The 60,948-nt window shown below is 53.1% G+C and overlaps 4 protein-coding genes across 4 annotated transcripts; 2 read left to right on the top strand and 2 right to left on the bottom strand.

The window, feature by feature from the left end:
• The first annotated feature begins 6,686 nt into the window (after positions 1 to 6,686).
• LOC147596621 (olfactory receptor 14A16-like) lies at positions 6,687 to 7,622 on the top strand. The gene has a single exon (XM_086769477.1). The coding sequence runs from the start codon at positions 6,687 to 6,689 to the stop codon at positions 7,620 to 7,622; it is 936 nt and encodes a 311-aa protein (XP_086625603.1).
• Positions 7,623 to 10,139: 2,517 nt separating this feature from the next.
• Positions 10,140 to 14,676, bottom strand: LOC147596620 (olfactory receptor 14J1-like). Its single transcript, XM_086769476.1, has 3 exons — positions 14,511 to 14,676; positions 13,132 to 14,112; positions 10,140 to 10,258 (listed from the first exon to the last, which is right to left on the bottom strand). Exons 1-3 carry the CDS (start codon positions 14,674 to 14,676, stop codon positions 10,140 to 10,142), a joined length of 1,266 nt encoding a protein of 421 aa, XP_086625602.1.
• Positions 14,677 to 17,204: 2,528 nt separating this feature from the next.
• On the bottom strand, positions 17,205 to 29,143 carry LOC147596619 (olfactory receptor 6E1-like). Its single transcript, XM_086769475.1, is given in 6 exon segments — positions 17,205 to 17,546; positions 25,575 to 25,633; positions 26,962 to 27,154; positions 27,157 to 27,637; positions 27,639 to 27,721; positions 29,093 to 29,143. Coding segments are annotated over 6 exon segments (1,209 nt in total).
• A 28,649-nt stretch (positions 29,144 to 57,792) lies between these two features.
• LOC147596618 (olfactory receptor 14A16-like) lies at positions 57,793 to 58,749 on the top strand. The gene has a single exon (XM_086769744.1). The coding sequence runs from the start codon at positions 57,793 to 57,795 to the stop codon at positions 58,747 to 58,749; it is 957 nt and encodes a 318-aa protein (XP_086625870.1).
• Positions 58,750 to 60,948: the final 2,199 nt, after the last annotated feature.

Genomic DNA, 60,948 nt, shown 5'->3' with positions numbered 1-60,948 from the left:
TTCAAATATCCCACAACCAACCATTTCCTTGCTCTCCATGTGCCTTAGCATGGAGAATCTGCTCCATTGCCTTGCCAGGCACAGATAGATCTCATCAGGTCCCATGGACTTGTGCACCTTCAGGTTCCCCAGATGATCCCGAATCTGCTCTCTGAGTACAGTGGGCGGTTCTTCATCCTCACAGTCCCTGCTTGTGCCTTCCACAGCTTGGGTGGCTGGACAAGAGCCCTTATCGGTGAAGACTGAGGCAAGAAAGTCATTGAGTAGCTCAGCCTTCTCCATGTCCCGGGTAACCAGGACACTGGTTTCCTTCTGAAGGGGTGACAGGATTGACTTTGTCTGTAGAACAGTGTTATTGTCTTTTTGGTACCAAAACCTCTTTTTGTAAAATATGGGAAAACACGTATCTTCTATGTCTACCTCAAATGGAGGGGAAATATTAATGAAGTCTCCACTGGGATATGTTCTTAAACACTGGGAGCATGTAAGGGGAGACCCAACGACTAGGAAAAAATTGACACAATATTTTACAGTTGATGTTATCTTGTAGAAGGGAAGGAAAGTGAGATGTGGTCCCCTATGTTGATTTGTTCTTTACGCTGAGAAATCATCCCGAGTGGCAGAAAGATTGCGGATATGTCCCCAAGGATCCGATGGTTTTGGCATTAGAAAAAAAAAAAAGAAAAGGAAAAAGGTTCAAAATTGTATTTGATATCCCTCGGAAGAACTCTGAATGCTTTAAAAGGGTATGGAACTGCCACAGAGCCTCTTTCTTTAGATTCCCCAGTTCACCATTTTCAACCAGGAGATTATGTGTACCTGAAAATTTGGGAATCAGAATCTCTTCAACAAAAATGGAAAGAACCATATCGGGTGCTTCTAACAACATATACAGCCCTTAAATGTGAACATATTGATCCTTGAATTCATTATTTGAGAGTCAAGGAAGCACCGTCTCCAGAACAGAGACAATGAATTTCTAAAGCAGCATGTCACTTAAAGTTAACACTCTCTCATTTTAATGAATTAGACAAAATCATATCAAAATATGGAACCTATCAAAGGAATTTTAGTAGTAATGTTAATAATACATTTTGTTTTACTGATTATAGAGGTTAGTTATAAGTAAACGAGACTTATTGAAAAAATTTTATGTCTCAAATAGAGGAAATGTTACATGACATAAAAAGCTTAATCAATATAATTTTAGAATAATGTTTTTTTTTAAAAATTAAATATCAATATGAGGTGATTCTTGCTAACTCTAGAGCTGTAGTAACACAGATTAAACTTGACATGAAATCTGTTTGTCCTGAGAGGGAGCGGGCAGTCTCAGAGCTGTTCCTTTGTTAGAAGTAGCGAGGTAGCGAGGGTAGCGAGGGTAGCGAGGCCCTACAGAGGGATCTGGACAGGCTGGAGAGCTGGGCTGAAGCCAATGGGATGAGGTTCAACAAGACCAAATGCCGAGTCCTGCACTTCGGCCACAACAACCCCAGGCAGCGCTATAGGCTTGGGGCGGAGTGGCTGGAGGACTGTGTGGAGGAAACGGACCTGGGGGTACTGATTGATGCTCGGCTGAGCATGAGCCGACAGTGTGCCCGGGTGGCCAAGAAGGCCGATGGCATCCTGGCTTGCATCAAAAACAGTGTTACTAGCAGGAACAGGGAGGTAATTGTCCCCCTGTACTCGGCACTGGTGAGGCCGCACCTCGAGTACTGTGTTCAGTTTTGGGCCCCTCACTGCAAGAAAGACATTGAGGCCCTGGAACGCGTTCAGAGGAGGGCTACGAAGCTGGTGAGGGGTCTGGAGCACAGGCCTTATGAGGAGCGGCTGAGGGAGCTGGGATTGTTCAGTCTGGAGAAGAGGAGGCTCAGGGGAGACCTTATAGCTCTCTATAACTTCCTGAAGGGAGGTTGTAGTGAGCTAGGGGTCGGCCTTTTCTCTTGTGTAGACAGTGATAGAACTAGAGGCAATGGTTTCAAGCTGCGCCAGGGGAGATTCAGGCTGGACATTAGGAAATATTACTTCTCGGAAAGGGTAGTCAGGTACTGGAATGCACTGCCCAGGGAGGTGGTGGAGTCACCGACCATGGGGGTGTTCAAGAAACGTTTGGATGTTGTGTTGAGGGATATGATTTAGCTGAGAAGTATTGGTGATGGTTGGACTGGATGATCTTTTAGGTCTTTTCCAATCTTGATAATAATTCTGTGATTCTGTGATTCTGTGAAGTCAGCCCAGCCTGTCTGGGGTAATTAAGAAAGGTGGCAGAACAAAGGGAGGCCTCAAACACCAGCTGTGGGAATAGGCCCTGAGCCCTCCCTTTGGAGCCAGAAAATCCAGGACAACGCGACCTGTTCCCAAGACCGTAGCTGGAGATTTGAAGGAGGGGTTCCACCAGCGAATTCGAGGAGGGGGCACTCCGACGACCCCCAAGACCACCCGAAAGACCCTCAACTCAAAAGACTGAGCATGCGCAAGTGGGTGGGGAATATTATAATGATTTCTAGGAAAACTAATGATTGCGTATTAGTATTCTGGGAATTAGTAATGATTACGCATGAAATCACTAAATATGTGCTGTCCAGATTTCCAGACCGGCACGCACGCTAGGTGGAAGGATCCCCCGTGCATCCGGCGCCACAATAAAGAATGCCTGCTTCTTAATGCTGCATTGGTGTTACAAGCTTGAGTCCCGATTTCGGTGACGGTTTCTGGCGACCCAGATGGGACTCTGCTTCTGAACCTCGACGGATCCGAGGGATCGCAGGATCTCCAGCCGGCACCAAGGGATTCTCGGGGAGTACCTCCGATTCCCAGACTGAAGAGCTCGAAGCAAGATCCCTGGGGAAAGGTAAAGGCATTCTTATTTTTAATTTGAAGGGGTACCCACCTGTAACTCGTTGTGAGAGCTTCGCAGGGTTGGGATGAAAAGATACCTTCGTAAGGGAAGGCAAAGGGGTGCCTGCCCATAAGTTGTGGCGAAACCTTCGCAGGGTTGGGCTAAAAAGGGTAAAAGTTGCCTGCCCGTAAATCACGGCAAAAGCTTCGTAGGGGAGGGCTGACCCAGGTCTTGGTAAGGTTTGTACGTAGCTTGGAAAGGGGCCTCAGTGTTTTAGAAGTGATTTACAAGCTGGTGATTGTTGCTTCAGTGGTGGTTCCTTTGAAGTCTGTATGCATGTGTTGCAGTGTACGGGACTTGAATGATATACAGCATTGCATTTGGGGTTTTATACTTTTCATAGAATCATAGAATGGTTAGAGTTGGAAGGGACCTTCAAAGCCCAGCCAGTCCAACCCCCCTGCCAGGAGCAGGGACATCTCCAACCAGATCAGGTTGCTCAGAGCCCCATCCAGCCTGGCCTGGAACATTTCCAGGGATGGGGCATCCAGCACCTCTCTGGGCAACCTGGGCCAGTGTTCCACAACTCGCGTTTGTAAGGGTCAGTCAGAAAATCAGTATTGTCTCAGCCTTGTCATCGAAGACTTCCAGGTGGTCTACGGACTTGATCTGGCCTAAAAGTTAGGCTCACAACTTGATATGAGTTGCTGTGAGCAGCCTGCCTGAGATGCAGTTGTTTTTTTTTCATCCGGGAACAGAATGGATCTGTTACGGACAAGGCCGACTCTGGCCTAACAACAAAATGTCCTTGAAATGGCAGACGGAGTGGCGCAGAGGTGCCACGGCTCAGCCCTGTTGTCAAAACTGGCAGAGATAACCGTGCAGCTGCTGTCGAGGAGGATGAATCACAACTGCTGTCTCAAAAACAACAGTGAGAAAGTGCCTTTTAACGGAACTTTGCTAATATAATGTACAAAAAACTACTCTTCTATCCTAAGGGCCGAGAGCAGGCGGAGATCCCAAAGTAAGGAGGAGCAAGGTTTGCTACTTGGTATAAAAGGTCGACTCCTAGCAACGAGACCCCCGAAGAGCTCTCCCCACCAAGGATCGACATCGATTGTGAGGACCGGCGGGACGCTGCCTTGATCTGGGACCATAGGAACGCCTCGGACCCACGGTGGTAGCTATTATTCTTTTTTTCCTATCTTTACTTTTCCTTTTCCCTCCCTTTCACCTATCGCACGCCGCTTTACAGGCAAAATAATAAAGTTTGTGCTGTTTGATTGGAACCAACCCCTTTGGCGTGTTCCGGGTAATTTTGCACTTTGAGATCGCAGTAAAAGAACCATCACGAGTCCCGAGTGGGACGTGACATTTTTTAAATTGGTGTAGTTGGCAGGATCCTGAAAGACAGAGAGGTGCAGGCTGTGTGTGGCCTGTAACAGGGGAAGGACGGTTCGAGTGGGCCGTGACACTGCCCTACTCCTGCTGGCCACTCTGTTCCTGATACCAGCCAGGATGCTGTTGGCCTTCTTGGCCACCTGGGCACACTGCTGGCTCGTGTTCAGCCGGCTGTCTACCAGCACCCCCAGGACCCTTTCCAGCAGGAAGCTTTCCAGCCACTCTTCCCCAGGCCTGTAGTGCAGCATGGGGCTGTTGTGACCCAAGTGAAGGACCTGGCATTTGGCCTTGTTGAACCTCAAGCAATTCACATCAGCCCATCCATCCAGCCTGTCAGATCCCCAGATGTCCCTCCATTTCCCCAGATGGTGCCCTCAGCATTGCTCCGCTAAAGCTTCAGCTAGCTCCACGTGCCTTGGACCACCTCTGGAACTTCAGATGTCACCAGGCCTTGGCGTTTGCACAGCTCAGTCCTGCCCTCCATCTCCAGTAAGCAGCACGGGAGCTGCGCCCACAGGGTCACCTGCAGGTGTCTGTGGTGTGCGCGCCTGAAGGGAGTCAGGAGGAATCCCACTGCCCGTGGGTTTGTGCTGGGCATGGGGGGCAGCTGAGGACTGCAGCCAGGGCCTGGGGCTGAATGCCTTCCCTCAGCAACGGTAAATGAGATAATTCCCTGTCCCTGTCTGGGTGTCCTGTCTAAAGATGGGACAATGACACGGTGATGCTTGGGCCTAAAACGTTCTCCAATGGGAGCAAGGACACTGCAGGAAAGAAGTGTCCCTCCCCAGGTAAGGAGCAAAACCCCCGTGGTGGCTGCAGGCTGTTTGGCAGCAGGTTCCCCTGCAGCCCCAGGGACACCTGGAGGGAGCCCCGAGGGGACAGAGAAAGTGCTGCCTTGGGCTGGGCCTCTGCTGCTGAGCTGGGCTGGGCTCCCGGCATGGAGGGAGCTGATGGCAAGCGGGCAGCGCTGCAGAGAGACAGCTCTGCCCAGGAGCAGCTCCTCTGCCAAGCGCAGCAGGGCTGAGGGCTCTGCCTGAAGGCAGCGAGGGGAAGAGAGGGACTTGAGAGAGACATTATTAACAGCCTGGGCTGGGAGGGCAGCTCAGAGCTCACCTGGGGAGAAATCTTCACAGCCATTGACATGGTAAGTCTTAGGCTGCAGGGCAATGCGGTTGCGTTCCTGGAAGTGTCTCCTAGACCTGGCACACAGCAGAGTCAGTAGGACCTATTAAGATGACTCTCCTGGCTTTTCTGGCGTGGAGCAGGAGGACACACTGCAGAGCAGGGCTTCCCTGCTGCACCATCAGAGGACTGCATGTGATGTCTCTCTTCTCCCAGGAATGGCTGCAGGGGTGTGCAGGTGTGTGTGTGCAGGCAGAGTGCCCAGGGCTGTCCTTCAGAGCAGGGTCCCTGCACCCCACAGGATTTTGTGCTGGGGCAGGGACTCTGCTGTCTGGCAGCATCAGTGTTCAGACTGTCCAAGGATCTCCCCACAGCTCTGCTAGGAGAAAATCTCGGTCAAGGTAGTAACCCCCAGCAGGGTAGGACAGGGTCCTTCTGCTCTCAAGAGAGTGCTGTGTGGATCAGGGCTTCTCACAGCTTCAGCTCTACCTCAGGACTTATCCAGTCTCCCATAGTCTCTGTGTGCTACCTAGGATCCCCATGGAGAAGACACCTTGGTGTTAAGGCCATGGAAATGCTGTCGAGCAGCTTTATGGGGCAACTGTAACGATCCCTCTGTGTCCCAGTGTGGGAGGGGAGGATGGAGATCCTCCTCAAGCACCCTGAGAAAAGGCAAGGAGTCTGTCAATCTGCTCTCTGAACCTGGGTCCCTCTGCTCTCAGCAGTGCCCAGTTTCTTTCCAGGGGAACCCCTGAGTGTGATCATCCTCCAGCTCCAGCCTGCCAGCGCAGGACAGCTGAGACCAGGACTGATGGGCAGAGCCGCTCTCCTCCCTCTGCTCTGAGGGACAGTCCCTTTGCCTCTCAGGACCCACAGGATTTCACGTGGAGTGCACGAGAAATGCCAGGGACATCAACTGTCCAAAACCACTCCTAAATGTGGCAGGTGCAACTGGAACAAAATAAACACAAGAAAACCCCCTCAGCTCTGTTCTGCAGTTGGGCAAATTGCGGACAACGATGTCGAAAAGCCCTTTGACAGCACACGAGTACATTTAATTGGAGATCACCCTGCGGTCCTAGTTCCCTCTCGCTGCACAGCCAGAGGAATTCCTCAGGGGCCCGTTACAGAGGCCCTGCTCCCAATGGTCCTCTCAGCCAGCAAAGCCCAGAGCTCAGGTGAGGGAGCTGCAGAGAGATCTTCCTGAAAAGAGTCTGAGTGCAGGGTTGCTATGAGATGTGCGATAGGCTTTGCTCAGAGAAGTCTGACCTAACTCAGAACTGCCTTTTGCTTCTCAACAGATAGCCATACCCAGAGGCAGAAAATGTCCAACAGCAGCTTCATCACCCAGTTCCTCCTCCTGGCCTTTGCAGACACGCGGGAGGTGCAGCTCTTGCACTTCTGGATCTTCCTGGCCATCTACCTGGCTGCCCTCCTGGCCAACAGCTTCATCGTCACTGCCATAGCCTGCGACCACCGCCTCCACACCCCCATGTACTTCTTCCTCCTCAACCTCTCCCTCCTCGACCTGGGCTCCATCTCCACCACTGTTCCCAAATCCCTGGCCAATTCCCTCTGGGACACCAGGGCCATTTCCTACACAGGATGTACTGCACAGGTCTTCTTTCTATTCTTCTTGTTAGGTGCAGAGTTTTTTCTTCTCACCATCATGGCCTACGACCGCTACGTTGCCATCTGCAAACCCCTGCACTACGGGACCCTCCTGGGCAGCAGAGCTTGTGTCCACATGGCAGCAGCTGCCTGGGCCAGTGGGTTTCTCAACGCTGTCCTGCACACGGCCAATACATTTTCACTGCCACTCTGCCAGGGCAATGCTGTGGACCAGTTCTTCTGTGAAATTCCCGAGATCCTCAAGCTATCTTACTCAAAATCCTACACCAAGGAAGTCAGGATCCTTGTGGTTACATCCTGTTTATTTTTTGGCTGTTTTGTGTTCATTGTTGTGTCGTATGTGCAGATCTTCAGGGCCGTGCTGAGGATCCCCTCTGAGCAGGGACGGCACAAAGCCTTTTCCACGTGCCTCCCTCACCTGGCTGTGGTCTCCCTGTTTGTCAGCACCTCTTTTTTTGCCTATCTGAAACCCTACTCCATCTCCTCCCCATCCCTGGATCTGGTGGTGGCTGTTGCATACTCGGTGGTGCCTCCAGCAGTGAACCCCCTCATCTACAGCATGAGGAACCAGGAGCTCAAAGAAGCATTGAAGAAACTGATTCAATGGGGTCACCTTCAGCAGCAGTAAGCTGCCCAGCTGTCCTCACAGCCTGATCCTAGGTTTCCTCAGGGCAGCTTTTGCTGTATTTGTTTTTCAGCTCTGATGTCATGTTCATACAGCAATGTTTGCACTCACTTCACATCTCCGGGTGTAGAAGATGAGTCGAATGATACAGAGGTCTTTGGTAAATGTGCCGTCACAGTGTCAGAGCTGGCTTCCTGAGCATCAGCTCTGTAATAAAAGGGTGTTTCCCAAGGGCAGCTCCTGAAGGCTGGGCTCTTCTTCCTGCTGAAGTCAGGACCAGGCTCCGGGAACAGCCATGGCCTGTGGCTGAGCTTGGTTCTCAGTGGGCTGACGGGCAGAGGGCACAGGGAGACGTTTTGGGGAGCGAGGGCTGAGCTCAGCTCTCACTTGCAGCTGTCCAGTGCCACTGGAGACAGTGAAGGGGCTCAAAGTTGCCTGCCCAGGGCTTTCCTGCAGGCAGCAGAGCTGAGTGGAAGCTTCCTGCCTTTCTGAGGGGAATCTAGAGACCCCAGAAGAGCAGAGGGCACCTACAGGGACACCATGTGTGTGGGGGTAGGCTTCCCAATAGAAGGGACCATCCAAGGTGGGGTCACTCAGAGGCACAACGCTATATTTAAGTATTCACAAGCAAACAAGAGCTCTGCTGTGCCAGGGGAGGCTGTGAAGACCCAGCAAGGTAATGAAAAAGAGACTGGGGGGTGACTCATGTCTCCTTCAATAAAAGCCCACGGATGGTTCAGTGTGCACACTGGAAAACATCTCGCGTCAGGAGAAATGCTCTGAGCCCGTTCCACAGCTTTGGACGGCTGGGAAGGAGCTCAGTGGCAGCGTGGCCCATCCAGCTGCATCTGCTTCCCAACATGACCAGCACAGCCAGTGGGGGTGTCGTAGTTGAGCCCTGATCAGGACCAGACTACGCAGTCTCTCTCCCGCTCCCCCCACCCTCCGAGAGAACAGGGGGAGATGATATAAGAAAAACGGCTCAAGGTTTGAGATAAGGACGGGGAGAAATCCTTAAAGTTACCGTCACGGGCAAAACAGACTCGACTTGGGGAAAACTATTCATTTATTTTCTAAAATTAGCAGGAGAATGAGACAGGGAACAAGATAACCTCCCCCCACCCCTCCCTCTTCCCGGGCTTAACATTATCTCTACTACCTTCCCCTCCCGAGCGGCACGGGGGGGAAAAAGGGAATGGGGGTCGCGGTCAGTTCATCACGCGTTGTTTTACGCCGCTGTATCATCGTCAGGGGAAGAACTCCTCGCATTCCTCCTCTGCTCCAGCGTGGGGTCCCTCCCACGGGCCACAGTCCTCCGTGAAACTGCTCCGGCGTGGGTCATCTCTTCCACGGGGTGCAGTCCCTCTAGAACAGCTGCCCCAGCGGGCCCTCCACGGGCCACAGCCTCCTTCAGGCCTCCACCTGCTCTGGCGTGGGGTCCTCCACGAGCTGCAGGTGGATCTCTGCCCCTCTGTGGGCCTCCATGGGCTGCAGGGGGACAACCCGCTCCACCATGGTCTTCACCACGAGTTGCAGAGGAATCTTGGCCAGGAGCCATATTACTCCTCCCCCTCCTTCTGAACTGACCTTGGCGTCTGCAGCCGTTCCTCACAACAGGCTGGCAGACGCCTCTCAGGATCCTTTTTACATCTTATTCACTTCTCATCTCCTCTCCACTTCTTGCAGCCGGGCCGGGCCGAGTTGGGCTCAGTCGGCTGCCCGGCGGGAGGCCAGAGGGTGAGGCCTGCAAGGCCCATGAGGCTCGCGCCTCCCCCTCTCTGCCCCCCGCTCAGCTGCTTCACATCTTCTCCTCCTCTTTTTCCTGTTTTCCCCTACTTAAATACGTTATCGCAGAGGCGTTATCACGGGACATTCTGCTACCAATTGGCTCGGCCTTGGCCAGCAGCGGGTCCGCCCTAGGCCCGGCCGAGTCCACTGAACAAAGGGGAGCGACTTCTAGCAGTTTCCTACAGAAGCTACCACCTTAGGCCCCCCCTCACTAACAAAACCAGAACAGGGGGTCACCCCATGGTCCCGCAGCACACTGGCACTGTGAGCATCACTGCCAGCTTGGGGCCCTGTGGGGGTCACAGGGAAGGGCCAGGAGCACCCGGACAGATCAGAGTAGACATGGGGAGAGACCAGACAGGAGCTGACCAGGGCTGGAAATGACCTTGGAGAGAAAAAATCCAGTGTGCAGCTACTCCAGGATAATACCCAGAGTTTGGGGAGCCTAAAGCACGCTCATGGTGAAGAGCCAGAAGTCCTCACTGCCTTGGTGCTCCACCAGGCCTGTGAAGTGGCTGGAGAAGGATTGCTGTCCACCACTTGCCATGGCTTAGTGCCATTGTCCCTCCTGAAGGGTGGAATGGAAAGGAAGGCTGGGACCCTGTGTCAGTGCTTGCACTGAAGTATTGACCCAGAAGCCACGCCAGTTTGCTGTGGTCCTTCAGTCCCAATGCCCAGCACATGTCCTTGAGATGACTTTCCCCTCCCCATGTATCATCCTTACCCTAATAGTCACCCCTGGACAAGGCTCTTCAGCTGGGGCTGTGCTGGAGGACTGGGGCCCAGCTGTGACCACAGAGAGGACAAGGGGTCGCCTGGGTCCTCTGTGGGGCTGGCAGCCTCTGTGACCCCTACGAGAAAAGGCAGCATAGAGAGGAGAACTTGGGGATCTGTAGACCATCTCCATGCCCATGGGGGCTCTCTAGAAGAGTCCCTCAGTCCAGCTATCCAGCCTGGCTGGTTGCTGCATGAACAGTCAGGAGAAACTGTCCCAGGAACATCATTGCAGACCCCATCTCCTCGTGCCAGCCACAGCCCTACTCCAGGCAGTGCTCTCCCCCTTGTCACTGCGATGGCTCCAGGGACCCCAGAGACCCCTGGTAACACATCAACGTTTGTTACTGGTGAGCAGTGTGGGACTTTTTGGCTTCTAGTGCTGCTTCACCAGAAACTAGACTAAGGCTGCATGAGACTAGACGCCCATATTGGGCCTGACTCTGTTCAACATCTTTGTCGGCAACATGGACAGTGGGATAGAGCGCACCCTCAGCAAGTTCACCGATGACACCAAGCTGTGTGGTGCTGTAGACACACTGGAGGGGAGGGAGGCCGTCCAGAGGGACTAGGCTGGAGACCTGGGCCCATGCAAATATCCTGAAGTTCAACAAGGCCAAGTGCAAGGTCCTGTACGTGCGTTGGGGCAATCCGAGGCACAAATCCAGGCTGGGTGGAGAATGGATGGAGAGCAGCCCTCAGGAGAGGGACTTGGGTGTGAGGGTGGACAGGAAGCTCAACATGAGAATTTGAATTGGAATTCACCCCTGCAGCCCAGAAAGCCAGCTGCATCCTGGGCTTCATCAAGAGCAGGGTGGCCAGCAGGTCAACAAAGGGGAATCTGCCTCTGCTCTGGTGAGACCCCACCTGGAGTACTGTGTCCAGTTCTGGAGCCCCCAACATCAGAAGGACATGGACCAGTTGGAACGAGTGCTGAAGAGGGCCACAAAGATGATCAGAGGGCTGGAGCACCTCTAGTATGAGACAGGCTGAGAGAGTTGGGGCTCTACAGTCTGAAGAAGAGAGGGCTCTGGGGAGACCTTATAGCGGCCTTCCAAGACCTAAAGATGGCCTAAGGGAACGAAGGGGAGAAAATCTTCAGCAGGGCCTGTTGTGACAGGACGAGGGGTAAAGGTTTCAAATTAGAGGGAAGTAAATTTAAATTAGATATTAGGAAACAATGGCAGTGGAATGGTCAGTGGTGGAACTGGAGCAGATGGCCCAGAGAGGTGGTGGATGCTCCATCCCTGGAAACATCCAAGGCCAGGTTGGATGAGGAAACTGAGCAATGTGGTCTGGTTTGAGATGTCTCTGCTTCTTGCAAGGGGGTTGGACTGGATGACCATTAAAGGTCCCTTTCAACCCTAATGATTCTATGATTCGATTCTATGCTTCTATGAAATGTCATGTGACCAGAGAAAGTCTTCCAAGAAGCGACTGGGGTCATGGTTGGAGAAGCTGAGAGACATGTGTTTCTTTAGCCTGCTGAAGTGGTGGCTGAGAGAACAACAGTAATAGCTCAAGACAGCTTGAAAATTTCTTACCAAGATGATGGCACTTCTTTTTTTTGATAGTGGGAAACAGCATGAGAAAGGAAAACCATCAGAAAGTGCAGCTTTGGAGGACCTGAGGATAGAGTGGACCTGAGGATAGAGAAATGTCATTCTGAGGGTAGTGCTGTGGTGCAAAAGTCCCTCAGAGGGATTCTGGACCAGCCGATGGGTTTGTGATTGCAGTGGGGATGGAGAGACACCAGTACAGGTAGGGACATCCTGTTGTGAGAACAAGGTTGGGGGTCTTTGTCCCCTTGGCTATGGCTGATGACCCTGCCATTGAGGCCTAACAGGAGACACATCATCCTCAGGGCAATGGGGGGTGGTTGTCTACTCACACCCACCCCAGGAGGCCGGGAGCTGTGAAACCGTTCTCCTTCACTTGGCATTGCACCTCCTTCATGTGCAGGAAGAGCCCTGAGCAACCGCTGGAGAAGGAGCACACCAGAGTGTGGAGACACCCAAGGCTGAAGTTGCCAAGTGGGTAATGCCTCCAAGTCTGGGTAGGAAACTCGGGTAGACCCAAACTCAGGCCCACACTGGAGAAACCATGGGTGTTTGTGCCCGTTGGTAGGGGCTGCAGGGGATGAACAGACCACTCATGACCTTCCCACCAGATCAGCCTGAGAAGGGACCATGCTGGGGACAGTTGTGTTGCCCATGGATGTGTGTGTTCTGTTGTTGGTGTGCTGGCTGCAAAGGTGCTGTTCCTTGTTGGACTTGGTCTGTGTGAGATTGGGAGCGTCAGTTGGTTTTTCCCTGCAGATACCGGCATTTCTCATTTTTCCATTTGAGTGACTCAGCCTTGGGTATCTCTCACTGAGCGGGGTTTCAGTCACCGCTTACCCCAGCACATGTTGTCTGTGTAGATGCCCAGGTCTCTCCAGGAAGGTCCAGATTTCCTTCCTGGAGAATTTCTTCTGCACTGTCATGTCTGAGAAAGCCATGGGTGTGTACATCACTGACCATTCACCATCTCCATGGTCACTGCACACCAATGGGTGAGTCCAAAATCCAACCCTTGGTCTCTAACAGTTACCAACGGAACCATGAGTTTACTCTTAAAATGCCAAGTAGAAAGAGGCCCTTTTGGGGTGAAATTCCTTGGGCCTGTTGTTGACACCAGCTTTGGAAAAAGAGCCCAAACGTCAGTCGGTGCACTGGGGTGATCCCATTTTATTTCAGAGATGTTATGGGAGTAGCAGCTCTGTCCCACTGAGAGACAGACTTTTACATCAGATCCAGGTTAGAGCATTCCTCAAGAGAAGTGGAGATGGATTCAGGCATTTGTGTAAGAAAATAAATTTAAAAACCCAGTACAGCAAATGAATAAGAAATTAAATAATAAAACAGCAAAACAAGGACAGAACTGCAACGGGCATCCTGAGAGTCATTACTGAAAAGTGATGGAATATTTACTGCTGTTGAAACCATTTCTGAAATAACTTTCCTGATGGACTCCTTGAGCTCCTGGTTCCTCATGCTGTAGATGAGGGGGTTCACTGCTGGTGGCACCACCGAATACAGAACTGCCACCACCACCAGATCCAGGGATGGGGAGGAGATGGAAGAGGGCTTCAGATAGGCAAATGTGCCAGTGCTGATAAATAGGGAGACCACGGCCAGGTGAGGGAGGCACGTGGAAAAGGCCTTTTGCCGTCCCTGCTCAGAGGGGATCCTCAGCACGGCCCTGAAGATCTGCACATACGACACAACAATGAACACAAAACACAACCAAAATAAAAAAGCATGAAACACGACAAGCCCCAGTTCCCCAAGGTAGGAGTGTGAGCAGGAGAGCTTGAGGATCTGGGGAACTTCACAGAAGAACTGGTCCACAGCATTGCCTTGGCAGAGAGGAATGGAAAATGTAATGGCTGTGTGCAAGACAGCAATGAGAAAAGCACTGCCCCAGGCAGCTGCTGCCATGTGGACACAAGCTCTGCTGCCCAGGAGGGTCCCGTAGTGCAGGGGTTTGCAGATGGCAACGTAGCGGTCGTAGGCCATGACAGTGAGAAGATAAAACTCTGCCGAGATCAAAAACAAAAAGAAAAAAACCTGAGCAGAACATCCTGAGTAGGAAATGGTCCTGATGCCCCAGAGGGAATTGGCCATCGATTTAGGGACAGTGGTGGAGATGAAGCCAAGGTCAAGAATGGAGAGATTAAGGAGGAAGAAGTACATGGGGGTGTGGAGGCAGTGGTCACAGGCTATGGTGGTGATGATGAGGCCATTGGCCTGGAGGGCAGCCAGGTAGATGCCCAGGAAGATCCAGAAGTGCAAGAGCTGCAGCTCCCGCGTGTCTGCAAAGGCCAGGAGGAGGAACTGGGTGATGGAGCTGTGGTTAGATGGTCTGCCTCCAAGCAGGGCACCCTGTTCTTAGAGGAAGAATCAATGAAGAGTTAGGGGAGACTTCTCTGATAAAAACCCTTTCTCCATGACCCTCACCCTGCTACACTCCCACCCTCCTAGCCGCCATTCCTTTTCCAGAAGACCTTCCTTCAGCTCACTGGCTGAAGCTGTGGCTTGTGCTGGCCAAGCATGCCATGAGCTGCAGGGCCTCTGCCCACTGCCTGCTGAGGAGCCAGCCCTGCTCTGCAGCAGTGGGTTCATGAGAACTCTGGGGGCAGGGGTCAGTCCAGGTGTTTCACATTGTCAGACCAAACAGCCCCTGGCGCAGAAAGGCTTGTCACCATCTGCACTGCCACTGCTGAGGAGCGGGGATGGCAGAAGGCAGTTTGAGAGGTCTGGGGTTCTTAAAGCTCCCCCATCTCACCGGGGGAGTGTTCTTGGATGTCAGACACCATCAGCATTTCTGCTGCCCTCAGGGAGAACAGAGCCAGTCCTGTGAGGCCAGAGGATTGCCGGTGGCTTAGTGCAGAGTGAGGGGAGCTGGTCTGTGCCTCCGACTTGTTCCCAGCTGCCCTGGGCTTGTTCTTCATGAGGTGGAGGGTGATCACACTCTTGTGTTACCCTGAAAAACAACCAGACACTGCTGAGAGCAGAGGGATGCTGTGCTGACCACTGAATGTCTCACCCCTTCTCAAGGTCACAGCACCCCACCTCCAGCCAAGGACATGCAGGGCTCATTTCACCAACCCTACAGTGCTTCTCCATGGGGCTTCCAGATAACAAATTGTGCCAGGGGACAGCTTCACATTCTGGAGGGTGTGTCACAGCTTGGGAGGACACCTCAAGGACATGGCCACGTGTTCTAACAACAGCATCTGATTCAGGGGAAACCAGCTTCTTCTCCAGCCCCACAGACTGCACTGCCCACAGCCCCACAGCTGAGAGGAAAGCTGGGACACTTGTTCCCATGGACATGGCTGCATGGAAGGACCCACAAGATCCGGGTGCAACCCTGCAGCTGAAACTGCACCTCCCCAGCAAGCCTGGCAGCAAGAACGAAATAACAACAGCAATAACAGAGACAAGTGGAGAGAGAAGCAAAGACAGAGCGAGGGTCTGGCTGCCAGCAGGCAGGGCAGAGGCAGGCGGGCACTCAGGACAGCGTCCCCCTCCCCCAGCTGTGCATGCCCCCTCCCCGACACCACCATCACCGGGCAGCTGCTCTCAGCCCCTGTGCTCTGCAGAGGGACGTGGACACGTGGCTGGAGAGCTGCACCACGGCTCTGCTGGAGCTCCGGCCTCACAGGAGGGGGTTCATGTCTGGGACCCCCCAGCCCTGGGGGCAGAGGGTCTGGTGGGTGGGAGAGGAGGCCAGGGGGCTTGCTCAGAGGAACGGGTCAGCATTGCAGGTGATCATATACACAGATTTCTGAATTCTCCCTACCACAACAGTTCTGAATTTAGTTTCCTCTCCTTCCCTGATTGTATCCCTTCTGCCTAGAGATTTCCTCAGGGCACTGGCGAGGACCAATATTCCTGTTTGCAGGTAGCAAAAAGGATGGCTCAGACTAAGTAAATGGGTCCAGCAAAGGTAACGCTACCTGTGTCTACTGGAAGAGGAGTGGCTGAAAGTGCATTAGGAGACTCCTGGAACACCTGCTGGTAACTCAAAGTTTTAGCTAAGGAGTCTAACTTACTAAAATTCAGAAATCTATTATCCTTCTCTCCTTCTATACCCCAAGAGTGCAAATGGAAAATACAGAACCAGAAATGGTCCTTATTTCTATACTAATCCTTGCCTTGAACATCTCCTTCAATCCTCTTATAGGAAAATTGTAGGACTGAGCTGAAGCTCTGAGCAGCCTTGACCCACACAGCACCCTCTCAACAGAAGAAGGACCCTGCCATCCTGGGGGTCGCTCCTTCCCCCCACAGCTTCTCCCCACAGCAGCGCTGGGAGCTCCCCGGGCAGGCTGAGTGCTGAGCCTGGCAGGCGGCAGAGTCCCTGCCCCAGCACACAGCCCCTGGGCTGCAGGGACCCTGCTCTGAAGGACAGCCCTGGGCACCCCTGCCTGCACACCCGCCTGCACAGCCCTGCAGCCATCCCTGGGAGAAGGCAGCCGTCGTGCCCTGTCCCTCTGATGCTGCAGCAGGCAAGCCCTGCTCTGCAGCACCAACTTCCCCTTTGAGAAACCGAGAGCCCTCCTGACAGATCCCATAAACTGTCAGATGCACAAGCTCTGGGAGATCTCTCCAGGAACAACAGCTAAATTGCTCTGCACCCAGAGACTTACCACATAGAGGGCTCTGAAGATTCCTCCTCACTAACCTCTCAGCGTTCTCCCGCTCTCAACTGCCTTTAAGTTCTCTCAGCCGCTGCCTCTCTGCAGCGCTGCCCGCTTGCCATCAGCTCCCTCCATGCCAGGAGCCCAGCCCAGCTCAGCAGCAGAGGCCCAGCCCAAGGCGGCACTTTCTCTGTCCACTCGGGGCTCCCTCCAGCTGTCCCTGGGGCTGCAGGGGAACCTGCTGCCAAACAGGCTGCAGCCACCACTGGGGTTTTGCTCCTCAGCTGGGAGAGAAGAGTCACGTCTTTTCAAGCACTGCCATTTTCCTGCTCACAGACAGAGTCAGCTCTAAATATCACCTGGCCTTGTCCCGTCAGCAGGCAGAATACCCAAAGTGAGGGATCTCCTCTACCCCTGCTGAGGGAAGGGATTCAGCGCAGTCAGTGCAGGCATCTCACCCTGGGTCTGTAGTGCTGGCGCTAGAAGAGGACTCTGCTCCCTTCCATGCACACCACAAACCCACAGGAGCTGGGATTCCTCTTGCCCCTGTTCAGCTCAGCACAAAAGGGCATTTGCCTGTGAGCTCTTTCTCTCAGCTCCCCTCTTCCTTACTGGAGATGGAGGGCAGCAGGGAGTTCTTTAGATGCAAAGCCCTGGTGACAGCTGAGGTGCCCGAGGTGGCCCAAGGTTTGTGCAGGAGACTGCAGGCTCAGGTGCAGCAGTTCTTAGGGACAGGGCAGTGTCTGGGGCTTCATCGTGGAGGCTGTTGGGAAATTCCTTTGGCAAACGGAAATGACAGCAAGTGCCCACGTTTAGGATAACGAAACCTCTTCCTACTCAGGACATGCACGGAAACCTGTACAGGTGTCCATCTGCCCCGCTGGAGTTATTTTGCACACGGAGAGCTGGGATTCTCTCTTTCCCTTCTCCACCACCTTTATTTGTCGGATCTCCACTGACCATAATGTCTCACGGCCTCCTGCCAGCGCTGTGCAGCCCAGGCCTTCTTCCCTCTGGATCTGGTGAGAGCAGGGTTTGCTCACTCTGTGCGCACCGACACTGTTGAGGAGGGGCAGTGAGATTGTGGCTGGGTGGGCATCTGGCCGCAAGCCAAGGTCAACCCAGCGCACACCATCTCGCACAATGCTCTTGTATGGAACCTTGGAAGCTGCAGTCTTGAGAGGTGGGCAAAGAGGGGAGTAAAAGAGTGATTGGATGCATTGGGGTCTCTCCTGGGACTTGATGGTGTTATCAGTGTCCTGGAGCGGCTGATAGAATTTGCAGATGACATGAAATGGAGGCAAAGGAACGAAGCATACAGTGGAGGGTTGCCTTCTGGAGGAAACTCGACAGGTTGGAAGACTGGCCCAACAAGATCTTAACGGATTTCAGAGAGGAGAACTGCCCAGGAGATGAAGGGAAGGGATTCTCCCCCTCTATTCAGTGCTCACCAGACCACGGGCACAGTTCTGCACTGCTTTTGGGGCCTCCTGCCCCCAGGACATGAAAGACAATGATTGACTGGAGCACGTTCAGTGAAGGGTCACCAGCCCAGGTGTGTGTCAGTGTGCAGGCGGCTGGAGAACTTTCCACCTGAGGAAAGTCTGAGGGAACAGGGACTGTCAGCATAGAGACAAGAAGGCTTCTGGAAATTTCACAGCAGCAATTCAGTACCCATCAGGCAGTTACGATGGAGCCAGGCTCTTCATTGTGATGCATGGTGGGAAGACAAGAGGCAAGGGAGAAAAGCTGAAAGGATGTTCAGGTGGGAGATGAGGACCATGAGGTCATATTGATGAGGTCACACAGGCACTAGAAGAGATTGTCCTGAGAGGTTGGGCATTCCCCATCCGTAAAGGTTTTCAAGTCTTCTTTCTCCCTAAATATGGCCTTCAAACATTGAAAAACCACTCTTGCTCTTGCAAGTATGAAGCAAAACCCTATGGCAGCAGCACAAGCTTTGCCTCCCCAGGGCCCTCTCCTCTCCATGAGAGAGGTCTTCCACCAGCCCCACACTTCTTCCACCTTCAGCCCTCACAGTTGCACAGGCATGGCCTGCCTACTTGCCTTCGCCACTGTCACCCTTGTAACTGAGGCCAAACACATATTTTGGCACTCCCAGTGTCAGCTGGCACCTGCTCCACACCTGGAGCCCAGTTGGCCATGGAGAACAGGAGAGGCAAGGTCCACTCTGCCCAGCACTGGGCACAGATTTTTCCTGGGAACATGGCCGAGGAGCTGTCATCATGTGTGTTAGCCTGTGGCCTGGCAGGGGTGGAACTGGGACAAGCGCTGCTGAGGCAAGGCTGAAGTAGCTCAGCTGGAGAGCATTCCACTGAAGATCTAAAGGTCCCTGGTTCAGCTCCAAGCTTCAGCAATTATTTCCTCCCTGAGATTTTGGCAGAGCCCTTCTGCCTTCTTCCAGCCTGCCCTGGCTGTCCTCACTCCTTCACCTCTTGCTAGAGCACTGCAGAGCTGTGGGTCAGAAGGACCCTTCCTCTGGCACCACAAGTCCCCAGGCTCCCCCTGGCCAGATCACCTCCAGTTCAGCCCACAGGATTGGGCTGTTCTTTGTACGGGACAGGATTTGCGCCAAGGGCCCCTTGGTGGCCTCCTGGGAGAGGGCCATGGCCTCTGGGCACCTTCCAGCTTCTCTGTGTCCTCCCCACCCTTCGGATACCCTCTGCCCACCTGAAGGTCCCTCTGCCCGGATACGTCAGAGCTGCAGCCTGGCAGAGTGCGGGGCCTCCACCCCGCTTTGTACTGCTCTGTCTGCTCACGTGTAACGCTAATTGTCCGTTCCACTGGCTTTTATAAAAGAAGGCTTTATCCATTTTACACCTGTGTTGTAACGGCTGCATGTTACCATTTACACCATGCGCTGGTGGTGCCTGTGCTCCTGGCGTGCTCCGCAGCCCTGACCCCAAGAAGCACAAGGTGGGGTGGAAATGCTTCTTGTGAACGGCTGTCAGGTAACAGCTCCGTGTGCTGCCAGAGCTTCAGTGTCTGTGCCCGGCACAAGAGCGTTCCCCACCTCCCTGTGCTTCACGTCAGCGGTCGGTAGAATCGTTTAGGTTGGAAAAGACTCCTAAGAGCCTTGAGGCCAGCCGTTATCCCAGCACTGCCAAGTCCGCCACTGGGCCGTGTCCCTAAGGTCTTTTAGATCCCTCCAGGGATGGTGACTCAACGCTTCCCTGGGCAGCCTGCTCCACTGCTTGGTAACCCTTCCAGTGAAGAGATTTTTCCTAATATCCAATCCAAACCTGCCCTGGTGCAACCTGGGGCTGTTTCCTCTCTTGCTGTCACTTGTTCCTGGGGAGAAGAGACCAACACCCACCTTGCTCCAGCTCCCTTCAGGCAGTTGGAGAGAGCAATAAGGTCTCCCCTCAGCCTCCTACCCTCCAGCCTCCTTTTCTCCAAACAACCCCAGTTCCCTCAGCTGCTCCTCATCAGGTACAAGGACTGTTTCTCACATCGTCTTTTCAGGTGCAGGCTGTCTGGACAAAGACCACTTTGTTCATTCAGATACCTCGCACCCATCTGGTTGCTGCTCTGAGCTCCAGGGAGTTAAAAGCTTGCCTGTCTTTCAGAAGCCCAGTTGTCTCCTCAGCCAACTCCTTAGTTCTGTCTATAAACACCTTTGTTTTCTTCTCCATCTGCCTGCCTAAAATATTTCTTGTAAGGCTCTCCTTTGCAGAAAGGCAATCTCATGGGATGCAGCCTGTACTTGGCGTGGGGCTGTGCAGTGTGCTTTATTGTCTAGGAAACATTTTCCTGCTCTCTTTGTGAAAAGGAAAATTGCTGCTGTGCCTGTGCGCAGGCAGTTCTCGGAGGAGAGCAGGAGGGAGCTGGCGCAGTGGAGCTGTAACATCCAGCGGTGGAGATCAGTGGAGAAGTGTGATGCAAGGAGCAGTGATGTGAGTCCCAGGTGGCCAATGACAGCAATGGGGAGGTGTGAGAGGTGAGGAGCAAGGTTCATAGAATCATAGAATCATAGAATCACATGGTTGGATGGGACCTATAATATCATCTAGTCCAACCGTCTTCCCACTACCATTGCTGTCACAGCTACTAAACCATATCCTGTAGCTTCTCATCAAGCCGCCTCTTGAACACTGCCAGGGACAGAGACTCCACCACCTCCCTGGGCAGGCCGTTCCAGTGCCTTACCACTCTTTGAGAGAAAAAGTTTTTCCTCAAGTCCAATCTAAACCTCCTCTGGTACAACTTGTGGCCATTTCCTCGGGTCCTGCTTGTTGCCTGGAAGAAGAGGCCAAACCCCTGTTCATCACAACCTGCCTTCAGGAAGCTATAGAGTGCAATGAGGTCTCCCCTGAGCCTCCTCTTCTTCAGACTAAACAATCCCAACTCTCTCAGCCGCTCCTCATAAGACTTGTGCTCCAGACCCCTCACCAGCTTTGTTGCCCTTCTCTGGACACGTTCCAGGGCTTCAATGTCTTTCTTGTAGTGAGGGGCCCAAAACTGAACACAATACTCAAGGTGCGGCCTCACCAGTGCCGAATACAGGGGGATGATCACCACCCTGCTCCTGCTGGCCACACTATTTCTAATGCAGGCCAGGATGCCGTTGGCCCTCTTGGCCACCTGGGCACACTGTCGGCTCATGTTCAGCTGAGCATCAACCAACACCCCCAGGTCCCTTTCCTCTTCACAGTCCTCCAGCCACTCAGCTCCGAGCCTATAGCGCTGCATGGGGTTATTGTGGCCAAAGTGCAGGACCCGACACTTGGCCTTGTTGAACCTCATGCCGTTCAGCTCAGCCCAGTGATCCAGCTTATCCAGATCCCTCTGAAGGGCCTCCCTACCCTCAGGCAGATCAACACCGCCACCCAACTTGGTGTCATCTGCAAACTTACTGAGGGTACACTCAATCCCCTCGTCTAGGTCATCAATAAAGATATTGAACAAGATGGGCCCAAGTACCGACCCCTGGGGGACACCACTTGTAACAGGCTGCCAGCTGGACTTGACTCCATTAACCACCACCCGCTGGGCACGGCCCCCTAGCCAATTCTTTATCCAAAGAAGGGTATACCTACCCAGTCCACAGGCAGCCAGTTTCCCTAGGAGAATACTGTGAGAGACCGTGTCAAAGGCCTTGCTGAAGTCCAGGTAGACCACATCAACAGCCTTTCCTTCATCCACCAGTCTGGTCACCCAGTCGTAAAAGGAAATGAGGTTGGTCAAGCACGACCTGCCTTTCGTGAACCCGTGCTGGCTGGGCCTGATCCCCTGGATGCCACTCATATGCCGAGTGATCTCACCCAAGATGATTTGCTCCATAACTTTCCCGGGTACTGAGGTCAGGCTGACAGGCCTGTAGTTCCCCGGATCCTCCTTACAGCCCTTCTTGTAGATGGGAGTCACATCGGCAAGCCTCCAGTCCTCCGGGACCTCCCCAGATAACCAGGAGCGCTGGTAGATGGCCGAGAGCGGCTCGGCAATCACCCCCACCAACTCCCTTAGCACCCTAGGATGGAGCCCGTCCGGTCCCATGGACTTGTGGCAGTCCAGATGGAGAAGGAGCTCTCTAACTGTCTCCACCTGTACCACAGGGGGTGTACTCGGCCTGGCATCCCAGACTTCCAGATTAGGGCATAAAGTGCCCTGAGGATAACTGATCTGCCTATTAAAGGCAGAAGTAAAGAAGGCGTTGAGGACCTCAGCCTTCTCCTTATCCTCAGTGATCACATTCCCCGCTGCATCAAGTAAAGGGTGTAAATGCTCCTTATTTCTTCTCTTACCACTGATATATTTGTAAAAGGATTTCTTGTTCTCTTTTACTGCAGTGGCCAATCTGAGTTCATGCTGAGCTTTTGCCTTCCTAACTTCCTCCCTGCATACCTTAGAAACTTCTTTGTAATCTCCCCAAGTAGCCTGTCCCTTCTTCCAGAGGACATAGACTCTCTTTTTCTTCCGGAGCCTCTCAGGATCTTTTTTTACATCTCTCAGGATCTTTTTTTACATCTTATTCACTTCTCATCTCCTCTCCACTTCTTGCAGCCGGGCTGGACTGAGTCGGGCCCAGTCGGCCACCTGGCGAGAGGCCAGAGGGTGAGGCCTGCAAGGCCCATGAGGACTGCGCCTCCCTCTCTGTGCCTCTGCCCCCGCTCAGCTTCTTCACATCTTCTCTTCTTTTTTTTTTTTTTTTTCTGTTTTCCCCTTCTTAAATACGTTATCACAGAGGCGTTATCACGGAACATTCTGCTACCAATCAGCTCGGCCTTGGCCAGCAGCAGGTGCGCCCTAGGCCTGGCCGAGTCCACTGAACAAAGGGGAGCGACTTCTAGCAGTTTCCTACAGAAGCTACCACCTTAGGCCCCCCCTCACTAACAAAACCACGACAGGCCGAAGTCCACCTTCTTGAAGTCTAGGGCAGAGAGCTTGCCATGTAGTTTCCTCGCTGCCCCGTGGATCTTGAACTCTACCATGTCATGGTCACTGCAGCCAAGGCTGTCCTTTAGTTTCACATCCCCCACCAGCCCCTCCCTGTTGGTGAGCACAAGATCGAGCATGGCACCCCTCCTTGTCGGCTCCTCTGTCGCCTGCAGGAGGAAGTTGTCGTCCACGGATTCCAGGAACCTCCTGGACTGCCTGTGCCCTGCCGTGTTCTCTCCAACAGATGTCAGGGTGGTTGAAGTCCCCCATGAGGACCAGGGCCTGTGACTGTGAGGCTGCTCCTATCTGGCTATAGAGCACTTCGTCTGTTCTGTCTTCCTGGCCAGGCGGCCTGTAACAGACCCCCACCGGAACATCCCCTGTCCATCCCCATCCTCTAATCTTGACCCATAAGCTCTTTGTCAGCTCCTCCTCCATCCCCAGGCGGAGCTCCACACACTCCAGCCGGTTGCTGACGTAGAGAGCGACACCCCCTCCTCGTCTCCCCTTCCTGTCTTTTCTAAAAAGCCTATACCCCTCCATGTTGACGCTCCAGTCGTATGTGTCATCCCACCACGTCTCCGTGATGCCAACGAGGTCGTAGCCCTGCTCGTGTGCACACATCTCCAGCTCTTCCTGTTTATTCCCCATGCTGCATGCATTGGTATAGAGACACTTCAGCTGGGCCCCCGACAAAGCCGACTTGCTGGCTGGAGCGACAGGGGTTCTGTTGGACCGCAGTTTAGGTTCATTTGCACTTACCTGTGATCCTTACTCAACTCAACCAGCACAAACCTCATACAAGGGGGGAATTCTGCAAGAAATTGACAGGCTTTGCTGAGAAAAGTCTGTCCTAGCTTTTCACTGTCTTTCGCTCACACAGAAAGTGCCCTTCTGCCCAGAGGGACGAAATGTCCAACAGGAGCTCCATCACCCACTTTCTCCTCCTGGCCTTCGCAGACACATGGGAGATACAGCTCTTGTACTTCTGGCTCTTCCTGGGCATCTACGTGGCTGCCCTCCTCGGAAATGGCCTCATCGTCACTGCCATAGCCTGTGACCATGACCTGCACACCCCCATGTACTTCTTCCTCCTCAACCTCTCCCTCCTCGAACTGGGCTGCATCTCCACCACTGTTCCCAATTCAATGTCTAATTCCCTCTGGGCCACCAGGACCATCTCCTATTTGGGTTGTGTTGCACAAATATTTCTTTTTCCCTTCTTGACTGTAACAGAGTACTGTCTCCTCACCGTCATGGCCTATGACCGTTATGTTGCCATCTGCAAACCCCTGCACTACGGGACCCTCCTGGGCAGCAGAGCTTGTGTCCACATGGCAGCAGCTGCCGGGGGCAGTGGGTTTCTCAGTGCTGTCCTGCACACGGCCAATACATTTTCACTGCCACTCTGCCAGGGCAATGCTGTGGACCAGTTCTTCTGTGAAGTTCCTCAGATCCTAAAGATTTCTTGCTCAGACTTTTACCTCAGGGAAATTGGAGTCCTTGTGGTTAGTATTTGTTTATTCTTTGGCTGTTTTGTGTTCATTTTTGTGTCCTACGTGCAGATCTTCAGGGCCGTGCTGAGGATCCCCTCTGAGCAGGGACGGCACAAAGCCTTTTCCACGTGCCTTCCTCACCTGGCCGTGGTCTCCCTGTTTATCAGCACTGCCATGTTTGCCTACCTGAAGCCTCCCTCCATCTCCTCCCCATCCCTGGATCTGGTGGTGAGAGTTCTGTACTCAGTGGTGCCTCCAGCAGTGAACCCCCTCATCTACAGCATGAGGAACCAGGAGCTCAGAGATGTGCTGAAGAAACTGATTGAATCAGTTGTCCCTCAGTACCTATAAGCTGTTTGTGCCTTTTCTGCAGTGATTTCTGATTCCTTTCTTGAACTTTCTCTCTTTTGGGCATGTTATGTGTGGTAAGCTGGTTTGTCCAGGAATGCCTACACCCACTTCACTTTCCCAGGTGCATGAACCCACCCTGTCTGAGCCAGAGGTCTTTGTACGTTATGGGGCCCTGCAAGGCAGCAACAAGGCTACGAGCGGGGCTGCACGTGCACAGGAAGGGCGGTCCACAACGATTCGCGCGCTTTCTGATGCAACGCCTCGTGCTAGGCGCGGATGGGTACATGGGCGTAAGGTGCGGGTGTGTTCGCGTGCGTAGCGGGTGTACGGGCTTGTGTAGTGTACGTACGGGTATATATTGCGATGTGACGCAGCAGTAAGTTGAGAGCTGACTCCATGGCATCCGTGTCTGTGTCATCCCGTGTCTGTGATGGGATCCTGGTAGGGGGGGTCGTTATGTTGTCGCGCAGTGACAGTGTAGGGGTAAATTTCTCAGCATCAGCTCTGCATTCAGGCTCGCAGGACAACAGGAGTTTGGTTGCAAGATAACAGGAAGACCCTAATCCTACGGTTTAACCAAAGTTCCATTGTTCGGGTGGTGGTTTGATGTCTCTGTGGCATACGGCGACAAAGTAACGAGCGAGACAGCAAGCGAGTCAAAGTGCAGCACTGAGGGCGCGTTTATCATTACAAGCAGGATTTTATACTCTTTACCCGGATGCTCTTTGTCTACGATTTCTATTCCTATAGGACAACTATTTGCACAATCTCTACCACCCCACTATTTGTCCAGTTAGCTTCACACTCCTGATTGATGTTGTAGCATTGTTATTCATCACTTACTTCTTACTTTGTCCATCGTACCGTTGCTTCTCAGCACGTAATCTTGCTTTGGCCATTGTGCTCAGGTCCTGTTCGCTTCAATACATTCACCCATATTCCATCTGCATTACTCACTTTGCTCCATTCGCTCACATCGATGCACTTGCTCATATTCCCATCCACTACATTTCCCCCTTTTTGTTTAAGAGAGCCAAAGCAAGCGCTACATTGACATGCAAAAGCATAACCTTGTTAATACTGCGTTCCATCATTCGTTGCACACAAGTTAAAAAACATGGAGTACAGATACAAATCAGAAAAAAGACAAATATCCCTAATAAGCACAAAATAAAAACTCTTTTAAGCCATAGCCCAAGGTTCCCAAACCATGGAAGAAAACCAAAGAAGTCGTCTTCTGAATGTAACTTCAATTGCTGGGTCAAAGCCTTCAGTTGATCAATACTCACGTGAATTGATCCCGAGTGGTCACTAAGGTTCATACAACACAGGCCTTCGAAACCCTGACATCCGTGGCCTTGAGCTAAGAGTAGCAAATCAATCGCTGCTCAGTTCTGTAATGTAGCGTGCCTTATTGAGTTAACATCCATTAATAGGCCTTGCAAAGTAATAATAGTTACATTACTTTCTCTAGCAAGCCAACATCCTAACTTATTAATCATATTTAATGCGCGTGCAGTCCCTATGGATGCAATTAAAGAACCAAAATTCTATCAGCTGCATTCCAGAATTGTACATTTGAATCATGGTTCTCTGGGAACGTTTTTAGAGCTCGTCTCATACGATGACTGTTGTAGTTCATCCCCGATCGGGACCAGACTATGCAGTCTCTCTCTCACTCCCCCCACCCTCCGAGAGAATAGGGAGAGATAATATAAGGAAAAACGGCTCGAGGTTTGAGATAAGGACATGGAGGTCCATGGAGGAGCAGAGATCCACTTGGAGCCCGTGGAAGACCCCACATCGGGGGAGGTGGATGCCTGAAGGAGGCTGTGGCCTGTGGAGGACCCACTGGGACAGCTGTTCTAGAGGGACTGCACCCCGTGGAAGAGATGACCCACGCCGGAGCAGTTTCACGAAGGACTGTGGCCCATGGGAGGGACCCCACGCTGGAGCAGAGGAGTAATGCGAGGAGTTCTTCCCCCGACGATGACACAGCGGCATAAAACAACGCGTGATGAACTGACCGTGACCCCCATTCCCTTCCCCCCCCCATGCCGCTCGGGAGGGGAGGTAGTATAGATAATGTTAAGCCCAGGAAGAGGGAGGGGTGGGGGGAGGTTATCTTGTTCCCTGTATCATTCTCCTGCTAGTTTTAGAAATAAATGAATAGTTTTCCCCAAGTCGAGTCTGTTTTGCCCGTGACGGTAACTTTAAGGATTTCTCCCCGTCCTTATCTCAAACCTTGAGCCGTTTTTCTTATATCATCTCCCCCTATTCTCTCGGAGGGTGGGGGGAGCGAGAGAGAGACTGCGTAGTCTGGTCCCGATCGGGGCTGAACTACGACAGGTAGTAAAAGCTTTTTTCCTCCCAGAGGCTGCTGGAAGATGTAGAACACAGAAAAGAATGCCCGTGTAAAATGCCAGAGTTAAACATAAGGATCTCAGCATGACAAATGATAAGAAAGCAGAGTCCATTTTCCAAAGCAGGCTCGTGTCAGAGCAGGACAGGTTGAATAAGGGGGAGCTGTCACAAAAAAGAAATGGTGGATCTTGTTTGAGCCACAGCAAGTCAGCTCGGAGAGGAGGACCAGGCGGTAACTCACGAGTGCGAAGCCTATGACCCAAGCAGCAACAACCAGGTGGATGCAGAGCTGAGGCTTCATGATGGCAGCGTAACACAAAGGCTGGCAGATGGCAACACAGCGGTCAAAGGACATGACAACAAGTAGAACAAACTCTGTACAGCCCAGGGCGAAATAGAAATAGGATTGGGCAAAGCAGCTGCTCAGTGAGATTGTTCTCCTACCAGACCTCAGGATCGTGAACAGTTTGATGCTTATGGACGATGTAAAACAGATTTCCAGGAAGGCCAGATTGCTGATGAAAAAGTACATGGGGGTTTGCAGGCGGTGGTCCACACACACGAGGAAAATGATGGTTGCGTTCCCCATCACTGTTGTCAGGTATATCGGCAGAAAGGCCAGAGAGAGAAATAGCTGTAGTCTTTGATCAAGCCCAGAAACCCCCCAGGATGAACCTAGTCACTGCAGTTTCGTTTTCAGGTCCCATGCTGAATTTCAATTCATCCTGTGGGACAGGCACCTGGCAAAAACCAAGTGTGATAGTTTCAGTCTGGATGAAAGAGTCTGTCCTTCCTTCTCTGCTTCTTTCCTTTTTTGCAGCCTTCCTGTATAACACAGAGATAGTCCTTCAAGCATTTCTCACACTCTGATTTTTCCGTTTCACATTTTGGAGAGAGTCTTTTGTCTACCTTTTACAAACACTCATACAGAATTCTTTCTCCGGAACTGATGTGCGGATCAAACTCTACAACTCGGAGAGAGTTCTAAAGTAGGCATTTTTATTCGGCACCTGGTGCATGGGGGATCGCTCCTCCAAAAGCACGCACACCAACAGCACATTTTACCCCAAATTTATACGGTGCAGGTACACATATCCATAGGATTGCACAATACAGACATACATGTGCATAAGTGAGGCTGGGTTATTAAAAAACCACTTGCGTTAGCATTTCAGATCTGTCTCTGGTGGGCGTTTACTTCTTCAGCGGTCTGATCTTCCTCTAGATGAACTTTAGTCATTCACCCGTGCTCTCCTTTCACTGGGTGATTTCAGCAGTTTCTCGACTTCTGACTGAATGTGTGGTGGAACTAACATTCCATCCTTTGCTAGACATATTAGTCCTTGACACATACCAGTCCCTGATAAGCTTAAGTGAGTTTCAAGGCAAACAGGATTGGTAGGCATTCTCTAGCGGACAGTTAGTCCCCTACATCAAGCAATATTTAGCAGACCGTTAATTCCCTGTATCAGTTGGAGAGGCTGAGAGACATGAAGTTCTTTAGCCTGGTGAAGGGGTGGCTGAGAGAACAACAGTAGTAGCTCAAACAGCTTGAAAATTTCTTACTAAGATGATGGCACTATATTTTTGTGGTGAGAAACAGCATGAGAAGGAATAAACATCAGAAACTGCAGCTTTGGAGGACCAGAGTGGACCTGAGGATAAAGAAATGTCATCCTGAGGGTAGTGCTGTGGTGCAGAAGTCCCTCAGAGGGATTCTGGACCAGTCCATGGCTTTGTGATTCAAGGAAGAGCTCGTGGGGATGGAGAGACACCAGTACAGGTAGGGACATCCTGTTGTGACAACAAGACTGGAGGTCTTTGTCCCCTTGGCTATGGCTGATGACCCTGCCATTGAGGCCTAACAGGAGACACATCATCCTCAGGGCAATGGGGCGTTGTTGTCTACTCACACCCACCCCAGGAGGCCAGGAGCTGTGAAACCGTTCTCCTTCACTTGGCATTGCACCTCCCACATGTGCAGGAAGAGCCCTGAGCAACACCGAAGGGACAAGAGCTCCCTTCCCTAGGGATGGGGCTCAGGCCTTGCTCATCATCTTTTGTCAAACAAACCAAGGGTTTTCTCAGCACCAGCGTTGCCTGGTCCTTACCTCTCCCTGCCTCTTATCATGGCCTCCAGTTATCTGCTGCAACAAGTCCATGGAGAGGCTGTGTCAGTCGTGGCCCTCAGAGGGACCCAGTAATGCTTCAGGGTCCTTTGGGTTTTGCTTCCGACTTTGACTCCTGGAAAGGTTTGTGCAAATCTCCTCGCAGTCGCTCAGGTTCATGGACTCAGCACCCAAAGCACCCTGGGGCTCATTACCGTGCAGAAAGCTGTCATGTGCCTTTTGGTGTCTACACATGTTTTCAAGTCTTCATGTCTTGTAGAGCTAAGTGGAGATGTTTCAGGGACGTAAGTAAAGAGGTCACCGAGTACTTAATAAAAAGTTAGCTTTGCTTCTTAAGGGCATTTTGCCTGCTTCTCCAGTCTGCTGAAGAAGGGACAGCAGCACTCTCCAATGGATGTTGATCCAGGCTGTCTCCTAAGGAGGTCTGGCAAGGAAGGAAAAGCAGTCCCTTGAACTCTGCTTGGACAACCTTGCTCCTCACCACCCCAAGCCCAGCAGTGCCCTCATCGGCCACCTGACAGAGAGGTAAGAAAGGACAGATGAAAACAGAATTCACAGTTAATTAGACTCCCGAAAGATGAAGCACGTTTCTAACTCCCTGAGGCTCAAAGCAGAAACCAGACCGGTGAATGACCAAAGAGCCAGCAGATGAGGAAACCTGGGAGCCATGGGAAGGGCCTGCATTCATTTAGTCTGCTGAAAGACGTCCTTAGACATCAGGAGAGGTGGAAACACCGGAATGAGGAGGGACATGAAATAACAGAGTAGTGGTGACGCACGTACAGGGGAAGGCCAATGCTTCTCCTCCTGCCATAAGTACACTTCCTCGCAGTTTCCATTCTGTCATGGTGGGGAAACATTGCCATTTCTTAAAAGCGCTGGAATGCTTCAGCTGAGGAAAATGTGCTTGTATGTTTTATCTAAATGTAAAAAATAAGATAGTGCACCTTTCCAGTAACGTACTAGCTGTCTGACCATGAACAGGCAGTGCCACTTTTAGGGGCCCCAGGGTACCTGAGGTGCTGGCCTGGGTTTGGCATCTGTCACACAGGACCTGTGGGAGACCAGAGCTCCTTGCAAGCTGCAGGTGAAGGCTGGGCAGGAGTTCCCAGGGCATCTGCACTGGCACCAGATGTCTGTGTCCCTGCAGCTGAAAATATTTGTGTCCTACATCCATTCCCAATCCTGGAAAACTTTTTCCATTTCAAAAAAAAAAAGAGAAAACCCATAAAAGTGAGCAAAAGCTGGAAGTCTGCTGACACATTCCTTTGCTTTGCATGTTTGTCTTCAGCTCTTCTTCTTTTCATTTGCATTGATATTTACTGACATCTGACAGCCCGACAGGCGCAAAAACATGATCATTCTGTGTGGTGCACAGAGCCCCTTGCCCCTTTCCCCACCCCCAATTCCTTGCCCAGGACTTTTCACTCTTTCACAGAGGGAGTCGCGCTGAGGTGCTGACTCTTCTTCACTGGTATAGAAATTGGTGTAAATGGTCACTTGCAGCCCAGGAGATTTCCTGTCCCTAAACCAGAAGGTTTCTGCTCTAGTTAGAAACAAAGCTCAGCATCATCAAAAGAGTATAAGAGAAGTGAGGTTGGAAGGGACCTCGGGACGTCTGCAGTCCCACCTGTTCAGAAACAGGGTCAGACCAAGGTTTTCAGGGCTTGATTCAGTCCAAGTTACAAAACCCAGTTGGAGATGTCCCTGGTCCTTGCAGGGGCGTTGGACTGGATGACCTCTGAAGGTCCCTTCCAAACCTTCTATGATTCTATGCTTCTATGATTCTTTTCAATGATTCTGTGATTTTTATTGTCCAAAGTCTCAGTTTCAGTTTGCAAAGTCTCCTTTTCAGAGTCCAAAGCCACGCCTAGAGCCTTGTGTTCAGGCTCCAAAGCATCGTTTATTTGATCCAGACAGTTGGTTTTCAGGTCCAAATTGTATCTTGAGAGTCCAAACTCTCCTTTTTATGATCCAAATGCCTCCTTTTGGACCAAAACCTTCAATTTAGGTGCCATGCTTTGGTTCTAGGGTTGAAAGCCCCATTTCTACACTGCAAACTCTCAATTTTCAGTTCCAGGACCTCACGTGTGAGTTCCAAAGCCTACTTTTAAGTTTCAAAGATTCACCTTAAGGGCCCAGAGCATCCCATTTAATGCGAGAAGTCTTATTTTGCAGGTCCAAAGCCTCATATTGAGAGTCCAAAGCCTGATTTATAGGGTCCAGAGGCTCACTTTTGGGCCCAAAGCCTCATTTTTAGCTTCCAAAGCCTCCTTTTCAGGGACCAAAGCCTCATTTTAAGGACTCAGTTTTCAGATTTTTAAGGGGCAAAGCCTTAGGGTTTGGTACCAAAGCAACAGTTGAGGGTTCAAACCCTATTTTTGTGTTTCAAAGCCTCATTTTCACTTTCAAACCCTCATTTTTAGGGCCCAAAGCTGCATTTGCAAGTTCCAAACCCTCATTTTGCGGGTCCAAAGCCCTGGGGTTTTTTTCAGCTCTAAGCCCTCATTAGAGTGCCCAAATATTCATACGCTGGACAGAGGGTTGCCCAGGCAACAGATCACTATGGGGCCCTTTGTGACCTCACTTTGTGACAGCCCAAGGTGCTGCATATACCCAGTGCAGCCCCCACCCCACAGTGTCCAGCAGGACAGCAACAGGACAGGGCAGGAGTGTGGGTCTGGCGAGGAGCCCCTGAGCGCAGCCCACGTCTTTTCCCGCTGCACCGAGCAGCCCCGCAGCACTGAGACGTTTCCCCGAGGCTTCCCCAACCCTTTCCTCCATCCCACAAGATGGAAAGGAGACCCCCCAGCCGTCCCAGGGTGGCCTGGGAGGAGGTGAGGGCTCCCAAAAGGAGCAGCAGGGCCCAGCCACTAAATACGGTGAGTGGGTGGCCCCCGGGCTGGCAGCAGGACGCGGACCTTTCCAGCCCATCTGCAAGCCAGTTCCTCAGCCCTGAGGAACCCTTGGGGTTTTCACTGACGCGTGGTGCTGCAGCCTCGCAGCCCTTTTGCTGAGCACACTCGAGGCCATACACGCCCGGGGAGACTGTGCCAGGTGAGCTCCTGCCCTGGGGCCCTCTCTACAGCCCTCCCTGCTCTCCTCCAGGTCTAGATGGCAGCTGGTTAGCTGTCTACGAAGAGGAAGAGGAAAGCGTGCGCTGCATCCAGGCTTTTCTCGAGAGCACCAGCAAGGTAACCGTGGTCATTGCCCTGGCAGCTGTGCCTGCATCTCCTGATGGCCCCGCAGCTCTGCTGCCTGCTGCCAGGGCTCTGGTCGTGCTGGCCATGTGCCTCCCTCTCTCACGCTCCCCCTTGCCTCCCTGTCCCTGGTTTGCAGGATGAGGCCCAGAAGATGCATTTTCTCAAGAGCATCCGCAGGCTGTGCCGAGCTGCCAGACACAAGGTCTTGTGGCAGGGCCTGGATGTCTTCTGCCATGGATTGGAGCTGGCAGAGACTATCAGGGTGAGGAGACACCTGGCGGGTCTGGGGAAGGATGCAGGGACCCTGGGCAGCGGCACGCTGTGACGGCAGCGCTGGAGTTGGGAGGGGGTGACCGCAAGTGTTTGTGGGTCCCAAGCTGTCCCCGAGGGGACTTGAATGTCACCGAATTCAGGGACTCGGAGCCCTGCCAGCGGACGCCCCAGCACCCGGGCCGTAAGGGTGGCATTCTGTGGGCCGGCAGCGGGGTGGGGGGCAGAGGGGCTCTGCCAGCCCTGCCCAGCAGTGCCAACGCTGCTGGCACGGGGTGCTGCTGGCTGACAGCTCCCATCCCGCTTGTGCTCTGCAGGCACTCCTGCAAGAGGAGTCCAAGGACCACCTACGCATGGCGGTGCGACAGCAAGCCATGCTGGCCATCGCTGCCTTGAGGTACCTGCCCAGCCCCTGCTTTTGACTCCGTCCCCAGGGGTGCCTGGAGGCACAGCGCCCAGCGCCTGTGTCCCACTGGCCCCTCTCTCTCTTTGCAGCACCGTGGGGTCGGTGCTGGAGGGCAAAAAGCAGCCCCTCTTAGACGCCTGCTTCACCAGTGTCTTTGAGCTTCCTCCAAAGGAGGAGATGCGGGGCCTGGACATCTCCCTCTACCACGAGGTGAGCACTGGGGAGCTACAGGAGCTCTGGGGTCCCCTGGGGTCACCTGCCCGCCCTGTGCCGAGAGATGACCAGACGTGCAAGGCTGGGCAGGGCCCCGGCTTTGCTTTCCCACTGTCATCCTTCTCCCCCGTTCCCATGGGCCTGGCCACGTGCAGTGCTGCAGGCTGCGCTGGCCACAGCAGCTTCTCTGCCCTGAGGCCTCTCCCAGTCACCGTGAGGCAGCGCGGATGTCCTCCCCTTGCACAGGGAGTTCAGATCCATCTCCTGGGCGCGAGAGGGGTCGCCAAAAGACTGCCACCCTCTTTTGTCCTCCCTGCAGACCCTGCATGCCATGGACACGATGCTGCAGACGTTTATACTCAGCTCTCCCGCCTCCAGCCTCAGCGAGGAGCTGCAGAACATCTTGCAGGTCTGGCACGGGCACAGCGTGGGGTTGGCAGGGGCTGTTCTTCAAGCGTTGCTCAAGCTCACAGGACGCCTGGAGCAACTGCACGAGTCCAGCCGGGAGATCAGCAGTGCTGCTTCTGCTGGCACGGGCGGCAGCTCCCAGGGCACACCAGCAGCTTCTCTCCTCCCAGATGCTGCTGACCTCCACCAAGTCCAGGATGGCAGTGGTGCGCGAGAGGGCCGTGGGGAGGATCACGATGCTGAGCTATTTGCTGGCCAGCTATTTCTCACTGGAGGTAAGAGCCAGGCCCCTTCCAGCAAGCCGTCTCACCTTCCCTGCACACCAGAGCAGCCTGCAGCTCGGGGTGCCTGTGAGGCAAGTCGGGGCACAGGCTAGGGCACTCGGCAAGGCTCTGCCCTGAAGCAGGCCTCTTGGTCCCTCCTTCCCACACGGTCTCCCCTCAGCCCTTCTGATGTTCTGCCTCCCTCGTCCAGGGCTGCTGTCACTTTGGAACAGAGGAGGACGGCCCTGACTGCTACGGGGACATCCATATCCCGATCCTGGGACAGCTGCTGGGACGTCTCATGCTTCTCAGCTCTTGCGAGTACAAAGACACCAGCTGTGCGGCCCTGGATGCTCTTCACCACCTCTACAGGTTCATCCTGCAGCAAAGACGTAAGAGAAGCTGTGGCAGGCTGTGTCCCTCCAGACGCGCACACCTTTGCTTGTTTCCCTGAGCATTGCCACAGACCGTTCTTGTGCTTGCTGGAGGCTGTCCGTGAATGGCAGCCAGCTTCCCTGACCTCCATGGCCCTTGGCAGCTGCTTTCCGTACGATCCCAGCTCTGTCGTCTCTATCGTTCTGCTGCAGAAGCTCAATGCTCACCTCAAGTACAGGACCTGTTCTCTGCTGCTCTCCTTAATCACTCCTCTCAGGATCTCAGACGCGGCTGTTTTGTGGGCCCTGCAGCCACAGCTGCCGTTGCTTGCCGTGTCCCAAAACCCTTTCATCAGTGAAAAGCAGATCCAGCTGGGCATCATGCCAGCTGGTCCCTCCAGTGCCTGTAGCAAGAAGCTGTCCCTCCTCCTAATCCTTCCTCATCATTCCTGAGGAATGTTCCTATCTTCTTCCCATCACCCATCACCCTTTGCTTTACACCCCTGCCCACCACTTCCTCCCCTGACTGTGGGTTGTCACCTGCCTCCTCACTCATTCCTACTTCCAAGCTCTCTTCATCGCTTAGGAAGTGTCTTAGCAAAATGCTGTGTCTTACTGACTCTTCTGTGTTTCCCCTCCATTTAGGCAACGCGCTGCCAGAGGACCATCCAGAGTATCCAGAGTTCCAACGGAGATGGGATTCTGTGAGCATCTCGTCACTCTCTTCGCTCGATAGCAGCGACACGATGAAGGTAATGAGGTTCCCCCTTGCCAAGCAGCACCACCAGGTCATTCGGTGTGATTCATCTTGCCTTCTTTTCTTCCCCCTAGATGATTGCAAACTGCCTCGAGCCGTATGAGAGGACAGATGTCATCCTCATGGCCATCGAGGCCATGACAGACAATAGCCTTTGTGATGAGGACGGGGCCAGCAGCATGCTGGACGAGGCCGTGAACAATCCTTCTTCCTGGCTGACGGACGTAAGCGGCCTGTGGCTGGATCGCCCTGCCCATGAGCCCTTTCAGGGCTTGCTCCTCTCTCCCTCCTTCCTTCCTTCCTTTCCTCCCTCGCCCACCCCTCAACCCCTCCCTCCCACTGCCCAGTGTGTCCAGCACCTGCAGCCTTCCTAAGCCTAAAGAGAGGGAGGGGAAGGGCAGCAGTTTCAGTGGCAGCAGCTGTGCAAACGGCTGTGCTGCAGTGGCAGCACCATCCTCACCTGTGTCCCCTCCAGGTGCCAAAGATCATGACTGCCATCCATGGAAGCCTGGACCGCATTTGCGTGACAGCAGCCCCGCACAGCCTGGATGCACTCCTCCTCTTCCTGGCCAACTGGCGCCCTAAGGAAGTGGTGAGGAGCTTGTTGAAGTTCTCTCCACCAGCTGACAGGTAGTGGCCCAGACACCCTTGAGGGCTTGTTCCCTGTGGGGAGAGGGGTGCGGAGACTCCGGCTGCCAGACCCTTGGGAACCTGCAGGACATCCTGGAGGAGCTGGGCCCTGGCCCAGCATGGTGGTCAGCTAACCCTGCTGACCCAACGCTCTGGCTTGCAGCGCTGCCCTGGCCATGTGGGAGGTGATCTTCTCCGTACCCCAGCTGTCGGAGAAGGTTTTGAGGGAGCTGCGCAGCGAACTCCAGGACCAGCTGGTGTGCAAGTTGTTCCACACCATCAGCGACGACGTCTGCATCCTGCACCTGGCTGTGAGTGACCGGAGCAGGCCTTGCTCACCTGCAGGGCTGTGCCTGCCCTCTCCCCTGCCATCTGCCCCCAAATGCTGTTCAGCCGCTCCTCAGAGGCGTGAGGAGAGGCTGGCCATGGTCAGGGGACAGCAGGAGCCATCGCAGACGCCGTGCTGTGTGCGGCCTGGTGCAGGGCACGGGGGGATCCAAGAGGCCCTGCACAGGCAGAGCTGTCCCCAGGACGGGCTGTCTGGCCCCAGTGCCCTTGCCCTGAGCTGCCAGTGGGAAGCAGGAGCTGCTGGGTGCGGGGAGCCCTGCAGGTTCTGCCAGTCTTTCACTGCCCTCTTCGTTGCAGCTGCTGGCCGCCAGCGACATTCGGTCAGAGGATTTTGCTGCCATGTACAATGAGCGGAGGTCTCTGCAGCACTCGAGCCTGGAGGTGCTCTCGCTGACACTCCAAGGCCTCGTCACGCTGTCGCAGAGACCTGAGCTGGTGAGTGGGGCAGAGTCGAGTGGAGCCCAGTTGGCAGCCTGGGGCTGCTGGGGCAGGGGGTGATGTGGTGGCTTGGCCTTGGCTGGGAGTCGGGAGGTGGGGTGACAGCTCCAAACACTTTCCCTTCATGGAGGGGCCAGCTGCCGTCCTGGGGAGCTCTCCAGGCACAGGGGGTTACCAACCCTTCGGCCCTTTGGGCTGCTCAGAAAAGGGGGTGGCTGAGCAGGGGCAGTCTTTGCTCTCCTACCACCTCTTCCCTCCCCCTGCTCTCCTTGCATCCCCATCCGTGTGTCCATGGCCACCGCCAGCCAGGAGGCTGCTGCAGCAATTCCCGTGCTTGCTGCCAGGAAGCCGGATGGGAGGCTGGTGCTCAGTGACCAGTGCAGTTTGGCCAGGATGGCCTTTCATTGCTTCACAAAAAGGAGATGGTGTGTTTCATACAGGCAAGAAAAATGCAGGTCGTGCTGGGAGACGTCCTGGAGACCCTGCAGCATGCCAATGAAGACATTCAGATGAAGGCCCTGCTTGTCTTCAGAAACATGCTGGGTTATATGAAGTGGGAGAATGCCTGCCCCTTCACTCTGCAGCTGGTGGAGAAGCTCCTGCCACTCTTCAGCAATGTAAGGCTGCTGCGGGAGCCTGAGCCAAGGCAACGGACACGCTGCAAGGACAGCTGCTGGTCAGCCCAGCCCTGTGGTCAGCAGTCGGGCAGGGCTGTTCCCTCCTCACTCCCCTGGGCTCTGCAGCCCAGCACGGCTTCTCCCTGGCAGGCTGATGCCTCCGGGTATCACCGGAGACCTGAGAGCCTACGCTGGGGCCCAGCTCGGCCCCTGTGCACAGCACCAGCAGCCCAAGAGCTGCTCTCAGAGCTTTGAGGGCCTCCTCAGCTGCAGCGCCAGGCCAGAGCAGACGTTCTCCCCAGGCGCCGTGGCAGGGGCTGAGGCTGAGCCAGCCTTTTGTGCACCGGAGGGATTTTCACCGGCCAGCCTGGTCTTCTCTTCAGCCTGTCGCTGGGGAACTCTGCACTGGCATGGCCGGTGTGGCTGATGGTGGATGCTGGGTGGCTAGGGGAGCACGCGGAGCATCGGCCCCACCTCTTGTGTGGCCTCTCTCAGGCCCAGGGCTATTCAGCTGCAGCTGCAGATCTGGCCCACAGCCCCTGTGTTCAGAACCCAACCCCGGGGCATCTCCCCCCACATCAGCCATGCCAACGCCCTTGCTCAGCTTGGGCAGGGAGCAGCTGTTGCTGAAGTCCCCCTGTCCTCCTCCCTACCAGGAGTCCAGCCAGGTGCGGGAGCTCTCCATCAGCCTCTTCAGAGACATGCTGAAGACTGTGGTGGGGAGGAACTGTACAAAGCTGAAGAAGGCAGTGCAGAGGGTCCTGCTCCCGCTCTTCCTCTGGATGCATGACCAGATCGGGAGCGTGGCCAAGGTGCAGTGACTGCGACCGCTGTCGTGGGGAGGGGTGTGCTGACAGCATGGGCTCTTGTGCCTTCTCTGAGCCTCTGCTTCTCTTCAGGCCTCCAGGGAAGCCCTGCTAGCTGCTGCAGAGCTCCTGGAGCAGAAAGAGCTGAAGGACCTCACCCAGACAGAGCAGACATGGAGGACTGGAGAGTGCTTGGTGAGAACAACCCCAAATCCTAGGATCCAGGCAGGACGAGGACTGCCCTGTGTGCCTGGGGCTGTGGGCTGTGCAGCTCTGCCTTCCCTGCTCTGCTCCAGCCCGGAGCCCAACGCCTGGAGCTGCGTCTTCCTTCCCTGCCTTCAAGCACAGAGCCCCCAGGAGCTCTTCTGCAGGCCCCTCTCCCCTGCTCGCTGCCCCCTGGGTGCTGAAGTCTCCTCCCTGCCCATCCGGGGACCTGGCAGCGGGACAGAGGGATCTCAGTACCTCGGGGCTCCCTCTGCCTCTGGCTCTCTCTGAACCCCAGCCCCACAGGGCTGTTGGCTGGAGACGGGAAATGCCGGGAGGGAAGGGCAGTGCTGGTAGGAAGGACTGCTCCAGCCGGCTGCGGAGGGTTGGTACCAGCCCCGTGCCCCTGTGCTCTCTCCAGCTGGCGCACAAGAAGATCAGGGTGGAAGAGTACCTGCAGCAGAGCCTGCCGTACTTGAAGGACTCTCAGGCCCCCGTGCGAGAGGCAGCCATCAGGTTCATCGGTGAGCCACAGCCCCTGGGGACCCTCTTCTGGCAGCCTGGCCCCAGTCCCTGCTGTTGCACTGGCAACAAGGGGCAGCCTGTGGCTACCAGAGCCCTGAGGAGGGCCCAGCACCATGCAGCTGGGCTCGCTGGGAGCCTCGCTCGGTCCCACCACCCTCGGGGACTGTCCTTCCCTGGGGTCAGCCCTGCTGAGGGGGAGGAGGGTGGGCAGCCACCCTGCAAAGTGAAGGTCTGACAAGAGATCTGTGCCTAGGGCTTGCCGCACGGCATCTGAGGGACCGAAGCTCGGAGAAGCTCTGCGATATCTGCAACGGTGAGGAGGGGCGGTGCTGTGCTGGCTGGGGCTGGTGGGGAAGGGGACAGAGCCCGGGCAGGGCGCTGTCACGCCTGGAACTGCTGCAGGAAAACTCTTTGGGGCCAGAAGAACATGTTGGGGGGCACGGGGCATTCGTCTCACCTCCTCTCCGGGCCAGAAAATGAGATGGTTGGGCTGGCATGGTCTGGAGGGGACTCCTGGGGGTCTCTGCAGGTAGTGGGGGTTCATCTCTGCTCTGCTTGCTTCTCTTGCAGCTCTCAAGCCCTTGACGAATGACCCTGACCCCTTCGTCAGCTCCCTGGCAGTTCAGACCATCTTAATCCTGAGCAAAGAGATGGCAACATCAAGGTGTAGCCTGCGGTCACTGTGCTGCTGGTGCCGCTGAGCCTTTGAGAGATTAAATTCTCCTCTCAAAATTGCCCATGTTAAAGTACGTTTTTAAAAAAATAACTCTGGAACAACAAGCCCAGTCCCGTGCGGTCCTTGCCACAGGGCCCACCTGGAGGGTGCTGAGCAGACAGTGTCACTGCTGGCCTCTGCCGCTGCCTCAGGACAGCACACCTAGACCCAGGGTGTCCTTGCAACAAAGCCCCAGCTGCCCCGCTAGAGCACAAAACCGGGAGGGGAGGAGGAGAGAAGCTGTAGCCAAGCTGCTCCTCCTGCGACACCTCAGGGCACGAAGAGGCACCCGTGTCTGCCAAGCTGGCAAGTCGTCCTGTGTCCCGCCACAAAAACCCTGTGCTGTACTGGGGAGCTGTGCTGGTTTGGGCTGGGACAGAGCTAATTTCCTTCACAGTACCTGGTGTGGGGCTATGTTTGTATTCCACACCATTTCTGTCAGACTCAGGTCCCTCACTATCCAATCCATCCTCACCAGCCACAACTGCCCTTCCCATCCTTTGGCACAGCACACAGGTGGCATTCCCACCCCTGCCCAGTGTCCCGGAAACACCCACAAAATGTCCCGCGAGTCCCTTTGCTCCCTGGCTTTGGGCTCCGTCTGTTCTCAAATACAATTTTGAAGCTTTTTCCTTTTTCTTTTTTTTTTTTTTCTAATGCCAAAACCATCGGATCCTTGGGGACATATCCGCAATCTTTCTGCCACTCGGGATGATTTCTCAACGTAAAGAACAAATCAACATAGGGGACCACATCTCACTTTCCTTCCCTTCTACAAGATAACATCAACTGTAAAATATTGTGTCAATTTTTTCCTAGTCGTTGGGTCTCCCCTTACATGCTCCCAGTGTTTAAGAACACATCCCAGGTGAGACTTCATTAATATTTCCCCTCCATTTGAGGTAGACATAGAAGATACGTATTTTCCCATATTTTACAAAAAGAGGTTTTGGTACCAAAAAGACAATAATACTGTTCTACAGACAAAGTCAATCCTGTCACCCCTTCAGAAGGAAACCAGTGTCCTGGTTACCCAGGACATGGAGAAGGCTGAGCTACTCAATGACTTTCTTGCCTCAGTCTTCACCGATAAGGGCTCTTGTCCAGCCACCCAAGTTGTGGAAGGCACAAGCAGGGACTGCGAGGATGAAGAACTGCCCACTGTACTCGAAGAGCAGGTTTGGTATCATCTGAGGAACTTAAAGGTGCACAAGTCCATGGGACCTGATGAGATCCATCTGCGGGTCCTGAGGGAACTGGCAGATGAAGTTGCCAAGCCACCGGCCATTGTATTTGAGAAGTCGTGGTGGTCTGGTGAGGTCCCCGATGACTGGAAGAGAGGGAACATAACCCCCATTTTTAAAAAGGGGAACAAGGAGGACCCAGACAACTCTAGGCCGGTCAGCCTCACCTCTGTGCCTGGCAAGGTCATGGAGCAGCTTCTCCGGGAAACCATGCTAAGGCACATGGAGAGCAAGGAAATGGTTGGTTGTGGGATATTTGAAAAGCAATGGACATATAGTGAACAATCCAGACACAATGGGACTGTTTAATCTGTGAGCCAGAGGCCTCTGCAGGCAGCAGGCCATCGATGCAGTGGATGGGAATATGAGCAAGTGTATGGATGTACGCGAATGTGGCGAAGTGAGTTATGCGGCTGGGAATACGGGTGGATGTATTGAAGTGAACAGGATCTGAGCACAATGGACAAAGCGAGAATACGTGCTGAGAAGCAACGGTACGATGGACAAAGTAATGACTGTATCCAGTATACATCTTTAACCAATCAAATTATTGCCTTAGGCGTATGGACAGCACATACTAACCAATCAACAAATGGCTTGCACATGAACAGGAACAAAAATATCTACATAACCTGAGCTATTAGGGCAATAAAGTGGCATTTGTTCACATTGATCGTGTGCAGTGTCCGTGACTTCCACGTCGACAAGTGACACCTGAACAGGGGCCCTCGGATCGGTGTTGAATTCCACGACAGAAAACCGGAGGGGTGAGGGTGCGGAAGCCGGCCGTAGGTGAGTGCTGCCCCGGCACTCGGGAACACGCTATAGTGCAAAATGGTACAAAAGGTACAATGGGAATCTCGTCTTGGCCAGGCGAGCAGCCGGGGAGGAGGTGGGGTCCACGCTGACCAAAGAGGAGTCAGCAGTGGTTAAGATCCTCCAACATACGTTCTCTATGAGAGGCCTGAGATATGACTCGACCGCCTTGGAAGCTTTGCTGTCTTGGGCAAAGAAAAAGGACTTGATCCCCACAGTTGACGCTGCTTTTGAAGCCCCAACATGGGAAAAGATAGGGGCAGAGCTGTGGGAAGAAATAAGTAAGGGATCCAAGGAGGCGAGCAAGTTCTCCACAATGTGGAGGTTAATCACAGAAACGTTAAAAAATATGAAGGCAGAACATTTGGCAGAAGCTTCTGCTTTTGCCGTGTTGACTCCAGAAGATTCAAAAGAAACTCCCTCCACGACGAGTATGCTATTCACAGAACCAATTATTCCAGCCGCTGTTCCAGCCTATGTATCTGGGGAAAACAGAGTCTCTGCAGGGGTTCGTGCAGCCAGAAAACCTGTGGTAGCAGTTCCAGAGCCCGGGAACCAGACCTTGGAGAAAGCCGACAGCCTGGCGGAATTTCCACCGTCCACAGCAGAAGAGACGAAAAACAACTCAGTCTCTGGCTCTCGTCCTTCATCACCTAAACCAGTTACCTTGTCCCTGTATCCACCGCTGCCGCCATTTGACGGAAAGGAGGAGCGGACGACAGATCTGGGGGACACACGATTAAAGGAACTGTTACAAAAGCTGGAGGCTCTCGAAACCCGCTCGGAGTCGTCGGAGAAGCCCGTGCCAGCGCCATCGATTTTTCCTGTGCCTCCACCAGCTTTCAGCACAGGATTGTCATCGTTCCTGCAACCACCTCCAACAAATCTTTTTATCTCCCAGGACGTATCGGGTGAGATCGGTGCCATGGCACCTTTGCCACCACCACCTCCGGCGACCTTGTTAACGGGGGGTGGGGCGGGAGATCCGGCAAAAAGGTAATTAGAGATGCTTTAATTGAAGGTCAATTTATTCCGTCTGCATTTCCGGTTGTGATGGGTGGGCACGGGGGTTCTGTTTGGGAAGCATTAGATTGGAAAGTTTTGAAAGAGGCTAAGGCAGCAGTCTCTCAATACGGGTTAAAATCACCGTATAGTCAATCTACTATTCAACGTGTATTTTCTGCACACTTGCTGACACCGTACAATGTTAAAATGATTGTGCAAATGTTATTGCTTCCATCCCAGCAACTCCAGTTTTATCAGAACTGGCAAGCGGCTTGTGAAAACGCAGCCGCTGTCCCAAGACAGAACCGGGACCCTTTGTTTGGAGTACAAGCTCAAATGTTATTAGGTGCAGGTCCCTATGTCAGGGCTGACTGGCAGGCACAATTTGCCACAGAAGTCTTACAACTTAGTCAGGACTTAGCTTGTAAAGCATTGAATAACGTGCATGATGAGAAAATTAGACTTACCTTTACCTCAGTGAAACAAGGCCCCACTGAAATGTTTTCAGCCTTTATTGATCGGTTGCATACCACTATCATGGCACACCCTGATTTGGATCCTGAAATGAAATCTAAGTTTTTGGACATGCTTGCTTTTGGTAATGCAAATGAAAAGACCAAAAAGGCTCTTAGTATTCTGCCAAAAGGTTCTTCCACCGCTCAGCTGTGAAGCCGCAGAGCGGATGCTAGAATCAGAAAAAAGCGGCAGTGATGGCCGCTGCGGTAGGAACGGCTGTCAAACCTTTAATAACAAAAAGCAAAGGAGGACAAAAAAATACAAAATGTTTTCATTGTGGAAAGATGGGGCATTTTAAAAAGGATTGCAGAAGCCAAATATCTGTTAGCACGCGTGGGACCAACCCGAATAATTCACAGAAAAAAATGGTGTGTAAACTGTCAGTGAAATAATCATAACACCCAAGAGTGCAGGAGATCGGGAAACAGGTTGCAGAGCGCGATCTACCCGTGCGAGACAACACAAGTACGGGGTGCCTGGACCGCTGCGCAGCCGCAACCCACGGAAGCGCAGGGGTGGACTTGGCAACAGCAGCAGATATTACACTGGCAACATCCGAAGTACAACTCATAGATTCTGATGAGAAAGGACCGCTGGGGCATGGGCTAAGTGCACTGCTGTTGGGTCGTTCTTCTGTTTCTCGGAAAGGCATTTTTGTAGCGCCAGGGCTTATTGATGCAGGTTATTGTGGTGTGATAAAAATCATGGTCTATACATTGACCCCTCCTGTTACCATACCAGCTCAATTGAAAATAGCCCAGCTGGTACCATTTTGGGCACGTGTGCCCAGGGCGCAGGCCGTGGAACGAGGCCACGGGGGATTCGGTTCCGCAGGTCAGCCTCAGGTGCTGCTGGCTGTTGACATTGCCAGAGGAAAGCCTGAGGAAAGAGTCACAATGGCGCACGGACAATCCCCGGCAGTGTCGATGCTGACAGACACTGGGGCTGACGTCACCATCATCCCTGCAAGCAGAGTGGCCGCTAGTGCCCGCAGCTACAGAGGTAGCAGGGGTGGGAGGCGTTCAACGAACAATGATCAGTAAAGTACCAATTTCCTTTTGTTTTCCAGATGGCACTATGGTACCTACTCGACCGTATGTGCTGCATTTACCGACAGCTCAACATTGGTTTGATGTACCTGTCAATGTTGTGTCAGACTCCTTGTATGTGGTGGGAACCACCCAAAGATTAGAACGAGCAATGATTAAGCGAGTGAAAAATCCTGTCTTGTACAGGATTTGATGTTGATGATGCACTTATTATTTTTGTTAAATCAGACACCAAAAGAGTATTTTATTACTCACATTCGCAGTCATCAGTTTCAGCTTGGATTGTCTATTGGTAACAATATAGCAGACAAATTAGTTGCTCCTGCATGGCAGCAGCAAGGAATTAATCTGTTTGAGCAGGCCCGAGTATCACACGACTTTTTCCATCAGTCGGCAAAAGTTTTAGCGCGACAATTTGATTTGAAAGTCTCTGATGCGCAAGGCATTGTACAGTCGTGCCCTGCTTGTCAAAAGCTCAGATTTGGCTCGGGCATTGGAGTGAATCCTCGAGGTTTCAAGTCTTTACAACTGTGGCAGATGGATGTCACCCATGTGCCTGAATTTGGCCGTTTAAAGTATGTTCATGTTTGCATTGACACCTTTTCACATGTGATACGGGCAGCTGCTCAAACAGGTGAGACAGCTAAACATGTAGTGAAGCATATGCACAGTGCCGTTGCAGTCTCGGGAATCCCACGAGAGCTTAAGACGGACAATGGTCCTGCATATGTTTCGACTTCCTTTAGCAGATCCTGTACCTTATGGGGGATTCATCATCTAACAGGTATCCCTCCTTCGCCCACTGGACAAGCCATTGTGGAAAGAGCTCATGGAACTCTAAAATCGCTTTTGCAAAAACAAAAAGAGGGAGAATTGTTACCGCCATCCGAGAGACTTGCAAAAGCACTGTATGTGTTGAACTATTTAAGTTTGACAGAAGGAAGAGGCTCTCCTCCCATTGTCATTCATCACATGGCATTGCAATCAGGGATTCAAAAAGAAACTAATGCAATTAAAGTGCTGTATCGAGATCTACGAACTGGAGAATGGAACGGTCCAGCAGAAGTGAAATTAACCGGTTGTGGTTATGTTTGTGTTTTAACAGATGAAGGACCAAAATGGGTACCAAGCCGATGGGTGAAACCGTGGAAACGAGGAAAGTGATATCTGATTCATGATTTTACCATTTTTGTTTTTGACAGAGACTTGGATGGACGGTGATCGATCGTGTCCCACCATTTTCACTAGATGCTTTCAGAATCAAGCAAGCCGGACGATCACCGTGCCCAAGCTGTCTGTCGTGGTTTTGTTTAGTAGGGGGGGGCCTAAAGTGGTAGCTTCTGTAGGAAACTGCTAGAAGTTGCTCCCCTTTTGCTCAGGGGACTTGGCCAGGCCTAGGGCGGACCCACTGCTGGCCAAGGCCGAGCCGATTGGTAGCAGAATGTCCCATGATAACGCCTCTGCGATAACGTATTTAAGAATGGGAAAACAGAAAAAAAAAGAGAGAGGAGAGAAGATGTGAAGAAGCTGAGTAGGGGCAGAGGCACAGAGGGGGACGCGCAGGCCTCATGGGCCTTGCAGGCCTCACCCTCCGGCCTCTCGCCAGGCAGCCGACTGGGCCCGACTCGGTCCAGCCCGGCTGCAAGAAGTGGAAAGGAGATGAGAAGTGAATAAGATGTAAAAAAAAGATCCTGAGAGACATCTACCAGACTGTTGTGAGGAACGGCTGCAGACGCCAAGGTCAGTTCAGAAGGAGGGGGAGGAGTAATGCGGCTCCTGGCCAAGATTCCCCTGCAGCCTGTGGTGACGACCATGGTGGAGCAGGTTGTCCCCCTGCAGCCCATGGAGGTCCACGGAGGAGCAGAGATCCTCTTGGAGCCCGTGAAGGACCCCGTACCGGGGGAGGTGGATGCCTGAAGGCAGCTGTGGCCCATGGAGGGCCCGCTGGGACAGCTGTTCTGGAGGGACTGCACCCGTGGAAGAGATGACCCACGCCAGAGCAGTTCCACGAAGGACTGTGGCGTAGGGGTGGGACCCCACAACGGAGCAGGGGAGGAATGCGAGGAGTTCTTCCCCCAACCATGAAGCAGCGGCGTGAAACAACATGTGATGAACTGACCACAACCCCCATTCCCTCTTCCCCCCTGTGCCACTCGGGAGGGGAAGGTAGTAGAGATAATGTTAAGCTTGGGAAGAGGGAGTGGTGGGGGGAGGTTATCTTGTTCTCTGTCTCATTATCCTGCTGTTTGTAGTAATAAATGAATAGTTTTCCCCAAGTCGAGTCTGTTTTGCCCGTGACGGTAACTTTAAGGATTTCTCCCTGTCCTTATCTCAAACCTTGAGCCGTTTTTCCTTATATTTTCTCCCCCTGTTCTCTCGGAGGGTGTGGGGAGTGAGAGAGAGACTGCGTAGTCTGGTCCGATCGGGGCTGAACTACGACACTGTCGTTTGTTGTTATTGTTGTTGGCTTTCTAAGCCAACAAACGCAACTGCATTGGCACTATCAACGCTGCTAACTGATGTAGATTCTATACACTACGCTACTTTACAAAACAGAACCGCTGTTAGCCTGCAGAGCACATATTTGACAGGCCTTGTTGCATGCGCTGGCCATGCGTGCAGCAACGTCTGGTCAGTACTCTGCCACTGAATCTGCTGAGGGGATAAACAGAGGTGGCTCGGGGCGGGGGAGAGAGGGGGGACCCAGAGCACACTCTGTTAACAACAGGGGATGCCCTGAGGGTGCTGCGCCTGCCTCCTTTCTCTGCTCTGACCCCGCTGATCATCATCCTCTTGCTCTGCGGTGCTGGGAATTGTATTGTTGGTATTGCTGGTTTTGTTACTAATTGTCCCTTGTATACTCAACTGTATAGAAAAGACGGTACAGAATGCAACGGCCAAAGTCTGGATTGTTCAAAAAAAAAAGAGGGATTTGTGGGATATCTGGAAAGCAATGGACTCATAGTGAACAATCCAGACATAATGGGACTGTTTAATCTGTGAGTCAGAGGCCTCTGCAGCAGCAGGCCATCAATGCAGTGCATGGGAATATGAGCAAGTGTATGGATGTGAGCGAATGTGGCGACGTGAGTTATGCGGATGGGAATAGGGGTGAATGTATTGAAGCGAACAGGATCTGAGCACAATGGACAAAGCAAGAGTACGTGCTGAAAGGCAACGGTACAATGGACAAAGTAAGAAGTACGTGACTGAAAGCAGGATACAGGCAGAGGGAACCGTTCGCATGATCAGAAGTCCTTAACCAATCAAATTATTGCTTTAGGCGCATAGACAGTACATGCTAACCAATCAATAGAGGGCTTGCACTTGAACAGGACCTGAAATATCTACATAAACTGAGCTATTAGGGCAATAAAGTGGCATTTGCTTGATTACATTGGTCGGCAGAAAAGCCTTCAGTGTAATAAGTGCACAGGAAGTTTTCACCTTAAAAGAATTTTAATGTTGCCCTTTTTTTCACTGCTAATGGACATGAACCAGCCACCTGATGAACATTTTAAATGGAGAAACTGTGTCCCAAGGACGTGTTTATACTCATAGAGTTCCCATCTGCATTTCACATCTAAATGGAGCTGTGAGCAGGGAAGGGAGGAGAAGTTGGGCAGACCTCACTGTTATTGCTTTGCTCTCCAGCAGTGCCCACCAGTGGTATCCACAGTGGGGACCCACCGGTCAGAAGCTTGGAAGAGCAGCAGAGCTCAGTACAGCTGGTCTGCAAGGACAGCGTCCTCCCAGCTCAGCAGAGAGATATTCAGTTGGAACTCAAAATGGAATCCAGGGGCATCATAATGAGTGACACAGTGAGCATCGATGCCTATCAGCTTGGAACATCCATCACACGATTAACACATGAATAGCTGGTGGCTTTTCCAGGACTCATTTCTCAAGGGACAGAGAAAGCTGTGGGTACAAGCAGTCTCACGCACACCTTTCACATCACATGCAATTTGACTACCAGCCAACCACTTGATCCCGTAAATACGACAGCCAAAGGGAGCCTTCCCTGAGCTCTCCCTGCCCAGCGCCGTGGCTGCATGGCGCTGATCTCCCCTTGAGCTGGGACACCTCTCCCGTTTGCTCCTCCAGGCTGAGAGATCTCTTACAAACAGCAAATCTTTGGTACGTGACCGACATCGCACATGACCTGGTATCACAGTGCACCAGGATTTTGTATTGGTAACGGTGATTCTGTGCTGGTGACTCTGAATCATTGTTACATCCTCTGTGCAGTCACAGGCTGAACCTTCCCATCAGCCTTTGTCAAGTCGCACTGTTACACATCGCATTTCAATAAAATCACTTTTGCTGATGCACTTGACTGTGGTTCTGTAAGTGATCTGGATGGCCCATCCTTGACAACTACACTCAGGTTTACTAATCTGTGGATCACTAAGTCCTTGATGTACAACGGTCTCCTGGTCAGGATCACCGAACCACCTTACAAAGGTGAGAAGAAGAACGGTGATAACTAAGGACTTGGAAGACCACAAGCCTCTGCTGGGTGGCCTTGGATGAAGGGAAGGTGGAAGGTGATCCCTGACGCAACATGGGGGAATGCTCTCCTGGACTTTTGTGATTTGGGGTCTGTATTGAGAAGATGAGGAACGTGGGCATCTGTAGCCATTTGAGGTGGAGCACCGGCGCACTACAGCAGTAGCCTTGAACTGCGAGAGTCTGGCTCAGCCCATGGCTTGTGTTTCAACAACAGCCAGTGAGGGTGCAGGGACATTGGTGAGGGCAGGAAAATGCCAGGGTGAGAGCTAGGTGGGAAATAAAGATTGGTGTCATCAGGCAAAAGGAAGGAGACGCAGGCATGGACATTGTGACACAGCGCAGCAGAGAAGGCCAAGGGAATGGGGCCCAGTGGGGCCCATCAATGCTCCAAGGTACTCTGGGCTTTGCTTCTGACTTTAACTGCTTGAGAAGTTTCTTCAATCTCCTCTCAGTCCCTGGAGTTCACTTAAGGAGCCCCAAAATCACCATGGGGCTCGTTAAAATACAGAAAGCCCTAACGAGCCCTGTCTCTTCCTGTAGTTTTCCTCAAGTCTTCAAGATCTGTACAGGTAATGAGAGAGGTTTCAGAGGGGAGTTAAGGAGGAAGATTTCAGCGAGCACTTAACAAGAATGCTGCTGGATTTTCAATTTTAAATTTTTAATTTCTTTTCAGTTTAAAAGAGTTGACAGAAGCATTCTCCAAGGGATATCGCTCCAAGGTGTCTCCTTGGGATGGATGGACAGGTAGAAACAGCAGTCCCTTGCGGTCTGACACTGTATGGACAACCTTGCTCCTCACCTCTCACACCTCCCCATTGCTGTCATTGGCCACCTGGGACTCACATCACTGCTCCTTGCATCACACTTCTCCACTGATCTCCACCGCTGGATGTTACAGCTCCACTGCGCCAGCTCCCTCCTGCTCTCCTTCGAGAACTGCCTGCGCACAGGCACAGCAGCAACATTCCTTTTTACAAAGAGAGCAGGAAAATGTTTCCTAGACAATAAAGCACACTGCACAGCCCCACGCCAAGTACAGGCTGCATCCCATGAGATTGCCTTTCTGCAAAGGAGAGCCTTACGAGAAATATTTTAGGCAGGCAGATTGAGAAGAAAACAAAGGTGTTTATAGACAGAACTAAGGAGTTGGCTGAGGAGACAACGGGGCTTCTGAAAGACAGGCAAGCTGTCAATGCTCTGGACGAGAGGAGCGAACGCAGCCTCAGTAAGTTTGGAGGCAACGCCCAACTGCCCAGGGGTGTTGATGTGCTGGAGGGTCGGAAGGCTCTACAGAGGGATCTGCACAGGCTGGAGCGATACGCTGGGGCCAAGTGTATGAGATTCTGCAAGGCCAAGTGCCAGTCCTGCGCTTGGGTCACAACAGCCCCAGGAACCGCTACAGGCTGGGGGAACAGCGGCTGGAAATCTGCCCGGTGGAAAATGTCCTGGGTGTCTTGGTCAGCAGCTCTCTGGGGATGAGCTGGCAGCGTGCCCGGGCGGCTGAGGTGGCCAATCGCATCCTGGCTTGTATCAGAAATAGCGTGGGCAGCAGGAATGAGGAAGGGATTTTCCCCCTGTACTCACCACTGGTGAGAGTGCACTCTGAGTACTGGGTTCAGTTTTGGGCCCCTCAGTACAAGAAGGACATTGAGTTATCTGGAGCACGTCCAGAGAAGGGCAACAAAGCTGGTGAGGGGTCTGGAGCACAAGTCTGATGAGGAGCAGCTGAGGGAACTGGGGTTGTTTGGAGAAAAGGAGGCTGGAGGAAAGGAGGCTGAGGGGAGACCTTATTGCTCTCTCCAACTGCCTGAAGGGAGCTGTAGCAAGGTGGGTGTTGGTCTCTTCTCCCCAGGAACAAGTGACAGCAAGAGAGGAAACAGCCCCAGGGTGCACCAGGGCAGGTTTGGATTGGCTATTAGGAAAAATCTCTTCACTGGAAGGGTTACCAAGCAGTGGAGCAGGCTGCCCAGGGAAGCGTTGAGTCACCATCCCTGGAGGGATCTAAAAGACATTAGGGACACGGCTCAGTGGTGGACTTGGCAGTGCTGGGTTAACGGCTGGGCTCAAGGCTCTTAGGAGTCTTTTCCAACCTAAATGATCCTATGATTCTACCGACCGCTGACGTGAAGCACAGGGAGGTGGGGAACGCTCTTGTGCCGGGCACAGACACTGAAGCTCTGGCAGCACACGGAGCCGTTACCTGACAGCTGTTCACAAGAAGCATTTCCACCCCACCGTGTGCTCCTTGGGTCACGGCCGTGGAGCATGCCAGGAGCACAGGCACCACTGGTGCTGGAGGTGAGACATGCGCGGTGCCTCGCCCACCCGCTGCCAGCAGACGTCCCGTCCCATCCCAGCTGCCTCGGGGTCCAGATGCCCCGGAAGTCCCTCCCCTCTACTGGTCAGGTGCTTTGTTGTAACTGGCTGGAAAAATCCACCACGCTTTCTTCTTTACCCGGAAGTACATCTGACCCAGAGGCCTTTCCCTTACCTACACTGGGGCCACCATGTGTATATGTGTGTACATTTGTAGTTTTTAATGTATAAGCGTTTATAAAGCCAGAGAAATGAAATACTTGCAGCCGTTACAACGCAGGTGTAAAATGGTGTCGTAGTTCAACCCTGATCAGGACCAGACTACGCAGTCTCTCTCTCACTCCACCCATCTTCTGAGAGAACAGGGAGAGAAAATATAAGGAAAAACGGCTCGAGGTTTGAGATAAGGACAGGGAGAAATCCTTAAAGTTACCGTCACGGGCAAAACAGACTTGACTTGGGAAAAACCATTTATTACTACAAACAGCAGGATAATGAGACAGGGAACAAGATAACCTCCCCCCACCCCTCCCTCTTCCCAAGCTTAACATTATCTCTACTACCTTCCCCCCTGAGCGGCACAGGGGGGAAGAGGGAATGGGGGTTGCGGTCAGTTCATCATACGTTGTTTCACGCCGCTGCTTCATGGTCGGGGGAAAGAACTCCTCACATTCCTCCCCTGCTCCGTTGTGGGGTCCCACCCCTACGCCACAGTCCTTCGTGGAACTGCTCCGGCATGTGTCATCTCTTCCACAGGTGCAGTCCCTCCAGAACAGCTGTCCCAGCGGGCCCTCCACGGGCCACAGCTGCCTTCAGGCATCCACCTCCCCCGGTACGGGGTCCTTCACGGGCTCCAAGTGGATCTCTGCTCCTCCGTGGACCTCCATGGGCTGCAGGGGGACAACCTGCTCCACCATGGTCGTCACCACAGGCTGCAGGGGAATCTTGGCCAGGAGCCGCATTACTCCTCCCCCTCACTTCTTCACTGACCTTGGCGTCTGCAGCCGTTCCTCACAACAGGCTGGCAGATGTCTCTCAGGATCTTTTTTACATCTTATTCACTTCTCATCTCCTCTCCACTTGCAGCCGGGCTGGACCGAGTTGGGCCCAGTCGGCTGCCTGGCGAGAGGCCAGAGGGTGAGGCCTGCAAGGCCCATGAGGCCTGCGCCTCCCCCTCTGCGCCTCTGCCCCCGCTCAGCGCTTCACATCTTCTCTCCTCTTTTTTTTTCTGTTTTCCCCTTCTTAAATATGTTATCGCAGAGGCATTATCACGGGACATTCTCCTACCAATCGGCTCGGCCTTGGCCAGTAGCGGGTCCGCCCTAGGCCCGGCCGAGTCCACTGAACAAAGGGGAGCGACTTCTAGCAGTTTCCTACAGAAGCTACCACCTTAGGCCCCCCCTCACTAACAAAACCACGACAAATGGATAAAGCCTTCTTTTATAAAAGCCAGTGGAACGGACAATTAGCGTTACACGTGAGCAGACAGAGGAGTACAAAGCGGGGTGGAGGCCCCACACTCTGCCAGGCTGCAGCCATGGCGTATCTGGGCAGAGGGACCTTCAGGTGGGCAGAGGGGATCCAAAGGGTGGGGAGGACCCAGAGAAGCTGGAAGGTGCCCAAAGGCCATGGCCCTCTCCCAGGAGGCCACCAAGGGGCCCTTGGCGCAAATCCTGTCCCGTACAAAGAAGAGCCCAATCCTGTGAGCTGGACTGGAGGTGGCCTGGCCAGGGGGAGCCTGGGGACTTGTGGTGCCAGAGGAAGGGTCCTTCTGACCCACAGCTCTGCAGTGCTCTAGCAAGAGGTGAAGGAGTGAGGAGGGCCAGGGCAGGCTGGAAGAAGGCAGAAGGGCTCTGCCAAAATCTCAGGGAGAAAATCATTGCTGAAGCTTGGAGCTGAACCAGGGACCTTTAGATCTTCAGTGGAATGCTCTCCAGCTGAGCTACTTCAGCCTTGCCTCAGCAGCGCTTGTCCCAGTTCCACCCCTGCCAGGCCACAGGCTGACACACATGATGACAGCTCATCGGACAAGTTCCCAGGAAAAATCTGTGCCCAGCGCTGGGCAGAGTGGACCTTGCCTCTCCTGTTCTCCATGGCCAAGTGGGCTCCAGGTGTGGAGCAGGTGCCAGCTGACACTGGGAGTGCCAAAATATGTGTTTGGCCTTAGTTACAAGGGTCATGGTGGCAAAGGGAAGTAGGCAGGCCATGCCTTTTGTCTCTTGCCTCTCGTCCTCCCACTACGCATCACAATGAAGACCCTTGCTCCATCTTAACTGCCTGATGGGTACTGAAATGCTGTTTTGAAGATTCCAGAAGCCTTCTTGTCTCTATACTGAACAGTACCTCAGACTTTCCTCAGCTGGAAAGTTCTCCAGCCACCTGCACACTGACACACACCTGGAATGGTGACCCTTCACTGAACGTGCTCCAGTAAATCCATGTCTTTCCTGTCCTGGGGGCAGGAGTCCCCAAATGCAGTGCAGTACTGTGCCCGTGGTCTGGTGAGCACTGAATAGAGGGGGAGAATCCCTTCCCTTCATCTCCTGGCCATGCTCCTGTTCATACAGCCAGGATGCTGCTGGCCTTCTTGGCTGCCGGGGCTCTCCACTGACTGATATGCAGCTTGTTGTCCACCAAGACCCCCAGGGCCTTTTCCACTGAGCTGCAGCCCAGCCAGGGCTGGTGCCCAGTGTTAGGGCACTCCAGGGGCTGGACTGGGATGTTCTCTTCTCTGAAATCCATTAGGATCTTGTTGGGCCAGTCTTCCAACCTGTTCAGTTTCCTCCACAAGGCAGCCCTCCACTGTATGCTTCATTTCTTTGCCTCAGTTTTGTGTCATCTGCAAATTCTGTCAGCCGCTCCAGGACACTGATAACACCATCAAGTCCCAGGAGAGACCCCAATGCATCCAGTCACTCTTTTACTCCCCTCTTTGCCCACCTATCAAGACTGCAGCTTCCAAGGTTCAATTCAAGAGCATTGTGCGAGATGGTGTGCGCTGGGTTGACCTTGGCTTGAGGCCAGATGCCCAGTCAGCCACGATCTCACTGCCCCTCCTCAACAGTGTCGGTGCCCACAGAGTGAGCAAACCCTGCTCTCACCAAACCCAGAGGGAAGAAGGCCTGGGCTGCACAGTACTGGCAGGAGGCCGTAAGACATTATGGTCAGTGGAGATCCGACAAATAAAGGTGGTGGAGAAGGGAAAGAGAGAATCCCAGCTCTCCGTGTGCAAAATCACTCCAGCGGAGCAGAAGGACACCTGTACAGGTTCCCATGCATGTCCTGAGTAGGAAGAGGTTTCGTTATCCTAAACGTGGGCACCTGCTGTCATTTCCGTTTGCCAAAGGAATTTCCCAACAGCCTCCAAGATGAAGCCCCAGACACTGCCCTGTCCCTAAGAACTGCTCCACCTGAGCCTGCAGTCTCCTGCACAAAGCTTGGGCCACCTCGGGCACCTCAGCTGTCACCAGGGCTTTGCATCTAAAGAACTCCCTGCTGCCCTCCATCTCCAGTAAGGAGGAGGGGAGCTGAGAGAAAGAGCTCACAGGCAAATGCCCTTTTGTGCTGAGCTGAACAGGGGCAAGAGGAATCCCAGCTCCTGTGGGTTTGAGGTGTGCGTGGAAGGGAGCTGAGTCCTCTTGTAGCGCCAGCACTACAGACCCAGGGTGAGATGCCTGCACTGACTGCGCTGAATCCCTTCCCTCAGCAGGGGTAGAGGAGATCCCTCACTTTGGGTATTCTGCCTGCTGACGGAACAAGGCCAGGTGATATTTAGAGCTGACTCTGTCTGTGAGCAGGAAAATGGCAGTGCTTGAAAAGACGTTGTCGTAGTTCAGCCCCGATCGGACCAGACTACGCAGTCTCTCTCTCACTCCCCCCACCTTCCGAGAGAACAGGGAGAGAAAATATAAGGAAAAACAACTCGAGGTTTGAGATAAGGACAGGGAGAAATCCTTAAAGTTACCGTCACGGGCAAAACAGACTCGACTTGGGGAAAACTATTCATTTATTACTACAAACAGCAGGATAATGAGACAGAGAACAAGATAACCTCCATCCACCCCTCCCTCTTCCCAAGCTTAACATTATCTCTACTACCTTCCCTCCCCGAGCGGCACAGGGGGAAAGAGGGAATGGGGGTTGCAGTCAGTTCATCATATGTTGTTTTAAGCCGCTGCTTCATGGTCGGGGGAAGAACTCCTCACTTTCCTCCCCTGCTCCGTTGTGGGGTCCCTCCCACGGGCCACAGTCCTTTGTGGAACTGCTCCGGCGTGGGTCATCTCTTCCACGGGTGCAGTCCCTCTAGAACAGCTGTCCCAGCGGGCCCTCCACGGGCCACAGCTGCCTTCAGGCATCCACCTCCCCCGGTGCGGGGTCCTTCACGGGCTCCAAGTGGATCTCTGCTCCTCCGTGGACCTCCATGGGCTGCAGGGGGACAACCTGCTCCACCATGGTCGTCACCACAGGCTGCAGGGGAATCTTGGCCAGGAGCCGCATTACTCCTCCCCCTCCTTCTGAGCTGACCTTGGTGTCTGCAGCCGTTCCTCACAACAGGCTGGTAGGTGTCTCTCAGGATCTTTTTTACATCTCATTCACTTCTCATCTCCTCTCCACTTCTTGCAGCCGGGCTGGACCGCGTCGGGCCCAGTCGGCTGCCTGGCGAGAGGCCAGAGGGTGAGGCCTGCAAGGCCCATGAAGCCTGCGCCTCCCCCTCTGCGCCTCTGCCCCTACTCAGCTTCTTCACATCTTCTCTTCTCTCTTTTTTTTCTGTTTTCCCATTCTTAAATACGTTATCGCAGAGGCGTTGTCACGGGACATTCTGCTACCAATCGGCTCGGCCTTGGCCAGCAGCGGGTCCGCCCTAGGCCTGGCCAAGTCCCCTGAACAAAGGGGAGCGACTTCTAGCAGTTTCCTACAGAAGCTACCACCTTAGGCCCCCCCTCACTAAACAAAACCACGACAGACGTGACTCTTCTCTCTCAGCTGAGGAGCAAAACCCCTGTGCTGGCTGCAGGCTGTTTGGCAGCAGGTTCCCCTGCAGCCCCAGGGACACCTGGAGGGAGCCCCGAGGGGACAGAGAAAGTGCCGCCTTGGGCTGGGCCTCTGCTGCTGAGCTGGGCTGGGCTCCTGGCATGGAGGGAGCTGATGGCAAGCGGGCAGCGCTGCAGAGAGACAGCGGCTGAGAGAACTTAAAGGCAGTTGAGAGCGGGAGGATGCTGAGATGTCAGTGAGGAGGAATCTTCAGAGCCCTCTATGTGGTAAGTCTCTGGGTGCAGAGCAATTTAGCTGTTGTTCCTGGAGAGATCTCCCAGAGCTTGTGCATCTGACAGTTTATGGGATCTGTCAGGAGGGCTCTCGGTTTCTCAAAGGGGAAGTTGGTGCTGCAGAGCAGGGCTTCCCTGCTGCAGCATCAGGGGGACAGGGCGCGATGGCTGCCTTCTCCCAAGGATGGCTGCAGGGGTGTGCAGGCGGGTGTGCAGGCAGGGGTGCCCAGGGCTGTCCTTCAGAGCAGGGTCCCTGCAGCCCAGGGGCTGTGTGCTGGGGCAGGGACTCTGCCGCCTGCCAGGCTCAGCACTCAGCCTGCCCGGGGAGCTCCCAGCGCTGCTGTGGGGAGAAGCTGTGGGGGGAAGGAGCGACCCCCAGGATGGCAGGGTCCTTCTGCTGTTGAGAGGGTGCTGTGTGGGTCAGGGCTGCTCAGAGCTTCAAAGATTATTTTCAATAGGAGGTTTCAAGGGTTACTATAAAGATAAGGAACTTTACTGAGTTTATGTCTCAAACGTCCTACACTTAGCAAATGCCGAGGGACATATGATAACATAGTTCTTAGTTTTGACAAGTCACTTAGACTCCTGCATTGTAACTCTGAGTGATCAGCACGTCTTCCAGGAGTCTCCTAATGCACTCTCAGTCACTCCTGTGCCTATGGACAGCACCAGCATCACCTCTGCTGGAACCATCAGGCTGAGTTAGACTCATTATGTTTTCTACCTGTAAACAGGAAGATGCACCCAGCCAGACGCCGCAAACAGGAAGGTTTCTGTAGAGCCAAGATGACAGCACTGAGATTTAAATGGGGTCTGTGAGCGGTGACAGGAAAAAGACATGAGACAGGGAAACACTTCCCAGGAGGAAAATCTCCAGGCAGCAGAAATAGGATCAGGGAAGGAGAGGAAACTAAACCTCAGAACTGTTGTGGGAGGGAGAATCCAGAAAACTCTGTATATGATGCCCTCCAATGCAGACCCCTTCCTCTGAGCAAGCCCCCTGGCCTCCTCTCGCACCCACCAGAGCCTCTGCCCCCAGGGCTGGGGGGTCCCAGACATGAACCCCCTCCTGTGCGGCCGGAGCTGCAGCAGAGCCGTGGTGCCATGTGTCCACGTCCCTCTGCAGAGCACAGGGGCTGAGAGCAGCTGCCGAGCGATGCTGGTGTCTGGAGGTGATGTGCGATCACTCTCCATCTCGGAAAGGTGCAAGCTGAAGGCAGCTGGGCAAAAGATGATGGAACAGACCAGGTCCCCTCACTCTGCACTAAGCCACAGGCAATCCTCTGGCCTCACAGGACTGGCTCTGTTCTCCCTGAGTGCAGCAGAAATGCTGAGGGTGTCTGACACCCAAGAACACTCCCCAGGTGAGGTGGAGGGGCTTTAAAAAACCCAGACCTCTCAAACTGCCTTCTGCCATCCCAGATCCTTCGCAGTGGCAGTGCAGATGATGATTCTGGCCTTTCTGCATCAGGAGCAGTTTCACCTGACAAAGCTGAACACCAGCTGTGGTCCCTGCCCACACCTTTCCCATGAACCCAGTGCTGCTGAGCAGGGCTGACTCCTTGGCAGCCGGTGGGCAGAGGTCCTGCTCCTGATGGCCACTCAACCAGCACCAACCAGAGCTCCATGCAGGGAGCTGAAGGAAGGTCTCTGGAGAAGGAATAGGGGTGTGTGTGCTGTGTAGGGCTCTAGGAGAAAGTCTTTGGGTTTGCTCAGAGAAATCTTTCCTAACTCTTCATTGACACTTCTAATGACAGGACACCATGCACAGAGGAAGCCAATGTCTAGCAGCAGCTCCATCACCCAGTTCCTCCTCCTTGCATTTGCAGACACACGGGAGCTGCAGCTCTTGCACTTCTGGCTCTTCCTGGCCATCTACCTGGCTGCCCTCCTGGCCAACGGCCTCATCGTCACTGCCATAGCCTGTGACCACCACCTCTGCACCCCCATGTATTTCTTCCTCCTCAACCTCTCCCTCCTAGACCTGGGGACAATTTCTACCACTGTCCCCAAGTCCATGGCCAATTCCTGGTGGGACACCAGGGCCATCTCCTACGTGGGTTGTTCTGCCCAAGTCTTTCTGTTTTTCTTCTTCCTTGGAGCAGAGTATTCTCTTCTCACCGTCATGGCCTATGACCGCTACATGGCCATCTGCAATCCCCTGCACTACGGGACCCTCCTGGGCAGCAGAGCTTGTGTCCACATGGCAGCAGCTGCCTGGGGCAGTGGGGTTCTCAACGCTGTCCTGCACACGGCCAATACATTTTCACTGCCACTCTGCAAGGGCAACGCTGTGGACCAGTTCTTCTGTGAAATCCCCCACATCCTCAAGCTCTCCTGCTCACATTCCTACCTCAGGGAAGTTGGGCTTATCGTGGTTAGTCTTGTATTAGCCTTCAGCTGCTTTGTGTTCATTGTTGTGTCCTATGTGCAGATCTTCAGGGCCGTGCTGAGGATCCCCTCTGAGCAGGGATGGCACAAAGCCTTTTCCACGTGCCTCCCTCACCTGGCTGTGGTCTCCCTTTTTCTGATCACTTCTTTTTTTGCCTACCTGAAGCCCACGTCTATCTCCTCCCCATTGCTTGATGTGGTGGTGGCAGTTCTGTACTCACTGGTGCGTCCAGCAGTGAACCCCCTCATCTACAGCATGAGGAACCAGGAGCTCAAGGGTGCAGTCTGGAAACTGGTAACTGGATGTTTTTCTACCCCAATGAAGTGCCCATCGTCTTCTGCATAGCAGTTATAATATAGTTCATTGCAGGCTCAACCTATCTTCTTTCTTTTTTTTTCTCATTGGCTGTGGTTTTTTAATTGTGATCATGTTGTAATCCCCTTTCTAATTCACTGTTGGCTTTTCTTTTCTGACCTAGTGACTGTGTAAATGCACTTTGGCCACAATAACCCCATGCAGCGCTATAGGCTCGGAGCTGAGTGGCTGGAGGACTGTGAAGAGGAAAGGGACCTGGGGGTGTTGGTTGATGCTCAGCTGAACATGAGCCGACAGTGTGCCCAGGTGGCCAAGAGGGCCAACGGCATCCTGGCCTGCATTAGAAATAGTGTGGCCAGCAGGAGCAGGGAGGTGATCATCCCCCTGTATTCAGCGCTGGTGAGGCCGCACCTTGAGTATTGTGTTCAGTTTTGGGCCCCTCACTACAAGAAAGACATTGAAGCCCTGGAACGTGTCCAGAGAAGGGCAACAAAGCTGGTGAGGGGCCTGGAGTACGAGTCTTATGAGGAACGGCTGAGAAAGTTGGGATTGTTTAGTCCGGAGAAGAGGAGGCTCAGGGGAGATCTCATTGCACTCTATAGCTTCCTGAAGGCAGGTTGTGATGAGCAGGGGTTTGGCCTCTTCTCCCAGGCAACAAGCAGGACCCGAGGAAATGGCCACAAGTTGCACCAGAGGAGGTTTAGATTGGATGTGAGGAAAAAATTTTTCTCCCAAAGAGTGGTCAGGCACTGGAATGGCCTGCCCAGGGAGGTGGTGGAGTCGCCGTCCCTGGCAGTGTTCAAGAGGCGGCTTGATGAGAAGCTACAAGATATGGTTTAGTAGCTGTGACAGCAATGGTAGTGGGAAGACGGTTGGACTAGATGGTCTTATAGGTCCCATCCAACCATGTGATTCTATGATTCTATGATTCTATGAATATGTGCTGAGAAGCAACGGTACGATGGACAAAGTAAGAAGTACATGACTGTATCCAGTATACATCTTTAACCAATGAAATTATTGCTTTAGGTGAATGGACAGCTATCTAGTATATAAAAGAGTGCTTGTAAAGTGCAATAAACAGAACAATGGCAAATTCATATTGGATCGCGTCTTGATTCCCGAAGTCTGCTCCTCACAACCTCCAGGCTGGCCGTAGACTGAAGGAACTCTTCACACTATCCCATGAATTTTATCACCAAAACTCTACAGCCCTTCAACGACAATTTAAGCTGACACAGGAACAAGCTCGGGCAATTGTGCATTCCTGTAGCAGTTACCAAAACACAATTATGCCATCTTTATATGGGGTTAATCCGCGCGGTTTGTGCTCTCAAGAATTATGGCAATCTGATATAACTCATGTCCCGTCATTGGGCCAACACAAATATGTGCATATAACTACTGATACCCATTCCAGCTTATTGTTTGCCTCTGCTCATACAGGAGAACGTGCTCGAGACGTTTGCCGACATTGGACATCAGCGTTTGCTTTCATGGCGGTTCCCACGCGTATGAAAACAGATAACGGGCCAGCGTATGCTTCTCGCGCAGTCCAAACATTCCTTGCTCTTTGGGGCACCAAGCATGTTACTGGTATCCCACGTAACCCCACTGGATGGGCAGTCATTGAATGTGCCCATGGCACACTTAAAAACATGCTGTTAAAACAAGAAGGGGGAATGGAAGGGAAATCTGCCAACGAAAAGTTAGCGAAAGCAATGTATGTGCTCAATTTTCTAAATCACTGGAGTGACAATTCTTCCCCAATACAGAAACATTTTGGATCATCTACTGTACATGAGGCCATCCCAGGGCAAGCTCTGGTGATGGTTAAGAATCTGGAAACAGGTAATTGGGAAGGACAGTTCCCTCTTATGACGTGGGGGAAAGGATATGCTTGTGTCTCTACAGGGGCAGTGAACAAGTGGATCCCTGCATGATGGGTACGACCAGTGCTCCAGGCTGCCTTACGTTCATCGGATTGTTAACGAGCTGTATGGCAGCTCCATGGACATCAGTCACGGAAGGAACAAACGTGTGGGTAGCTATGGCTGGTGCCACAGGGTGGGGCGCCATTTGTCTGTCTGTGTCATCTGCAAATAACCCTTTCAGAACATGCTTGGTCAATCTGCCAGATCAGATAGCGGTAGGACTGCAACTCTGTGTAAAACAACAGCAGCCACGAGTGCTGAGTGCTAAATTACAAGAGATGGAACTTTTGGGATC

The sequence above is a fragment of the Chlamydotis macqueenii genome, chromosome W (assembly GCF_036417535.1).
Source record: "Chlamydotis macqueenii isolate bChlMac1 chromosome W, bChlMac1.mat, whole genome shotgun sequence".
Lineage (NCBI taxonomy): Eukaryota > Metazoa > Chordata > Aves > Otidiformes > Otididae > Chlamydotis > Chlamydotis macqueenii.
Note: the sequence above shows the minus strand (reverse complement) of the source record. Positions and strands in the feature narration are given on the sequence as shown.

Excerpts from the sequence above, each read along its gene's own strand:
- LOC147596621 (XM_086769477.1), top strand. The coding sequence starts at position 6,687 with ATGTCCAACAGCAGCTTCATCACCCAGTTCCTCCTCCTGGCCTTTGCA.
- LOC147596620 (XM_086769476.1), bottom strand. The coding sequence starts at position 14,676 with ATGAAGAACAAGCCCAGGGCAGCTGGGAACAAGTCGGAGGCACAGACC. Across the intron at positions 14,113-14,510 it reads CATCCAAGAACACTCCCCCG|AACAGGGTGCCCTGCTTGGA; the intron begins GTGAGATGGGGG and ends TCTTCCTCTAAG. Across the intron at positions 10,259-13,131 it reads AAATATTCCATCACTTTTCA|GGGTCACAGAGGCTGCCAGC; the intron begins GTAATGACTCTC and ends CTTTTCTCGTAG.
- LOC147596618 (XM_086769744.1), top strand. The coding sequence starts at position 57,793 with ATGTCTAGCAGCAGCTCCATCACCCAGTTCCTCCTCCTTGCATTTGCA.